The sequence below is a fragment of the Varanus komodoensis genome, unplaced genomic scaffold, assembly GCF_004798865.1.
Source record: "Varanus komodoensis strain SLA01 unplaced genomic scaffold, ASM479886v1 scaffold7_3, whole genome shotgun sequence".
Taxonomy (NCBI): Eukaryota; Metazoa; Chordata; class Lepidosauria; order Squamata; family Varanidae; genus Varanus; species Varanus komodoensis.
Window position 1 is genome coordinate 27,524,198 of NW_025336480.1, and position 72,089 is coordinate 27,596,286.

The 72,089-nt window shown below is 42.4% G+C and overlaps 2 protein-coding genes across 3 annotated transcripts in view; both read left to right on the forward strand.

Moving 5' to 3' along the window:
- TMX4 (thioredoxin related transmembrane protein 4) overlaps positions 1-11,287 on the forward strand; it is an 18,413-nt gene extending 7,126 nt beyond the window's left edge. For both annotated transcript variants that reach the window (XM_044454467.1, XM_044454466.1), the window contains 4 exons: positions 1,161-1,206; positions 2,775-2,876; positions 7,529-7,586; positions 7,712-11,287. In XM_044454467.1, coding sequence (XP_044310402.1) covers positions 1,161-1,206; positions 2,775-2,876; positions 7,529-7,586; positions 7,712-7,980 — 475 coding nt within the window. In that variant the 3' untranslated portion in view covers positions 7,981-11,287. The remainder of the gene's footprint in view (positions 1-1,160; positions 1,207-2,774; positions 2,877-7,528; positions 7,587-7,711) is intronic.
- Positions 11,288-14,175: 2,888 nt separating this feature from the next.
- HAO1 (hydroxyacid oxidase 1) lies at positions 14,176-55,871 on the forward strand. The gene is made up of 8 exons (XM_044454449.1): positions 14,176-14,323; positions 29,675-29,826; positions 39,154-39,409; positions 41,975-42,150; positions 45,852-45,943; positions 51,954-52,112; positions 54,736-54,805; positions 55,696-55,871. Exons 1-8 carry the CDS (start codon positions 14,187-14,189, stop codon positions 55,764-55,766), a joined length of 1,113 nt encoding a protein of 370 aa, XP_044310384.1. The 5' UTR covers positions 14,176-14,186; the 3' UTR covers positions 55,767-55,871.
- Positions 55,872-72,089: the final 16,218 nt, after the last annotated feature.

Below are 72,089 nucleotides of genomic sequence, written 5' to 3' on the forward strand. Positions count from 1 at the left end.
TCTTTCTGAAGACATGAGAAACTGTTTGTAGATTGCATTTTTTTGAAGAATTATAATGTATGAAACAGTGTTCACAGACAAGAAACTTCTGTTAGAAGCTCATGAACATATAATGTATAATCAAGTCTGGTATTTAGAACATAGGTGTTTCTAGATGGGGGCCTCTTAGTCCCACCAGTTAAAATACATTGTGCAAGTATCTTGTCCTTGCTTCCCTAATGGAGTTTTTGTGGAACGAAAAGTGGTAGTAGAAACCATGGGAAAACAGGAGGGTTATAAACAGAAGGCTGTGTCTGAAACACCCATAATATTCCATGAATGAGGAAGGGTGATTGCACAGTATATTAAGCATGATTAGTGATTTAATATCCATAGAACATATGAGAACTCTTAATTTTTTGAGCTTTAAATATTTCAATATATGAATTTATATATAAACTATACACACATTCATGGGCAGTCCCTGGGTTACAAACAGCCCTACTTACCAACAAACTGCCATAAAGCCTATTAAAAGATGCAAGTTAAAGAGAAATGGTTTGTTGTAACAAAAACAAACTAGTTTCTATGTGCAACTGTGGAAAATCATCACCCTGGGGGGGAGGGGGGTAAAGGGGGAGGATTACTGAAGCATAACTTCTTGCCCCACCCATCCAGAGAGGTTTCCTTGGTGCAAAGCGGAGGCCCTGATGAGTGAAAGGGAGGGCAGGGAATAAGAAATAAGGATGTAATAAATGAAGAGGGGCCCTGCTGGATCAGACCAAGGTCTGAGAGAGGGAGGGAGAAGCAATCTAGTGCACATATGATTAAGTGTTAAGGTTTGGGGGCAGAGGGGGTGGATAAGAGATAGTCATGGTTTTTCCACTTTCACAGAGGTCTTGAGCCCCTAACCCATGCGAATGTGGAGGACCATCTGTACATGGAAGTGTTTAAGTGTTTTATATGCATGGAAAGGTAATATACACACACACTAAGACAAACATTTGGCTTACTCATGCTAAATACGACCTGTATGCACTTGATCCGATTAAGATACACATTTGACTTAAAGATGTTCTCAGGAATGGAACCCATTTGTAATCCAGACTCTCTCTCATTCTCTCTCTGTATAAATTTCTGCATTTATATATGAAATAAACTAGATGTTTATTCCTTGTTAGGATGCATGGAATGGCAGGACTCTTCCATTTCTCTGGTTGGATCAGGGTGAGTAAACTGTATGTTTAAGTCATATGCAAAAGCTTTATGCATGATGCTTACAAGAACACTTTTGAAATGCTCTGCTGTTCCTCACTAATTCTATAAGATAACTTTAGCACAAATGCAAGCTATTTAAGAGTATAAATAAGAGTTTCAGGATGATAAAATGAAACACATAGAAATTGCCTTCCAGCACATAGAAATATTGGTGTACTTCTCAGAACTCGATTCTATGTGTTCTATGTGCTTATGCGTATCAATGAAAATTCGTAAGCATTGGGGTAATTGTTGCCTGTAGACAATTGAAGATATCCGTAAGGCATCCTTCCCCAGATGTTTTGGACTACAGCTTCAATCGGTTTCAGTCAGTATGGCAGATGGCCAGAGATGATGAGATCTGTAATCCAGAATACCTTGAGAGTGCCATGTTGGAACAACTGTTTAGTTTGTTCACATCAGAGATGCCAACTAACTCCACTCTACACCCATAGTATATTATATGGAATGATAGTTTTCAGTTTACAGTGGATAGATATTTATGTTTAGTGCAACTCAAGTGAATCTGCCACAAACCACTATGAATAAAAATTGTATGATCTTCTGGTTAGTTTCTTCTGAAATATTTTAGTCTGTTGCAGAGTAAATGAGCACAGTTGTGCCTTCAGAAATGGCAATATTTAAATAAAAATGGGAGAACATTTCAGACTCTCAGGACCCTGTATCACTGATTTTAAATTCACTTTTATTAAACAAGCAAAGGTCAACGTAAAGATGGAACAAAAGACTGATGAGTTACGGTCTACCAAAATGTTCAGTTTTGTTTCCTTGACTTGAATTGGGATAAAGGGTTTTTCTTTAATCATGTCTTAATTGGCTTCCCCATTGCCAGGATATTTATGTTATCAGTAACAACTGCTTTGTGTATAGCCATTGTTAATGTCTCTGTCAGTGTCTGTACTTTCCACATTTCATTTCCCTCCCACCTCACCATTTACAATCATCATCTGTGTATAAACCAGGGATCCCAAACTCAACTTACCTGGGGGCTGCTGGAAGTAGAGTCTGGGTGAGGCTGGGCTGCATCAAGTATTCCACCGTGGTGCTGGTGGGCCGCACATCCTGCGGCCGGCCTGGAGGCTGGCCCGGGCGCCACTGGCACTTTGAAGGCTGCAGCCCCCCCCCCGTGCCCCGCCCGTCCCGGCACGCAGCTTAGAGGGAACATTGCGCCCAGAGTAACGACTCACACAGGTGCGTGTGAGAAAAACGCGCGGGCCGCACTATCACTAAACTTTGATATCAAGTGGGGACCACAAAATATCGTCCCACAGGCTGCGAGTTTGAGACCCCTGGTATAAACTGTAACTCAGGAGAATACTTCATGCATGTGACAGTATTTAGTAGTAGATTTTTGGTAGGCCCCAAAAATCTATAGCATAAGTGTTAATCTTTAAGGTGCCTCAAGACTCTTTGTCTTAATATATATTATGAGCATCTGAATGTTATTTCTTTAAGTAGTCATTAGAGACCTTCCAATTACCATTTCAGCTGAAGCTGTCTATTTGTCTCCTTTACAGCAAATTCATGACTACTTAACTGGCGCACTTGGATTGCCCATTTGGGGCTCTTATGCAGTTTTTGTATTAGCCACCATATTGATTGGTCTGATACTGGGTCTGGTAAGAATGACATTTTTATCCTGAAAAAGAGAGGTATAGAGAATTTTTACTGTAGATAATACAGTAGCTCTAAAATCTTCATGTAAACTCCAGTACTGCTCTTGGCTCTTGAATTTAATTTAATTTAATTTAATTTAATTTAAATAATTTAATTAAATTATTTTATTTAATTCTAACTCAGTGGTGGTAACAGGCAGTGCTGTAATAAATTATTATTGGCCTTTGATGATTGCCTTGTACTCAGGTTGGCATTGGGTAACCTGTAAATGTCTGGATGTTTGTAATTAGTTCACTCATGGTTATGTAACAGTTAACTCCCATGCAGGGGGGGATGGTGTGAGTTGCAGGCCATTTCTCTGTTTAAACTTGTACAGGATTGCACCCTAAGGGACTCCTTTTATCAGACATTCATCACACCAAATAAGTTGCATGGGAGATGCATGCTGACATTTGCATGTAGAGGGAAAAGGGGTCAAGGAAGAGCAGCCTAGTGGGCATGGGAAGGAGTAGAAGATCCTCACTCCTATTAAGAGAGTAAGACACACATCCCAGTGGCTTGCTTTTATGTACCCAGCCCATTATGACACAGGAAAGGCCAGAAGGGCAAATGCAGATGCTGGCTGGGCACAAGCCTGAGGCTCTTTTCCATCAAATAAGATTCTAATCAAATCAGAAGGGACAGCTCCAGGCTAGACTACTGATTGACATCCATCAGTCCAATCCTGTACATGTTCTCAGAAGTTCTACTGAGTATATTTGGGCTTGCTTGCTAGTAAACATAAGAGTGCAGTCTAATTAGTTTGTGGATTGCAAACCCCTTTATAATACCATAAATCTGAATAACCCTTCAAGAAATAGTTTAAGGTAGGCAGAAAAGCAGTCCAGGAAACTGCTTGGCACTTTATCATGCATTGTTCAGGGGGGCTTTATACAATCTTATGGGAACAATTCCATTTCATTAATGTACTGCCCAATAGCAAAACCTCTCTAAGCAGTTTACATAAATAAAAATATTAAATATACCATAAAGCAATCAACCTATAAACATATAAAGACAGCACACAGACACACATACAGAAAAAACACTTTTTAAATGATTTAACCATAAAAAGATCCAGTACCTGATTGAAGATGTACACACACCCTCCCCAGCTCACCGCTGGATAGTTTGAACATGTCCTGGCAACTTAACTAGGGCTATGAGGGATAGCTGACTAGCTTTATTCCCTTTTACTCTTTGTAGGTTCATTTCATCGTGTATACACTAAAATCCCTTTTGTTAAAATGAAATCCTAATGTTGGATCCAGTTAAACTTCACTTAGTTTGATTAACATTTAGTTCTTGTACTATGCACAAATAAACATCTCCTGGGTTTCTTGTGGCATTTTCTCTTATTGTAAGTAATTTCAATCACTATCTCCTTTAGTCTATGTCATATAAATATATTTGATTTAATGTTAAGCTCCTTCATTCTTTTAGGCATCCCATATTTTTGTCCAAAATATTGTAAACTGCTTTTTGCAAGTGTTAATGTTTCATTACTGTTGAGGAAGCTGGTCTGTCTAATTCAGTGAGGAGCTGGAAGGCTAACCTTACTTGATCTATTTTTTGTTCGGCTGTGCTTAATCTTATCTCATTTTTGTGCACTTAATGGTATGTACAGCTCTGAAGGCCTGACAAAAAGGAGAATATCTCTGTGGGACGGGAAGTGACAGGAAGTTTTAAACAAGCTTTCATTGCATGAGAGGGGTGGGAGATATGTGAGCCTGGGGCTTGAACATTCTTGTTCCACTAACCATGGGTTAGACTTGCAACTGAATTCAGCCACAGTATTTATATAGTGGTTTGGGGTATTCATAGTTGATTAACATGTAATACTTCGTTATAATCCTTATAACAACCTGTAAGATAGGTCTGGAGTATTACCTTATATTGTAGACAGCGGGTTGAAGCAGAGAAGGATTTACTTACCTAAGGTAGCTTTGCCAGTTCATTTTTTGAAGTAATGTACATTTGAACTGCAGACTAGATATCCTAATTCATACCTTGTTTTGCTTATGGATGGCCAAAGACTTTGAATGCAAAGACTTCCTATCAAGAATTGAAACGAGGTATGACTTCAGAACAATTCCATCAGTGGGCTGTATTTTAAACTTCTTGATAATAAGGATTGAGATGTATAGCAGGCATTTTTTCCGCATAAGATTATTCTAAATTAATCTAATATATTGGTTAAGATAACAGAGAAGTGACTGCTTGGTATTCAAGAAAATTAATTGCCTGTAATTGAAATGTTAGAAGTTAAAATGCTACTGAGTAACTTCAACTTTGAAGATCGGTATTTAATGGATACCATTACCTGCAGAACCTCTGTTCTTCATCGTGATCGCTGTGCATCACACATATGGGTGCTGCGCCTGCGCAGGGCCTCAGTCAGGAAGATTCCTCCAGCTAAGCTTAGACTGTTCTGGCGGGAGCCCCACCCCTTTTCCATTACTTGAGTAGGTGGGTTCCTGCCATTTTCTCAGTTTGCTTTCAGCCACCGTTTGCAATGCCTCTCTAGCTATACGATTACCTCAGCTTTCCTCAACATTTCTCATATAATTTTCTTACACTTTCTTGATCTCTAAGCCCACCTCTATTTAATCTTTTCAGTCAGGTTTTTCTACCCATTTTTAATTTATCTCATGAAGGTATTAAAAAAAATCCCCTACTTTTTTCCCCTCACTGTTTTGATGTCCCTGCTAGCCAGGTGACTTACAGACCAGCTAAACCAAGTGCCAATAAGGTTCAGACAGGTGGAGATTCGCTCAGTTTCTTTATTCAGCTGAGCAAAGCCACCGGGTGTCTGCTCCTACACGCAGGCAGGCAGCAACACACCCACAAATTCCTGCTTTTCCTCTCTTTTTCCATTTAATCTCACCCCCATTGTTCCCTCACCCAATCCCCTCTGAGGGTCCGCCTGACCCTTTACCCAATCCCCTTGCGGGGTCTACATGTCCACTGCGTGCCTGGCCTCGTGCAGGCCCCTTATCTGCGTCCAGGTGGAGCGTGATCACTGCGTGTCAGTCCTTGCGTGGGGGGTCTCACTCACTGCCTCTTTATCAACATTCTTTTGCCTTCCCTTTTTCCTCTCCAAAGCAAGCAGTTATACAGAAAGCAAATGGCGTTTGTTAGGCTAAAAGCGAATAACATTAGTTAGACTAATCAGGCTCCTTCAGTTTTGTTTTTTTCCTCCTCCCGATGGCTCTCAGACCAGCTTCTCGTAAATGAACCTGTCATGGACTTAAGAAACCTTCCAGCAAAGTCTATTCCCTATGCCTCCTTTGTGTTGTTACTGAACTCAGCCAGTCAACAGCTAGGGCAAACCTGGGTGGACCCCAGACCCGAGTCAAAAGGAGCCTGAGACGAGACTTAGAGCCAAAAGCAGCTTTATTCTAGTGCACTATAGAATAAAGGGAAACAAAAGGGTACATTCAGCCCAAAGCAGTTTCTCAAAAGTTGCACCCTGGTGCATGCATTTTATATCCTAGGTAACCAGTTAGGTCACCTAATACACTTCTAATGCATCAATACACCCCACTGCTGTTAGCTTCAAATAATCTTTTCTTCTGTCAAGGACTAGACATTTCCCATGTCTATTTCTTATCTGCTTGAGATTCACACAGGCTTGCCATGTTCTTACTCCCTGCACATTTGCAACTTTCATGGCAGCTAGAACCAGTTTCCACTGTCCCTTTGATTCGAGGTCAGGCTAGTGTGTTAGCAGTGGGTTACACAAAGTTCATTTTGTTCTTATCCGCCCTCCCTTCTGGGACAGTATAACTGATGTTTTTACTATGTGGCCTTCCTCTGGCCAACTACTATTGGGGTGTTTTGGGGTGCTGCAGTTGGCAACAGTGTGGAGAGGAACATTATGTGCACAAGTTTCACACTGCTAGGCCCTCACTGAACAGGCTTGTAAAAACATGGCTGATCGCCTCTGCAGAACCTTTTAATTTTGAACATCTTTGAGGATAACATCCATACATGAAAAAATTAATTGGTTAAAAACTATTATTGAAACTAACTATAAAACTAGAAAGGACAATCCTTGTACCTTTTGTAGCTGTTCCTCTTTTTATCCAAAGAGCCAGTGTAAAAGCTTGAACTTTTAAAACAAAATTAAGGTATATGGGTAAAAGAAAGTAAGTTGGGAACTGAATACTGCAATCTGATGCCTCTCTGCTTATCTATCACCAGGGGTGAATATAGAACTGATTCGAGCCTAAATTCTTAAAACATTTCAGCTGGAAAATTTGGTACTAGCTAACTTAAGGGAAGTTTGAACCAACTTGGCCAAAGTATGCCATTCTGTGTGCAAACTGAGCCATCTGTGTTTGTAAGAGCTAGTAACAGCACAGGATAATGTTCATACTTAGCAATGGTTAAAATTCTTTCAAGCAGCTGAATAGGTGTGACTTGTTTAAGATTAAATTGCAACTGTACTCAAAGATATGACCATCATAACTCTGGCTAAAGTTATGGATGTATACCACTGTGGTGTAGAAGAGCAAAATCCTAATATCTTAAAGGATAACTTCCAGGTATGAACAGATTTAATTCTAACTAGGGAGCTTATATTCTCTCTCTCTCCCCCCCCCCCCACCAGATACTGGTTTTACTTACAGACTGCATTTATCCACCCAAGTCCAATGAAGAAGCTTCTGGTAAGTGTATTATCAAGAGTTGAAGTTCTGTTTTCAGTGGCATGCCATTGTGAACAGAACCGTTAATAAGGATCGTTAATTTGATATACAACATTACTGTGTTTTCTCAATGTTTGTACCACTAGCCTCTAGTGATGACAAGACAGAAGAAGAAGAAATATTAGAACATGCAGTAGTAGAGCCAACTGCAGAAAAGGGTTTATCTAATGGAGAAGATGAAAAAGAGGGAAAAGATGAGGAAGATGGAAAAGATGAGTCCCAGGACAACTCCTCAAATGACTCTGCAGTCGAAGGATCTGAGCCAGAAGATGACTTGGCGTGCCAAGAATCTGACAAAGTAGAAAAGAGCTCTCTAAGGCAACGTAAAAATCAGGTGGAGGCTTATGGACTATAGTGCAATTAACCATGAATGTACTTTATCTGGACCAAAGAAGCAACAGGGACCCTCCTTGATTGCAGCTGAAGCCAAACACATGACCTGTAAACTGTTATGGCTAAACCCATGCATTGTGCCAGAAGGTGGCTGTCTTTTTTTTAGGACCAGTATTTTCTAAAGTTCATTTTGGAAGTATAAATTTTGATGTCAGGTTTATCGATATGACAATCAAACGCACATTTTATTTTATAGTGAGTGCAAGATTTGATGAAAGGCTTTATCTTTTAAGTGATGCTATAAGCAAGGTGAAATGTGCGTTTTACACAAATGCAAACTTTCATTGCTTCAGTGTTAAGCATTAACTGATCATAATCTAATAATGCTTACATTTTTCTTTATTGTTTAAAACTAATGAAAAAAATCTGTTAAAATCCATAGCAGTTCCTCAGTAGAATTAAGGCTGCACACTGGACTGTACATGCAAATACATGCAGTGTACCATCGTATCTGAAAGGCCAAAGTGTGTCAGTTGCATGTTACATCTCATGTTTAGCTGCAGTTGCCTAGTTTACATGCAGTGTAATCTTATAATCTTTAATGAGGATTCCAGCCCAGCCACAAGATTTCCTTTTTGGTGTGCTGAGTTGTACCCAAGAAGAATTTCTAAAAGAATACACACCCATTGTTCACTATGTTAGCGTATAACTGGCTAGCATATGATTTGACCAACCTCTTGTCTGAAAGCTAAAGTTTGCTTTTCCTAGCTTGCTAACAAAGCATGAGGCTCTTCAGGTTACTCAAGGCAGTTTTGCTCATGTTGATGTTCAGTATGCATTCCAGCGTGAGATGGATTACCACAGCGCCAAGAAAGGAAACACTGCACTTGATTACATATTCCTAAATTAAAAGAATTTCTGATATCTGAAGTGAATTCTAGATTACTTATTCTTGATGACCAAATACTCTGTTGATCCCAAAGGGTTTACGAAGCGTGTTGCAACTACCTATGATGTTTAGGTTTGTTTGTTTGTCTGACTGACTTAAAGATGGCTGTTGGACTTAGTTAAAAGATGGCTATTTGTTAATAAATGGTTAAGAATGTTTACTGATTTCATACATCCCATATATTGATTGGTATGGTATAGCTTTGTAAAATATATTTTGAATGTAGCATTGTTCCTTTTCTCCCCATATAAATGCTATCTTCAGTGTATCGGGGTGAATTAAGTTTACAGTGTGAAACAAAAGCTCAAAACAAGGTTAACATCTCCATTTTTACTACTACTACTACTGTTAGCGATTGCAGAATTGAAGAGGAGAGTGAGGAATCTGGAGTGGAAATTAAATGGCAGTTCATTGTTAGTGGCCTGTTTCCATGGTAGGAAATTGTTTAAGGTTAGGTAAATGATAGGCTTAAATTGCAGTAGTAGAACAGCGTGTTTGCATTGTGTGGCATAATGTCATAAGGCTCCCCTTGTGGCTCTTGTCACAGAGACCTATAAACTAAAGCATTTGGTAAAATATTTTTTGCCGCATTAAGCTATGGAAGCTTCACAAATGCTGTCTTGTATTTGTAATTTACAGCTGGCTAAGTAGAAGATGATTTTGCTCAAATAAATCTACTGTCAAGATGCATTCTCAAGTTATTTGAAATATCCTTCTGCACATGCTTAACCTATTGCAAATATATTAACAATCTCAGCTGAATTTTGAAAGCAGAGCATAGTTATAGAGATTCACTGAGAAATTTAAATTTAATGTTTTGAGTGCTTCCATTGTATAAAGTGCACTTTTCATATTGCCAGTGTAATAACAAGCATTCTTCTTGATTTGATTCTGTAACTATCCAAACATAATGCCTTAGGTAGTGTGTCCAAGCTTATTTTTCAGGTGCATGATGAAAGAGTTGCACACTGGAAGCTGCCATGTTCTTAAGAAGGAAAGGCGGAACATAGGAGTCAATTGCTTTGAGTCTGCCTTAACTGCAGTCTTATCTGATAAATAAAATGTTAATACATTACTCTGTCACAAGACCAGTTACACACATATAATTACTAAAAGCATTCAGTAAAAATGTTAGGATTATCTAGAAACACAAGGCAACACTGAAAGTGTTTGCTAGATGCTTTAAGAGGTGTGGGTGCACTAAGGGTAGAATCTTCTTAGAATGCCCATAATCTTACAAACACAGAGGATTATGGGCAACCTCTACAGGGGGAGAGGAGCATGGAGGCAACAGTCTGCAAAGCACAGCTGTCTATGTGCAGAGTTTTGGAGCAGGTGGGAAGGATGCTGAGGTGTCATCAGGATACCCTGTATGTTGGCAGTGCTGATCTATTCCCCTCCCTCCCACCCTGCCCCCTGGAAAGCCCCCACCATCCCTTCCCCGAGGTTGTATTTACAACCTTGGAGAAGCAGCCAGCATGGCACTTTCCATGTTGGCTCTGGGTACGAGATCTGAGCTCATATCCCAGGCTGTAAGGTCAGAGTGATTTTCCACTCTCATAGCTGGGAATATAAAAAATTATCTGGCTGTCTAGCAACCATGAGATTGCGATGTTTGGTTGTAATACTAAGCGTGCATACTTCTAAGTCCTATTTAAGTTAATGGAAATGAGTTCCAAGTGAACTGGTGCAGAATTAAATTGCCTTGATTTCACCGTGGCAGTCCTTAATGCTAAATATTTGTCACTGCCATCCTCATGAATGCATTTTCATGTTTGTTACAATTTGCAGTATTAGCTTTGGAAATGTAGCACAATCCTTATTGACTGTTTCTTTTGAAGTAAGAGAAATCTTATTTCGTTATCTCTTCAACATTTTGCTAAAAAGATAGTTTGCCAGAATGTTTTTTGTTAGCATGCAGATATGGGGACTCATAATATTGCTTAAGTTATTTTAGAACAAAGAAGACACTTGAATATTCCAAATTATTAAAAGTGGCAGTTTTCATCCCCCACCTACACATGATCAAGTGCTGTTGAAATTATGATCATATTAAGCATTATCTGTAAATGCACTGTGGTCCACAGGGTTGCTTCGGAGGGTTAGCTGGTATGGGTGTCCAATTTTTAAAGGTGCCAAGTTTTCAACAAATGGAGAGGAATAGTTCATTTAGCAATGTTTAAAAGAAATGGTATTGGGTAAGCAAAGTAGTTTGCTCAAACTCTTATTCTGAAACATTATTCTGGACAAAAATGCTATATTATCAATTGTGCTTCTGAATGTTTAGTTGAAAACAATTTAGTTTGTGACATGGTTCTATGTAAAATGATTTATATTAAAAATGATATTGTATTAACTATAAAATATTTATTAAATGTCATGTGTCCTTTTAATTCAGTTGTGTTAAAAACATACAAACATTTACATTGGTACAAATGTTGAACACACAAACTATCCAGTTTCTTTGTAGCTTTTAAAGCAAACAAAGGTTTCTCTTTAAACCAGTGTGTGAAACCAACATAGATGCTTGGAGTGTGGTTCCTCAGATCTAAAGCTTGCACAGCAAGTTGTGCTACTTACAGTGAAGCTTGGCACAACAAGATTCTAAATCGAGAATAGTAAGAAAAAGCTCTTTATGATGATGGCTGCATCAACAAGGCTAACCCTACCTGTTTGAGGAGACCTTTAGTCACTAAACAAAGCAAGGTGTTGAGTTGAAAGTTTCATGTGTACTGGATTGTTTAGAAATTAATTCAGTTCCCCCAGGATATGCCTAACATATAAGGCAACCGAAGGGATTACGCCATGTTTTCTTGTTTGCTAACTGGCCACACACAAGGAGCTAGTCTCTTGAATTACCTCTTTGGACTGTATCAATGCCTTTCTATGATTTTAGTCAATTGGGGCCATATGGAAGCTTTTGCTTAAATCAGACAGGTGTTTGACAGTGCTATCTCTGCATATGAATAAATGGTAATACTATGTTTGCTTCCTGATCCAGAGTATCAGCCTCAGTTCCTGAGGGCTGATAAATTATGATTCCATAGGCACAAAGAACTCTTCTAAAGTCTTTGGTCTTTATCGGGGGTCCTCAAACTTTTTCAGCGGGGCCAGTTGAAAGATGCTGGTGGTGGGCATGGGCCAGCAAGGTGGTGCCGGTGGCAGGTGTGGGCTGGTGAGGGGGCAGCATGCGCGCGGCAAGGCAGCAGCTTGCTCATGTGGAGATTGTTTTCTCCAAGTGAGTCCAAAACAATTTCGGAGTGAGCAAGCTGCTGCCACACCACGCATGCGGGCGGTGAGGCAGGCAGCAGTGGGTGTGGGCACGGCAAGTCCAAAACCTCTGAGGTGGGCCACATTCAGCCCACAGGCCATAGTTTGAGGACCCATGGTCTTTATCATAGGATGCGTTACTTTCAGGAATTCCATTTGGTTGAAGTTGCTGCAAGGCCTACAGTTCTTAGTCCTTCAAAAGCAGTTGGCAAGTATTTCCAGCCCACGGGTTGCATGCCAGTGAAATTGTTTACACCAATGGGGCAAACATAACTACTCAGAGAAACCCATCACTGAGTTTAATGGGACTCCTTGCTAGTTAATTGTGTACTGGATAAATGACAGTGGCTATGCCCCTCAGTGCTTGAATGCTTGAATGTGGCTATGCCCCTCAGTGTTGCCATTTAGTCCAGCCTTTCTCTAACACATAGCCCATAACATGTAGCAATGCCCTGATATTGCTCTTTATTTTTAAGCAAATTTCTTCTGGAAGAAATTTTAGAATGAAAGTGGTGGGGTTACTTAATCATTTTCTTGTTCAAATCTTCATTCCCAGAGTTGTGAGTGTGTATTTGTCTTTACATGTTTGTAATGGGCAGGGCTTGTAGATATTGTAGCCCAGCAAGGTTTGGAAAAACTCGGGTGGTTCTTTCTCCAGCACTGACATGAAAACATGAAAGGAATAATGAGGTTCTAGGAAGGTGATGGTAGGAGTCATTTCATGTTGATCTGAATTAGCCATTGGAAAGGGATGACATCAAAGGTTTTGTATAATTGAGCACCTGCTGCAGTCCCACTTCCTAGCAGGGACCCATCAACAAGAGCCTCTGGAGTTGTGCCTTTTGACTTCTGCAACTTGCTTGCACACTTGCCTCTTGCAGTGGCCCAAATGATGGTGGTGAGGCAAGAGTAGCAGTGGATGCTACTGCCTACTTGTTTCCTAGCTCTCTTGTCAACGGTGACATTCTGGGACAACGGTGCTTGATCAGCAGACATTGCCTTGATCTGATATTCTCATTTGCTGACATTCCAAACCCACTTTGTCTTCAGTGTCTGAACTCCCATTCCCATTAAATCTATCAACACGGTGTGGCTAAAACAAAAAGAATTTCTTTCAAAACTTAAGGACAAGGCAGAAAGTCCAAAACACAAAAACACCTCTGTAAACCCACAGTTTTCTTCTCCAACAACTATTTTACAGCAGGCAAACTGGTGATGGTAACACGTGCCACTCTCACCCCACAAAAGTTTGTGGAAATAGACTGCAAAGTCAAGATTCACACATTAGATTGCTTCTTAAACTAACCCTCAAGCCCAAGCACTGTAACATAAAGAACTAAGAGAACATAGAGAAAGTTCAGCTACAGCCTTACCCAACCTGGTGTCCTGCAGATATTTTAGACTACAGTTCTAATCTTTCTTGACTATTGGCCATTCTGGCTGGGGCTGACAGAAGTTGGAGGGGCACCTGGAGGGGCACCAGGTTGAGGAATACTGATTGGAATTTTTCTCTTGATGTGCCAGGTTACTATTAGAAGGGAGCTGTTTTTCTGAACGAGGACAGCATTCAAGCTGCTATTTGGAAATAGAATGGGCTGTACCATTTCAGTTATATCACCTCTGCATTCTGCTGGACCAGCATGGCAAAAGTCCATCTACCTGAGAGGCTCATCTAACCCAAAGCTCAGATGAGTTGGGGTTATTGGTAAACATCAATGCAATGAGTTGGGAACCATTGGGAAGTATTTCCAAATGTGTTTTTACTTTGTTGCTCCTGCAGTCAATGATATGCACTAGGCACATGTCCTATTTGGGTCAATGAGAAGCAGGTATCAAAGTCCAGAGCAATCATCCAGAAATGTCAATAGGGGGCTTGATATATCACTTAGCTTTGCTTTTTGTGAAAGAAAAGAGGCATCTGAACTTTGCTTTAATATAATGATTAACAAGCAGAAAAGCATTAAGTCTAAATAATCTAAGAAGTGAAACATAGTTGAAGAGTGAGCATCATGTCTGAAAGACCAATATGCATTGCTGACTTTGAGCAGTATGCAAAGAAATTTCTTCGAAAATCTGTGTATGACTACTACAAGTCCGGGGCTGATGACCAGCAGACACTGGCTGAAAATGTAGCTGCCTTTTCAAGGTATGAAATGATGCAGATGTCTATTTAACAATTGTGCTCAAATTTAATTCAAGTGGAAACAAGAAATATTAAGCATTGAAGTGCATCTGTGAAGGTAAGTTGCTGACTGACTGTAAATTGCCCAGGGGCAACCTGACTGTTGCTTCAGAGATGTGTGTAAAACTCATCTTCACTCTTAGTTTTTGCCATGTCTATGTACTAAAGCTGCACATACCTGTGATGTTGGAGCACAATGTTCCAACAACTGTGTTGTGTCCAAAAAACAATTGAATGACTTACCTGTTTCCCTATTTGGCATAATGACTGAAGACCAGCTTTAATGCTTGTACAGCAAATAATTTTTATTTTAATGTACTTTGCAAATTGGACAGGAAACACATTTCTAAGCTCAGATGGTATGTATATGTATGTATATGGGAGTTCTTAACTCAGATGTGAAATTGCTGATGTACATATATGATCATGTTCCTAAAACCAGCCTCTGTAGTAGAGGACTGAAAAGGGGCCATCAATTTTAAGAAGAGATTTGTGGGGAATCAAGGAAATTACAGGCCAATTTTTTTTGCTGTTTACAGCTGTTCAGGATAAATTAGTGTAAAGCCTTAGAAAAGATTATTAAGCATATGGAAGAAAAAGTCTTTCTGAAGGAGAATCAACATGGCTTCTGCAAAAGTTTTTTTCCACTATTTTTTTTTTTTGAGAGTGTCAATAAACAGATGGACAGTGCTGATCCAGCAGACATGGTTTACTTGGACTTTGAGAAGACATTTGACAAAGTTCCTTGCTGAGTGGATCAGTAACTGGTTAAAAAAGCAAGCAATTTTTATTTAAATGTGAAAATCAAGTAACTTCTTAATGTGCTATTGGCTTTTCCTCTTTGTGCTTGTGAATGAACAAATGCTTAGCTCAACTGTCCTCTGGCTTCATGATCCAGAACTTCACCTCCTTCTACAGCAGGGCTGAGAGCAAGTGAAAAATATCCATCATTGCCCATTCTTGTGGCCAAAATCAGGCACCGGCTACTCTAACCCTCAGAACAAGCCACAGTAGCAAAAGGGACGAAAGGAGTGTGGTGGAGCAGCTCTGTTTTCAAATATGGCCCCTCATAGCTGTTGAGAATGAGGTGGGTGGAGGAGATTAAAGGAAGAAGAGAAAGGGGGAGAAATCAAGTGTCGTGATGGAAGCCTTGTGGAAGTCAGCCTCTGGACAAATGGAATTGGTACTGCTCAAATGGAGTGTCAAACCCCTGCTGGAGTGCTCCTCCAAGGAACTAGCACTTTCTGAAATAGGCAAACCTAGGTCTGTTGAGTTTTCTCTGCACAACAATAGTTTTGGCCTACTACATTTTTAAGAGGTCATAGCAAGGCTTTCTCACAAGGTGGTGGTGGTGGCGATTGCATTCCGTTTAATGGAGGTTTTAACTTGCACACTTACTTGTAATATGAGAACAGGATGATCTGAAATGAACCTTGCTTTTGTACGTTTTGGGGGTCATTGTTTTCCTGTGAAGCTTCTGGCATGTCTTTGTCATCCCAGTCGTTATTTTATTTTAAAAACACCATAAAAATGCAGGAAGCTGAAATTCGGGGATGTTTGGAGGAGACACCTTGTGCCAACAGCATAAAAGTATGAGTTGACAGGACTACTTATGTGTAAATTATAGCACAGACTGCGTGCCTAAAGTCACTGCACAGGGAGGGATGAGGGCTCTGTCAACTCATTCTTGTCTGCTAGCATGTTTGGGGGTAGTGGGGTTTGAGTTTGTCTGACCACAGAGGGTTTACCACTGATTCAGATTTTTCTCATAATTTTCTTCTCCCACTCAACATTGGGGCAGTCGCTGTTGCATACAAGCTCCCTTTTCTCTGGTTCTCCCTGTCCCTGTTCTTCTTGTTTATTTTGAGGATTATATTCGCCAGTGACTTCAAATGCAGCCCACTGCAAGGATGATTGTGAGAAGAAGCTCACTTAAGCAAGTGCATAATCAATACACATGTGCCTGCGAGGATGGTATCCTGAAAGGTCGTGGCATTCCTTACTTAAACTGTTGTACTTTGCTGTGCTTTATTTGCCCCAACAAATAAATGCAACATTTTGGAAGGCTCAGCCTGACCAGTAATTGTTGAGTGCCTGAGACTCCATGGAATTGACAACTTAGCAATCAGTGCTTTTTTTGAAATAAAAAAAAAGGTGCCGGAACTCACCTCTTGGGGTCAGTCATACACACACATAAACAGAGTGGTCGCCGCCGGCAGTAAGCACTGAGCGCGCGACCACACGACGGATCCCAAGCTGAGCAGCATCCCGAGCCGAACAGCGCCCTCCCAAGCAGCGCCGGCACACACGCAGCCCGCAGGCACTATTTTAATGCTGTTTGCTGCCGCCTGCTACGCCCGACAGGGCGATTCACAATCACATGGAAAAATCCGTCAAAAAACGGTGCCGGAACGCTGTTCCGGTGCGTTCTATGACCAAAAAAGAAAAAGCCCTGTTAGCAAAAATGGCGCCCAACTCTATATAGAGGCTTAAAGGTTTCTTCAGTGCCCCAGCATTGCTGGAGGCGTGAAGTTACAACTTCTGCTGACATATCCCTTGTTGTTCTACCGAGAAAACTGTTTGAATTCTGAGTTCTGTCATTCCCTGTGGGAAATGATCAAAAGAAAATAACCTATAATCAAGTCTCACTTTCCTATTATATACATGGCAATTTAATTGCCTCGACAGCTGAAACGCTGCAAATATGAAAAGGGAAGAGAAATCAAATGCTTCTGTTCCTCCCTGCCTCTTGCAATTTATGAAGTTGATCTGGCAAATCTCAGCTCCATATTGAACTAGGGATCTACCGATTTTGCTTAATACATTCCATTTCTGTTTTATGGATTGTCAAGCATCTGCTCATTGATGGAATTGGATGTTTTCCTCTTCAGAAAAGTAGGCAAAACAGTCTGCTATTATTTATAATGGAGGATAAGATTTTGCATATTTTGGTTAGGTCAAAGTATGATCAGTGCAAAGAGTGCACCCAAAATTGTTTTATGTACTAGAGACTGCTGAAAAATCAGAAATGGATAAAGCATAGGAATTTTGTTTCATTTTTGTTTTGTTTTGAAGAAAACAGCATATACATTACTGTATTTGCCAAGAACTTTCATATTTCCAACAGCTACACTTGCATAACGTGACAAAACGTGATCCACTGGAGAAGGAAATGGCAACCCATTCCAGTATCTTTGCCATGAAAACCCCATGGACAGTACCAAAAGGCAAAAAGATATGACGCCGGAAGATGAGCCCCTCAGGTTGGAAAGTGTCCAATATGCTACTGGGGAAGAGCAGAGGGCTAGTACTAGTAGCGCCAGAAAGAATGAAGCGACTGGGTCAAAGCCGAAAGGACACTCAGTTGCTGATGTATCTGGTGGTGAAAGGAGAGTCCGATGCTGCAAAGATTGATACTCCATAGGAACCTGGAATGTAAGATCCATGAATCAAGGCAAGCTGGATGTGGTCAAACAAGAGATGACAAGACTGAACATGGACATCTTAGGAATCAGTGAACTAAAATGGACAGGAATGGATGAATTTAATTCAGATGACCATCAGGTATACTACTGCGGGCAAGAATCCCTCCGAAGAAATGGAGTAGCCTTCATAGTCAATAAAAGAGTAGGAAAAGCAGTACTGGGATACAGTCTCCAAAATGACAGAATGATCTCAGTTTGAATCCAAGGCAAACCATTCAACATCACAGTAGTCCAAGTCTATACCCCAACCACTGGTGCTGAAGAGGCTGAAGTTGACCGGTTCTATGAAGGCCTACAGCACCTTCTAGATTTATTTATTTATTTAGTAAGCTTCTATGCCGCCCCATTCGCTGAAGCCTCAGGGCGGCTCACAACAATAAATAAATACATATTAAACATATAAAAACAATATAATTGGAGACGTCCTGGCCAAAGATATAAAATCAATAAATAAAGCTAACAATTCAAATAAGGTTTAAATAAAAAGGTCTTGGCCTGGCGCCGAAAAACAAATAATGACGGCGCTAGGTGGACCTCTCTGGGGAGCACATTCCATAGATTGGGCGCCACTGCAGAGAAAGCCCTCCTCCAGGTATTTACCCTCCTAATATCCTTCACAGAGGGTTCCCAGAGAAGGGCCTCTCCCACTGATCTCAAGGAGCAGGAGGGCACATATGGACGTAAGCGCTCCTTTAGGTAGCCAGGACCCAAGCCGTTAAGGGCTTTATAGGTAATAACCAACACCTTGAATTGGGCCCGGACTAAGAGGGAGTCCAATCCACCTACCAACAGGACCACCATCTTGTCTGGATTGAGCTTTAATTTATCAGCCCTCATCCAGCCCATTACCTTGGCCAGGCACCGGTTCAGTACAGCCACTGCCTAACCTGGATTGGTAGAAAATGAGAGGTAGAGCTGGGTATCATCAGCGTACTGATGATTCTGCAGCCCACACCTCCTAATGACCTCTCTCAGCGGTTTCATGTAGATGTTAAATAGCAAAGGGGACAAAATGGATCCCTGCGGTACTCCATGGCATAACTGCCATGGCGCAGAGCCATAGTCCCCCAGCACCACCTTCTGGAATTGGCCATTGAGATAGGAGTGGAACCACTGCAAGGCAGTGCCTCCGACTCCCAATCCTGCTAGCCTATCCAGAAGGATACCATGGTTGATGGTATTGAAAGCCGCTGAGAGGTCCAGGAGAACCAACAGGGACGCACTCCCCCTGTCTTTCTTCTGGTACAGGTCATCGTACAGGGCGACCAAGGCAGATTCAGTACCGTACCCGGGTCTGAAGCCGGACTGAAATGGGTCCAGATAATCAGTTTCATCCAAGAGTGCTTGGAGTTGTCCTGCCACCACCTGCTCCAACACCTTACCCAAAAACGGGATGTTGGCCACTGGTCTATAATTAGTGGCCATCTCTGGATCTAGGGACGCCTTCTTAAAGACTGGTCAGACTACCACCTCCTTTAAAGGGGCAGGTACCTGGCCATCCCTCAGAGAGGCGTTAATCACTTCCAGGATCCAGGTCCCTATCCCGTGCTTGGTGTTGTTAATTAGGCAAGATGGGCAAGGGTCCAATAGGCAAGTGGTGGACATACTTGTCCAGCACCTTGTCCACATCCTCAGGCCGCAGTAACTGAAACTCATCCATCAATTTTGGACCAGACGGCGACATTGGTATCTCCCCAGAAGCCTCTGGGTCACTAGTGGAGTTCAGCTCGTGATGAATCTGAGCGATTTTCTCCCTAAAATGCTTGGCAAAGTCGTCACAGCGGGCCTTCGAGGGTGGTACCGGATCTTTCTTAGGGCCAGGATGAACCAGCCCTTGTACCACCTGAAAAAGCTCCGCTGGATGGCATTGTGAGGAGGCAGTGGAACAGAGAAGAATTTCTTTTTCGCCGCCCTCACCACCACAGCATAGGCCCGATAATGGGCTCTTAAGTGTGTTCGGTCAGATTCATCCTGTGATTTCCTCCACCTATGCTCTAGACCTCTCCCAACCCGCTTCATCACCCACAATTCAAGTGTATACCAAGGGGAAGAGTGGGCTCTGCCTGGCGGGAGAAGACGCTTGGGAGCAATCGTGTCAATGGCCCTGGTCATTTCCCCATTCCACAGTTCAACCAGAGCATCGACAGGAGCACCAGTCTTGCCAACCGGAAACTCCCCCAGGGCCTTCAGGAATCCATCCAGATCCATCCAGCTCTGGGGGCGGACCCACACAATCGGGTCCACACCCTTACAGAGAGAAAGGCCGTTCTCGAGCACAAACCTCACGAGGAAGTGATCTGACCATGACAGGGGTGTTAGAAACAAATTCCTCACCCTCAGACCACCCTCTTCCTGCCCCGTCGAGAAAACCAGGCCAAGCGTGTGTCCACGTTCATGGGTCAGGCCTATGACATGTTGAGACAGCCCCATGGCCGCCATGGAGGCCATGAAGTCCTGAGCCACCCCAGTCAGAACAGTCTCGGCATGGAGATTGAAGTCCCCCAGGACCAACATCCTGGGAGTCTTCAACACCAGGTCCGAGACGATCTCTGTCAATTCAGGCAGGGAGTCTGTTTGGCAGAAGGGTGCACGGTACACCAACAGAATCCCCAATCTGTCTCGCTCACCCAACACCAAGTAGAGGCACTCTAGCCCCAGCCTCAAGGGGACTGGAAGCCCCGTGAGGGAGATGGATGCTCAGTAAACCAAAGCAACCCCCCTCCCCTCCCCTCCCCTCCAGGCATAGATGGTGCTGAACTAGATACCCAGGCGGGCACATTTGAGAGAGGGCGACATCCCCCGCCTCTCCCGCCCAGGTCTCTGTTATGCAAGACAGGCCGGCCCCCTCATCCACAATCAGGTCGTGGATGAGGGACAATTTGTTGTGGATTAAGCAGCAGCACTGTCAGGCCCGGGGGGCAGTTGACAAGACTACCTGGAACCCTCTGGCTGGGGGTTGACACCTGTCCCTCCTTCTTCTACGTGGACACGTTAAACCCCCACCACTGAAACATTCATTGCCCCCAACCCCAACCACACCAATGGGGGCTCCCCCGCGCTCCCCAGGTAACCCAACCGTCAACATGGCCAGGAACGACTCTGTAAAAACAAGTTAAAATACAATAAAAACGTTAAGACAATGTAAAACTCCCCATCTACCCCCAATATAACATTCCAATATAAAATTCCACCCACCGCCGAGGTCCCTCGCCAGCCCAGCCCTTGCACGGCTTTGAACGGCCTCAAACGGCGGTGACCGCCCTTTGGTCATCGCCCTTTGGCCACCGGCCCTGGCCTCATCCGGTGAGTTAAGCCGGCGCCTGTCCTTGCGCCCGCCCCCAATCCAGCATTGCTCTCACCAACGCCGGCAGTGAGGAGCAGGGCGGACGCAGGGAACTCGCCAGCCGGCAAGATGGCGCCGCCCTCCTCAGCAGCGGGGCGGCGGCGGCCACGGCATCCTCCGAACCTGGGATGGTGCAGCGGTGGCCGCAGGAGCAATGCTGGATTGGGGGCGCGATGTTCTCGGCGGCGGTGGTGGCATGGTGCCTGTGGCAGGTGTTCCGAGGGGGAAGGGGGGCCCAGAATTAACACCAAAAAATGATGTACTTATCATCATGGGGGATTGGAATGCTAAAGTAGGAAGCCAAAAGATAACCGGAATAACAGGCAAGTTTGGCCTTGGAATACAAAATGAAGCAGGGCACAGGCTGGTAGAATTTTGTCAAGAGAATACGATGGTCATAGCAAACGCTCTCTTCCAACAACCCAAGAGACGACTTTACACATGGACATCACCAGATGGTCAACACAGAGATCAGACTGATTGTGTGCTCTGCAGCCAAAGATGGAGCAGTTCTATACAGTCAGTAAAAACTAGAACAGGAGCAGACTGTGGCTCAGATCATGAGCTTCTCGTTGCAAAATTAGGCTTAAATTGAAGAAAGTAGGGAAAAGCACTAGGCCGTTCAGGTATGACCTAAATCATCTTCCTGATGAATATACAGTAGAGGTGACAAATACATTTAAGGAATTAGATCTGATAGACAGAGTGCCTGAAGAACTATGGACAGAGATTCGCAACATTGTACAAGAGATAGCAATTAAAACCATCCCAAAGAAAAAGAAATACAAGAAAGCAAAATGGCTGTCTGAGGAAGCTTTACAAATAGCTGAGGAAAGAAGGGAAGCGAAAGGCAAGGAAGAACGGGAAAGATACACCCAATTGAATGCAGAATTCCAGAGAATAGCTAGGAGAGATAAGAATGCCTTCTTAAATGAACAGTGCAAATAAATAGAAAAAAAAAACCAATAGAATAGGGAGGACCAGAGATCTCTTCAAGAAAATTGGAGATATGAAGGGAACATTTTATGCAAAGATGGGCATGAGCCTATAGAAGAGCCTAATGCTGGGAACAATAGATGGCAAAAGAAGAAGGGGACGGCAGTGGATGAGGTGGCTAGATGGAGTCACTGAAGCAGTCAGCGTGAGCTTAAGTGGACTCCGGGGGATGGTGGAGGACAGGAAGACCTGGAGGAATGTTGTCCATGGAGTTGCGATGGGTCGGACACTACTTCGCGACTAACAACAACCACAACAACAAGAACACACTTGCATAACATTTCAGAAAGTTAAAAACTGATCTGCAAGTTCATGGAATCTTCATGACTTTGAAGGATTTGGTCTGCTGAGGGAGACACAGGTCACTTGCTTGGAAAGCTCAAGTGACTTGGTCCATTTTCTCCAACATCCCTGTTGCAAAGCACCAAATGAGTTCCAGGTCAATGACTTCTGGGAGCAAATAGAGAATTTTAAAAACAGGATTCCATGCTGATTTGGGATGATGGGATACAGAAACCAACACATCTGGAGGGCATCAGGTTGGAGAAGCCTGCTTTGCACCCTTCAGCATTTTCAATGAGTCAGATACACTGTTGTCATTTTCTAGCAGGGAAAAAGTAATTTTGAATGCATCTTGGTGCCTTGTTTCCTGAAATTAATGAATCACAAATTTATCTCTGGCTACTTTTAGTCACAATCACAGCTCAGTGCTGTCATTTTTCTCATTGCTCCAAATGCTCATGTTCTAAGAGAAATCACCTCCTGCTTGGTCATGTAAATAAATTAATACTTGCATCTTTGGAAGAACTAAAAGGATGACTAGACACACAAAAACTATCTGACAATGAATGCATTGTGTCTGAGAAAGCCATTAACAGGATTGTGCAAAACTATAATAACCTTCAAGGAGGATGCAAATGGAGATAACCTTAATTAAAAGCTGAAATGAATCAATGATTACAAATTCTTTTTCTTCTTTTTGACAATGATGCCATGCTTCCTGAAACCACATTCTCCAAGCGAGAACAGTCTAACCCCTCAATACTTACCCTCTTGAAGAGACAGCACACCCAGCAGCTTCAATTTCTGCTAGAAGCACTGGTATCAAAGTAGTTCATGACATAGTCCCTTTTCAGTTGAGAAAAGAGGCAAGGAGAATGGGCAAACAATTAAAGTGCAACCCTTTCTTTGTTAACATTCAGAACCCTACCTACTTCCCCGCTTTGTCTTGGATCCCTGTCTTTCACTGTTAGATCTGGCAGAGAAACAACAGTCTTGGTGATCACCGCTGTAGAATGTCTTCCACCTCATTCCTGCCACATCTTTCCTCAGGTCTCAGCAAGCATGGAGGGGTGGTTTAAACTTCCCCATCCTTCCCCATAGGGTGTGTGTGATGGTGTAGCCCCCAGCAGTGGAAAATATTGTGCACCCCTGATTTAAAGGATCAGGCTGAGAGGGGAGAACTATAGAATCCTGGATCAAGAAAAATGTCCCAGATATTTCACCACCCTGTCCTTTGTGCACTCTCTGACAGAGTCAAATAACTTACGCTGGCAGCACAGTGGTGGCATTTCCCTAATAGCTCAGTCTCTCATTTCAGTTAAAAGCTTCAAATACGTTTATGAAGATAAAGGATTAAAGGGGCTGAGTTAATGGCAGCTGAATCATAATGTGCATTGCCTATTCCTTCTGCCATGGATTTCATTATTGGCAAGCCCCCAAAATGGCATGACAGAGGTACTAAATGAACTGTTATCGGGTATGATTGATTACTATTACTTCTGCGCTCATTTATAGCCCACCCACACATACAGATCAGCAATTACATTTAATATGAATTGGGATGGTCAAGTCTGTGGTTTATGCATGCAATTAAGGGAATCTTTTTGCATTGTTGATGATTTTGCCTTGACTGAAATGCAGTATTTTATAAGCTCTTCCCTTCTTTTTCGTTTAATGTGAACCTTATGCAACATTGATAACCTAGCTTGTAGGGCTGGGCGCCAATCTTGCTGGCGCTGAAAGAGAGTTGGACAAAATCATGGAAGGGAAGGTACTACCAGTACTGTCAAGACCCTCAGCATGGGCTGTAGTTACCTTGTCAGGACAATGATACATGCTGAAAAAAATCTCGGGCTCAGGTCCACAGGGCAATCACAATTTTTTTTAAAAAATGCACTCCTTTGCACTTGCTAATTTACATATGCTCTAAACTCCATCCTCCCATGTGTGTGTATTTTTAAAGATCCCTGTCTCCGAAGACACCCCTACTTGTAAACAGGGATGTAGAGACAGAGAAGAGGAGGTCATTTAGGTTAACCAGAAAAAGAAAAAAAACAGGCAGAAAGATTTGGGGAGAGGCAGCAGGAGGGGAAGCACATGTGGGCAAAAATCCAGCTAATGCTGGGGGATCTGACAAAGCATCAGGGGCCCTGGACCTTTGTTTCAGCAAATGCCCATGGACAGCAGGGAGGTGGGGCAGACAACCTCCCAGAGATGTGGGGCTTCCAGTCCTACTGGACCATTCCCTAGCATTGCCTCTAATCAGAATACCTGTTGCTGGGCAAAATGAGTGGGAGAGTACTAGGATGTCCATGACCTACTTGTTTGGCTTTGGGTCCGCCATGGTTTAAATACTGAACTAGACCAGCCTTTGGTCTGATCCAGGAAGGTTCAAGTCCTTACACTACAGAATTCTAAATACGAGCAAAACAATGAAGCAAACCTATTTTGACTAAACAAAACATTATTTAAATCATTCTAATATACACAAAGACAAATCAAAGCAAAAAGAATACCAAACAAAAATAATGATTTTAATATATACTCTCTGTACCAGGCATTCCATATTCAGTATATCTATTTTACATCCATAATTCTTGTATGACAGGGGTAGGCAAAAATAGACTGGTTTCTACTGTAGATCTTTGGGAGAGTTGTAGTGATCAAGAAGGGTTCCTGACTCCCAAAGTGTCTAAAAGCAGCACTGGTTAAAAAGTTCCCAAGTTCCCCAAATTAGGTTCCTAAAAAAGAATGGCTTGGGAAATATCAGGAGGGGATTTTTGGAAAAGACGTGGGAGCTTGCTTTGAGCACTGATCATGAAAACCCTGTTTCTTGATTCATAGTGTCTTTCTGTTTGCCTGTACCTGGCTCTGAGTAGCATCTTCTGGATTCTAGCCAATAAATAAATAATAATTAAAAAAACCTTCCACCTCTGCTTGTCTTCTACTCTAGCCAAGTATTACTCAATAGTAAATGAATTAAATTGATTATGCTTCAAGATGTACTTAATTATCTGCTTTATATAAAGAACCCAACTTTAATTAAGAAATCATTTTCTCTACCTCTTATTTCAGTCAATTTCACCATCTGTGCAATCTGCCCAATTTTTGCTATTGACATTTATAAATGAGGGGACCTCTTCATCTCTCCATTTGGTAGCTATAAGTATTTTCACTGCAATCTGTAAATCCCATCCCAGCTCCTGGTGCCTGTGATGTACAAACTTTTTAAACAGAGCTCTACAGCATCATTCAAGTGTGTAGTGGAATTTGTTCTCTATTCATCTTTTCGCTGTTCATCTTTTTCCTCTCAAAATTATTTTTGGACACTGCCACCAAATAGGTTGAAAAGTGCTCCTGGTTATGCATGCTGCAAGCTCCAATCCATTCCTATTTAAACAAGATTTATGAAGCCGGATTAAGTCAGATTACACTGCCATGTTACTTTAGAGTAGGGGTTGGCAATCTTGCATGTTCCAGTTGCTTTGAACTACAGCTTCCAGAATCCCTAGCTATGCTATCTGGTGCTCATGGGAGTTGTAGTCCAAAACTTCTCTGGTCCAAAGCACCTGAAGGTTTCCTACTTCTGCTTTTAACACTGCAGCTGGGAAGAAATCAGACCTGTCTTGTTTTGATAATACATTTCATTGTTTGTTGAGAAATCTGCTAGATCTTTCCATTTGATTCTGAGTTTAGCATTTGTGGTCAGGTTTCATACCTACTATGCAGAGTTTTGGATGATAACTCTTTCCATCCTTCAGCTTCATTTAGCATCTGTTCCAGTTCAGTTCACCCTGTAATCACAATTGCTAAAGTCCTATGTCTAACTATATAACTCTGTAGCAGCCGGTATTGATGCCATGGTAGGAGACAATCTCCTGTGCAGAAAGAAGTTCTAGGTTCTTTTTGAATGTATCTCATACTGCCAGTGCTGTATTAATGCCAAACATTTTTCCATCCTTATTATCTCAATATATATAATAATTAATATAAACACACACACATTTATTACAAGACCACTGAATGAATTTCAGTGGTGTGTAAGCGTCTATGTTTATGTTAATGTACAGAATGTCCTTGCCCACTTTTTGTAAGGTCCTTCCCCACTTGTGCCATGGAACACCTAGAAACTTATTCAAAAGGGGAAATAGCAGAGAGAGAGAGACAGAGAGAGAGACAGAGAGAGAGAGAGAGAGAGAGAGAGAGAGAGATCCTTGTCCCTGGTTTAAATCACTGAACCACTTTGCAGGTAAGAAGCAGCCCATTGAGTTGGACTCAAAAATCTACTGGAAACCACTGTAATTAATGGAAGTCTGGTGTAATATAGCCTACAAAATGCACTCCAGGAAATGATCTGATGGCAGCATTTTGCCCTGGCTGCTATTTCCAAAAATTCTTCAAGAACAGTCTCGGTTAGAGTGCCTTGCAGTAACCTAAATGGACAGTGACTATAGCCTGATCAGTTGTCTTTAAGAAGTGGCACAACTGGTTACACTACTATAGTTAGGTGAAGTTTGCCCTGGCTATAGCAATCACCTGAGTACCCGATAGCCCTTGGGGCACTCTCAGGATTCAGACCTACTACTTCAGAAGGAGGGCAACCCTATCCAAAACAGACTGTAGTCCCAATCCTGGATTTTCATATCTACTGACCCTGAGACTGTATGCCACTTTGCTCGGAATGAGACTCAGTTTATTGGCTCATATCCAGTTTATCACTGTTTCCAGACAACAGTGCAGGATTTCTGCTGCTCCCTTGGCATCAACTGAAAAAATAGAAATACAACTGAGGATCAGCATTAGTACCAAGACCCTACTCCAAAACTTTGGATGACATCTCCCAGGGACATCATGTTGATGTTAAACAGCAACAACTAGAAGAGGAACCCTATAGGCCAGGCTTCCCCAACCTGGTGACCTTCAGAGGCATTTGGACCACAACTCCCAGAATTCCTATCCAGCAGGGCCATTGACTGGGAATTCTGGGTGTTGCAGTCTAAACATGTCAGGAAGGCACGAGGTTGAGGAAGGCTGCTGCAGGCCAATGAGTCAAGCAGCAATGCTCCAGCACTACTCACTAGAAACATTCAGTCAAATGGGGCTGATATGACTGCAAAATGGTGCCCCTAAGCCCCATGTTCTTAGGTAAGTGTCCCAGAAGAATACCATGATCATTGATATCAGATACCACTGAGTGGTCCAGTAATACCATTCAGGACACACTCCCCACTGTCCAGTTCTTCCCTGCTGTCCAATTCACTGTAAGTCACCCACCAAAGCTGTTCCTATCCTCAAATCAGGCCTGAAACCAAATAAGAAAGGATCAAATAATCCTCTCCATCCAAGGAAACTTAGAGTTGAGTGGCAAAGTGAAGTTGTGGTTGCAGAATGGCCAATAATTATCTAGGGTTGTGAGATCTAGTTAGATCACTTCCCACTTGGCTCTTGAAAAGGACCTCCAGAGGTCTGCAGTGTAATGGGGCCATTTTTGGGGTGACAACAAATTAACCTGCTGTTTTAAAACCAGTGAGAGAAGAGACTATCCATTTGCTGTATTATCGCCATGTGTGTGCTAAGGGAACTAAAAAAAACACTGTCCTCCAATAGTTCTGCTCTTGGCAGGGAGAATTCTTTTCCAAAGTCGAATTCAGCCAGACCCCATCTCAGACAAGGTCGCGGTGCTTGTGGCCTGACGATGCTCCAGGAAATCAATTTAAGATCTCTTCTTTCTGCCTTTAAATTGAACTGGGAGAGAAAATAATCAAACCTCTGATAACCATTTCTGACACATTGTATCCCTGACTTTCCAGAAGGCTTCAGAAAATAAACTGCCCTTCACTGATGCCATAGAGGACCAGTGACAGCTTGTTTACTGAAGCTGATCACGCAGCACATGTCATTGCTTCCCTGAAGCTAGGTGTCAACAAGGTCACGGAAATGAGACTTGCCTAGCTTTCGGGGCGGTGGGCAGGGAGGAGGCAAAAGTTCCTAAGTGCCTTTTATAAACAACAGTTTCATCAAGTTATGCATGGTTGGATTTGACTGTTAACTAAAATGACCACTTCTGGGGGAACAAAGAGGTGTTGATGGATGCTTTATTAATAGCAACATAACATAGTTCAATTATTTACTCATTTTGAATGTTCTGTTGAAGGTTGTTATGGGTTCACTAGTTAGAAATCACTTTAAAGGTTAGACATGGAGTAGGCCAGCACTCCATGAGGCCACAAATCAGGTGAGGTTTCTTGGGACCTAGTCCAGCTGTTTTGGCATCGATATTTTCGAATAAGACTGTCCTGTTCTGAGGAATCCTATAAGTTGTTTGGAGATGGAAAGATGGAGATCTTTGGTTCTGTGTCATGTTGTCTAGATAGCACCTCCAGGTAACACAGCAGAATCTGTGGATGCTTCGACAGATGTTCTGCCTCTGTGGTGCAGGAAATAAAACATTTGAGCTGGGAAGTTTGAACCTCTTTCAGTCTGAGGGCTGAATTCATTCTTGGAGAAGTTCTTGGGAACACCATTTCAGCTGTGGGCAGAACTTAAGGCCAAAGGGGATGGAACCCAAATACTCACATATTTTGAAGATGCCCTCAGGGACTACATTCCATTGGTGGCTGGGCCAATGGCCAAATTGTTAGAAGCCAGAATTCTAACAATACTGGTGCAGTTTGGCTTAAAGCTTTTACTGCCAGTAATGAAGACTTCAGAGAGGCATTCCAATGTCTTAGAATGAGGGAAAACATGGAGTCAGGAAAGTGCTAAATGATCAGTGGCTGGGGAAAGGGGGTACAGCTATTGGGAGAACCTTGTCAGGCTGGATTTGGTCCATTGGCCTGAAGGGTCCATTGGTCATGGGTTCCTCACTCCTGCACTAGAACCTGGCCATTAGAAGTTCTAGCTGAAGAGCCTGGCATCTAACAGCTTTTCTCCGTGCACAGTATAACTTGCTTCCACTCTAGATCCTGCACAACAACTAGCAATCATGCAACGGCTGTGTTTCTTAACAGTTCCATACTCGTGCATTGGACAATTTTTTCAGAGTTAAATGCTTTGGATCATTTCCCATGACCACAGTGTTCTATGTAAGAACTGATTGAATTAGGGTCATCGGATCTTTGTGTTACACTATGGGCCTTGTGTGCTAAGCCAACTCCTAAATGTTGACGGCTGTCCAGTAGCTGTGCTCTCCATTTCCATTTGTGCCAGGCTGAGACTTTACCCCCGGATGCTGAGGAATGTGTCTTCCTTGGATCTAGCGACTTCTATTTTGGGACAGAGAGTCAGCATGCCTATATGTGTTGGAGCAACTGCCATGCAAAAAATGGCTCATGAAGATGGAGAAACTGCTACTGTCAGAGGTGAGTCATGACAACAGAAAGCCTTCTAAGAAAACACAATGGTGGGTTATAATTCCATGAAACATGCAGAAATGTTTCCTTCCCGGCTAAAAAACACCTTATTTTCTGTAGAGTAATTTGCCTGGCTACCTTGGCCTCATCGTCAGTATGATACATCAAAGTGTAGAAATGGGTAGGGGAAAATTGCTCACTGAGGCTTAATTGCTATTAAATAATATGCTTTAGCTTTTTCCCCAGTGAACAGCTATGTAATATGCCAAGGAAGAATACATGGATTTAAATTTAGGTTTTACTGATTACGAAGTGTACATGCACTCTCACAATGTCTTTTCACTTAGAACACATGGCATGATTTAGCTAAACCAGCCATGTTTGATCAGAACTAAGGCATAACTCTTTCTAAGGCAGCAAAGCTGCTTCACTAGTAATAACAATCAAATTATTATCTGACAAAAGACTTCTTCAGTGTCATACATGGCAAGGAGGGGGTGGTGTTAATGCATTCTCTCTTTTTATTTTTTTATGGTGCCAGGATGAAAAATGCCTAAATAGGGTTCCTGTACATGGTGGGAAACAGTATCAGCAGGGAATTGTGTCCTGCTATATTTGATGGGTTCCACCAGAAGAATAATCAAGTTATTAAGTTTCAAAAGGTAGTGTCATTACTTTTTCCAGCATTCAAAAGCCAGGATAATTTTTTTGGAGCCATGCCAAGGCCTTTGGCTTGTTAGGAACAACAACAGATAATTGCCTTAGTGCTACCTTCCCCAAACAGTCTGTAGATAAGAGCTGCTTTTGGCTGTGAGAACTGAAGCTGTTTCCTTTACTGAAACACCTTCATCTCTCTTGTTTCCCAGGGGATAGCCTCTCTTCGTACTGATAGTCTCTGAAAGGGACGAATGTGATAAAATCCATGGCACGTAGCATTGTCAAATTAAAATATGATATAAACATTAAATAAAATAATGTAAAGCAAAATTGACTAAATCTAACATGGAGTCAATTTAAAAACCATACAGCCATTAAAATCCATTGTTAAAATAATTGGAGAAAAGGTGAGTCTTTGCCGGGCACTAAAATGCTAACAGCGTTGGCACCAGGTGTACATCTCTAAGGAGCCTCTTCCAGAGGTGGGGTGCAATTGCAGAAAAGGCCTTTCTTCTAGCCATCATCCCCCTCACCTCTCCAGGAGATGGATCCCTAAGGAGATTGACCTCCTGGCTCAGTGTTAAAGGATGGGTAGGCACATATGGGAGCAGACAATCCTTTAGGTATCCAGGACCCAAGCTGTTTAGGGCTTTGTATGTAAGTAGAAGCACTTTAAATTGGGCCTGGACTTCCACTGGTAGCCAGTGTAGTTGGTATAGAACTGGCTTGAAATGAGCTTGCAGACTAGTTGATTTCCAGCACAAAGAAAGGCTGCTTTACATGGCACAGAAGAGGGACACTGCTTGCAAAGCACGTGAGACTCAATTCCTGGTGAGCACCCCATGAAACCTGGTTACGTTTACCCATGGGCTGTGACAAAGTGGACTGCAATACGGTGAGCCGAACCCAGGGAATCTGATGGATTCCCATCTGCAAAACAGATTCCTCACACATCCCTAGATAAGATCTCCATCCCTGTCCATCACTGCTGGTCCTGGTGCTCCAGCCATAAACACCTGCCACATATGTCCTGGGTTGTGAGACTCATATTGGGATGACCCATGTGCTGCTTTGAAGAAGGATGGGAGACATCTTAAACAGTCATGCAACCAGGTCTCTAGAAGCCAGCAATACAGAGGATCCTTTCTTCTTGCTTGGTTCACACTAGTTTCTTGAGTGTTCATCCTGAAGTCTAGTTCTTTGCTGCCCCAAGACAGAATCAGCAGAACCATTGATTATAAGAATATTGCAGGATCTCCTTCAACGTGCAAATAGACAAGAGTCCGGGCATGGTGGAAATGGCAGTCTATAGAAGCCTGGGAAATTCACATACAGTTATTACTTCAGGTAAACAAAATAGTTTTATTCTGTATTAGAATAATTATTGTGTTCCTATACATTTGGATAGGAAGTTGTGAACACAAAAAGGATGCCAATTCCTTTTCGTAAGATATATGACTGTGTTTGTATTGGATTCTTTATAATGAAATACATAAAAAAAGGAATGGGGCCTTGTTTGTAAAACAGGTGCAGTGTGTGTGTGTGTGTGTACACATGGACACTTACATCATCCATGGCAGCTGCTACTTCTCCAAAGCACCAGTGCTCAAAACTCTCCCTGTATTTGCTGTCTAGCCCTGCTTACTCCCTGGGGCTTAGGATGGATGTTGCAAGTTAATGAACCAACTGCTGTAAGCATGGCAGAATACTTTAAATGGGGGTTAATTAAAGAAATTCTCTCTTCAGGACAGTCATGTATTTTAAGCAGGCAAAAGCTTCTGAATCTAGAAACCCATTCTGATGCCATCACTAGCATTAAAAACAGATGAACCTTGGGGCTCAGTGACTGGCTTATACAACTGTCCTCAGTATCAAGAAAATAGTGACTTTCTTCCATTTAGAAGGCAACATGACTCTGAATAGCTTTGGCCTTACATAGTCCCAGGGTTACTTAGAGGTAATGTGCACCTTGCTTGTCCCTTTCACCTGGTTACTTCAATTCACAAGAATCCATCACAAAGCCTCCAAACCTTCCTGTACTCCTTTGATGAACTGAATTTTGAGGGCCTAACAAGCTTGTTTCCTCTACTGGTTAACTAAGGTCATACTAGTGTCATGATGTCACATGTAGAAGAATTGCTGTTGTAATCACTGATGCTTGGTAGAGGTGAAGAAATATGTGAATAAAAGAGCACAGATGTTATATTTGCCACTGGCTCCAGGATGCAGAGGGTGCTTGGGTCTACCTTCCCACCTTCCTTTCTTGAGACTGCCTTCCCACTATCTTTATTGCCAGCCATCTCTTGCTGCTCCTCCTCTTTCTCATTATCATTTCCACTTGCTTCTTGCCAGATGGGCAGCCAGTGGGCAGGCAGGCCTTAGCATCCATTGTTCCTTCTCTTACCACTGTCAGGACTGGAGCAAGAAGAAGGTGAAGTGGTGGAAGGCTCTGGCCAGTGGGCACCTGCCAGGGTCTGGGCACATGCCTACCTCTGATGTTGGCCCTGCTTATGTGGTTCCCAGCAACAGGGCAAATGGGGTTTGACATACCTCCAAGAGATGGGTGTGTGTATGTTTGTGATAGACAGAACCCAAGTGTCATTGCACAGCTACAGCTTCTCATCTTCCAAGCACTGAAGCAGCACTCTTACTTTTGGACAAGAGAGCACTGAAGCACTGCAGCATGGCGGAGCCCCCTGCTTTGCAGGCACAAGGCTCCAGGTTCGGCCCCCAGCATGTTCAGGCACGGCTAGCAAAGGCTCCTGCCTGAAACCCTGACAAAGCCACTGCCAGCCAGCACCGACAATAAAACGGTGGCCCAGTGGTTCCACTCAGCCTGAAACAGCTTCCTCTGTCCCATTTTCTTATTTCTTAAAACTAGTAGTAGATCCTAGTAGTAGTCAGACGGCCACTAGCCACTATACTCCACTTTGCCCACACCTGAGACACGCTTCTGTGTCACTTTCAGGGAAAAACAGGTCGGAGGGTGCTCCTGCGTTCATGTTCTGTCGTGGGCTTCCCATAGGTGTCTGGTTGTTCCATGTGGGAACAGGATACTGGGCTAGGCACTGATTCGGTCTGACACAGCACCACTCTTCCTATGTTTTTGGCATGACTTCTCCCTTCCATACAGCACCTTAACTTTCAAACTGCAGACTGCTGGCCTCTCTCACACACCCTCATCTGCCATGCTCCATTCCCTTCCATGTGAGCAGTGAGGCTTAAACGCCACTTGGATGTGGGCTGATGCCAGCATTGTCAGAGTTTTAGGGCGTTGGCCTCCTCAGGACCTCCAGAGGATGGAATAGAATCCTTGGGTGAAGGGCCAGGAGCAACCTATTATTCACCCAGCCCCTTCCCAGCTTTCTCTCTCCTTTGAAAGTTCACACCGCTTGCTTTACCTGGGATGTTCTTCCAGTATCACAAAGTTTATGTGAAAGTAACAGAGAGGTGAGCATCCATGCAGGCATTCCCCTCATCGTCGTTCCCTCTAAAAGGGAACTTGAATAGTCATGTCTCATCAAGTCCCTCCTAACATGAACTTGTACCTGCTTCTAAATCATATGTAAGTTCCAGATCATGTCTCTAACTCTTAAACTTGATTCAGCAATTCACTGCAAACCAGGACTTCTCCCAGAGATGCTACTATGGCAGGCCTTTTAACTTTCTCATCTACAATTTCACTTGGACTAGACAGAGTTTTCCTTAATGTCCATTTTCCTACTCTACTTAGCTATCCTCTCAAATGCAAGTTGCACATTTCCTCGGGACAAAAGAAGTCATCACTCCCTATTTGCATATTTTAAGGCAAAGGACGAATGCCCCCCAACTCTTGCTAGCTGCCACTTTGGACATCATTTGGGTTCTGTCTGCTTGCTCTCTGCCAATCTTTTCTCTGAGGAAAGGGGGCTGCTGCCATGCTATCAGCCACCCACTGGGGGTGAGAAAACACAGGAGGGCAGGTTTGTAGTTAGCTATTCCCACAGAGAGAAGAGGAAAACATCATCATCATAATCAATGATAAAAATTAAGAACTTACCACCTGCACACCTAGATCCAATTGGACAGCATACTTAGTCCAATTTGACTACTATTTTGGTAGGGAAACAAAGGCAGGGACTGATCAGGGTTTAATGGTGATCATTTGAATGTGTTTGCTTTCGCACACTTCTTTCACATTGTATTTTCCTTCCTAAGCATGCAGCTGTGTACTTACAGTGGTCCGAAATGAAAAGTCATGCATAATCAATATCCTGGGAATTGTCTGCTGTCAAAGTGCAGTAACTAACCCATGGGCATGGACTCACAGAAGGCTGTAAACTGATACATTTGTTACTTTGCACTCATCTAGCAGTTGTCAAGTAACAGCGAAGCCATGAGAAGAACTTTGCTTGTGGAAGAGGGTGGCCTGTATTATCTCATTTGCAATCCTCTAGATTTTATGTCTGAACCTGCCACTTCTCAGTGTCCTGCACCTTTTTCACCTCTTCTGAGACCACTTTGGGAAACACGCCAATTTAGTGGCTGTCCCCCTGCCCCCCCCCCCAAAAGTCTTTCTTTCAAAATTGTGGTTTTGAAAGGGCAAAACAGGGCTTCTTTTTTTACAGGGTCACATGCAGGCCTGAAATCTGGCAAACCTGGTGCAAGCTGCTGTCTTGTGTTATAACCAAAATGCTGTGGGATCTCATCAGGCTTAAACAAAACAAAATTCCCTGGGCTGCACATCGCTGTGTGCCACTGCTACAAATGATGGCACAGCATTTTTAAAATTTAGGAAATAGGGAGAGGATGCCCAAAAACCTCAGTCATCTCCTCTAGAGAAAGGCGGGCCAAAAGCCCTCTGAAAGCTACTGAATGGCCTTGAAAGTTGTATTGGTTCTAGGGAGTTTGGCCCAGCTTTACCTAACATAAATCTGGGAAAATCTGACTTTCGTTTTGAGGGGAGCAACCAATTCTAGCAGCGCTTCCAACAAAGTCTTTTACTGTGCATTGCCCTGCCTCATTCACAGAGTTTTACTGGGTGTCCAGACAAGGTCAGCGTCTACTCACAACCCTCGTGGGTTCTTCTCTGCCACAATTTGCATTGTTGTGCTTGCCACGAGAATTCATTATGGAGAAAAAGAGGGAATGGGTGCATGATGCTAGGAGGCGTCCATCTGGAAGTGTCCAAGTGCTGTGTGTAATGGGAGGAGTTCAAATGCAGCAGCTCCTACTTAGAGTCACAGCAGCCAGGTGGAGGGCTTTCCAGAAGCTGCATCTCACCATGCTGAAATAGATCTGCATGTTGTATCTAAAGGACCCTGTGTTCCTTCTCACCGAAGGAAAATAAGTAGTGGGTGGTGGAGAGGGAAACCCCATGATTATTTAGGAAATGAATTAGTTTCTATGATGGCTCCTATCATTAAGCAGATGTTCCACACGGTGGAGCTCTAATACCTTTAACAGAAAACTGTAATCCTCATCAACTCAAGGGATAGTATAATGACTATCTCTTGGGATAGATAGTTCTAGTTAATTGATGCAGTTGTATGATTTCTGCACAGCGGGGAGATTAAAGCTACATAAAGAACTGTAACTATGCAAGTGGGAGAGATGAATGACTGAGGGATAAAGGAGGTGGAAATAAATGCAGGGAAGTCTTACCTGAATGCTCCATTCCAAAGTGTCACTTTGCCTCATGGTTGTCACTTTGCGCAAAGACTGCAATGCTGGAAAATGAGTTATTGTGTATCTGGTTATAGGGCAGAATTCTTTGAAGTTGTGCTCTCTGTGCATCATGTTGTTCAAAGGATGTGTGAGCTTTCTACACACAGAAGATACTTGGAATAGTGGGAATGAGGTTTAAGTGTTTGTCTGTCAGAAGCATGATGGGTGTTCACAAGATCTCAGTAGAGATCTGAGGACATTGTCCATTATGCCCAGCAGGGGTAGCCCTGGGTCAAGGATTACAGAATTCTGCAGTGAAACTTTGGCTTCTTTACCTGGGAAAGTCTAACTGTTCTGGTGGGACAGTGACTTCATTAAGCCCTATGCGCAGTTTTGTGCATATTTAGTTTGTCTTGTTAAAGGTATTACCTGACTGTAGATTTTTTTTCTTATGGAGCAGCATGGCTTTATCTATAAGTAGAAGTTAAGTCAATAGTTGGGCTCAGAACATCTTTCCCTTTCTTCAAAATAGAAGCTCAATGGAATGCTTCTGATGGATTGCAAATACTTTGCTTATGGAGGGGGAAGAACAGAAATAAGAATGCCCCCATCAAATAGTGTGGCCACATTGACTGAGGTCCATCTATCCCAGTATTTCATTTTCAACCCCAGCATGATGCCTCTGCATCTGTTCACAAATGGCAGAAAAGGGTCGGAGGGTGGGTGGGCTCTGTTTCTGCTATCTGCTAATTGGAGCGCAGTGCAACAAAAGTGCCATTTAGCAATCATGGCCATCAGAATAGCCATTGCCCAATGAGATTTGCAGTACCCTGTTGCAGTGTGAAATGCTTCTGCTCAGGATGTCAAGCTGCCCACCGTGGCCTTTTCCAGGATACTCCTTTCTTGCTCCGCCTGGTTTTCTACTCCCTGCTCCTCTCCTCTCTGTCAAGATTCAGTCAGCATTCTGTTTCCAAACCACACCACACCACACCAAACCTTCAGATGTGTCAGAAAGACTTTCTCAAACTGCCAGTTTTCATTCTGCTCCCACTTAAACTTGGAGGACTTTATGTATAGTTTTGGATTTCCTTGGGGTGACTTTAGAAAAGGAAATGTGGCTAGTTGGGTCTGCACATGCCACTGAATTGTGCCCATTGTCTTAAAGCAGGAAGGGGCAGAGTGCAGATCAGGATCTTCCAGTAGATCTCTCAGCAATTTGCAAAAGATCAGCAAGGGTTCCTGACTCCCAACTGTCTGATAATAGCTAATTTCCAGGAGTTAAAAAAACCCTCCTCCTTGCCACCCCACACATTAGATTACTGAAGAGAATGGCTGGGACAAACCAGGAGTGTGGCATGTTCTGTGAAAGAACTTCTAAGCTTGGTTATAATATTGATGGACAAATAAACAAACAACTAAATAAATCTGTTCTGTATTATACTTTGCTCCAGGGGGTGGCCTCCTGGTTCTAGTTGAAGGTCCAGTAGATCTGGCACACCTGACATCTGCTCACCCTGACCCAAATTGTTCCTGGAAGATGAGGGGAAGCCAGTTAGTCTGACACAATATTTATTTATTTATTTATTTATATTTAAAGTTTTTATATGCCATTCCAATACTGAAAGGTTTCTGGGCGGCTTACAAAAAACAATATTGCTCTCATGTGGTCCAGCAAACTGCCTGCTTCTGGAAATGGGATTGATGGTGTTTGGGGAATAGGTTTTGCATGAAGTGCTGGAGCTGGGAAACGTACTTGTGTGCCTAATGGAGATCTAGGGTTTGAAAGGGGCCTAACATGGATGCCACAGAAACCAAGCTTGGTAGTCTTCAGCTCCAATACATTTTCAGACAAGGCAAAGTCTGGGCCAGAGAAGACCTAGTGAAGCAACAGGGCTTGGCAAACCTGGTCCTACATTGCTTCTGTGAGGAAGTGGAGTAGTTCTGTTTGTAGCTCCATTGCTAGTCAACTGTGGACAAAATATTAAGGCTGACTTAAGCATACCAGCATAAATATTTAAGAGACCTTCCCCCTCCTTTTGTTTTAATGTAAGGGAATGTCAATTACTAGAGTAAAATAGTGAGTTTCTTTTATTTATGATTCCATGGCAACCTTGTGTTAACAGTAGCAGTTTCTATTTACAAGGAAAGGTTAGCTGAATACTAATAAGTGCAGGAATCAAGGCAAGGCCAACCAATAGATAGCTAACCAGTTGTGAAACCACCATGAACTCATTGCAGAGGAATTGCTTAACACCACCACAGAATACATGGGAAACCACTCTGCGAGCACAGACGCAGCAGCACTTTTAGCTGCTACATGCAGGCAGTCCTCAGGTTATGGACAATTTCCATTCCTGAGAAAATGGAAATGTGTCTTTAAATCGAAATTGTATGTAGGTCAGATCACATATTGTTGCCACCCCCCCCACATTTGCAGGGGTCAGGGGTGCAGGACCCACCCTCTCCAGATGGGCACAATAGGAACACATGCTTTGGAGGCCTCCCTCTCTTCCCTTTCACTTTCTCTCTCTCTCTATGGTGATGCTTTGCAGGCCCTCTCTACCCTTTTGCTTTCTTTCTCTCTATGGTGATGATGATTCCATGCAGTATTTTTTTAAATTAATTGGCTTTGTGGCAGTCTATTTGTAATTATGCATTGTTTGTAACTAGGATGTTCATAACTCAGGGACTGTCTGTATAAGCAATTGAGCACTTAGAAAGCTCGGGGGATACACACAAACTCTTCCAGCCTGTAAAAACAACTTGGGGAGATAAAAGCTGCTTTGTGCAGAGTCAGACCCTTGGTCCATCCAGCCCAGTATGGTCAACACTGACCGGTAGCAATGGCTTTCCTAGGTTTCAGGCAGGTGTTTTTCCAATGCTACCTGGACATGAGGACATTGAACCTGGGACTATGTGCCTGTAAAGCAGGTGCTCCCCCACTGGGCTATAGCTCCTCCCTAGTTCTCCATCTACTTCCCTGCTGGGACCTGTGTTTAGCAGGCAGGTGCTAACTTAATTCCTGAACTTCAGCATGCAGATCCATGGGGACAGGCATGATGCTGAGTTCGTGGTCCACGTCGTCTATTGAAGAAGTGGCTCAGGCAGCTCCGAAGGCAATTCGTTGGTTGCAGCTGTATATCTATAAGGACCGTGAGGTCACCAGGTCTTTAGTGCAACGTGCGGAGAAAACTGGATACAAAGGCATCTTTCTGACTGTAGACACACCATTCCTTGGGAAACGCCTAGATGATGTGCGGAACAAATTTCAGCTCCCTTCGCATCTCAGGTAGTTGTGGGCATCGGCCCCTTTCCAGCATTTTTCAGTAGCTGTGCTTGAATCCTACACCTAAACACAATGCCCATGCAGTACTAATAGGCCAGTGTGGCATTATTTACTTGTAGAATTAGAGCCTTCCCTCTCCCACCCCCACCCCCACCCCCACCCACTCTGCTAAAAGTTGTTGCTAGTTGCAAAGTCGTGTCCATCCTGTCACAACCCCATGGACAACATTCCTCCAGGCCGTCTTGTCTTCTACCATCCCCTGCTAAAAGTAGCCAACAACAAAAAATACCCAGGTAAAGATGACGGTACATTACACTTTACTGCAGTGCTACAAACTATCTGTAATGATTCAAAGTCCTTAAAACGGCTCTCCTGTGGTGGTTTCGGTTTGATTGTTGTAAGAATACCAGAAGGAGAGGTTTTCCTCACCTTCTCAGTGTCTGCATCCCAGCCATGTTAACCTTGCACCGTTAGCTATAAGTCAGGGTCTTTCCATCCAAGGAGATAAAGAGCAGGGGCAAAATACAAAAATACCAGCACATCTTAGCTGAAGAGCACAACCCTGTGCATGTTTAAATGTTTAAAAAGTCTTACAACTCCCATCATCCTCCAATCTGCTGTATAAACGCTGGTAAACCAAATGGTTGGTGGTTAGGGTGAAGGGACCATGGCTATCCACAGAATGTTGGAGGATGTGGTTGGAATTAATGGGGATAAGCCAGGCTGGACAGCCACTTTAAGCAAAGTTCGAGCCAATGTACTTCAACACTGTTTCACGATGAGCACCCCAACAGGCTAGATGCAAGAAAGCCAAGGGCTGAGCTGCTCTTCCGGTCAAGGAGAAGCACATGCTGCCTGCTGCAGGGGCAGGGAGGGAGGGAGGGAGGGAGGGAGAAGAAAGGAATGATGTAACTGCAATGCAATGAAAACACAAAAGGCTGTTGATACTGCACATTCTCCATTTCCCACTAAAGTCTGGAAGCATGCTGTGGTTGTTCTGGTTGTCCCCGGCAGATTCTGTCTCATTCATCGACAGAAAATCCCATGTTTCTCCCATCTCCTTCTAGGATGTCTTTTGTGAAAGGCCATTCCCAGAAAAATCTACAGTGGCTTCTCTTTCTCCCAACATGGATTGACACAATCTTACTTCACTTGATTCAAGCAGAAGTGGTGTGAGCCACTTGCCAGCGTGTAAAAGTGTAATGTTGGGCGTAAGCTTGCATCCTGAACTGAGGCACGGAACAAACTCTGCTGTGCTGCACCAAGTGTAAGAAGGCAGCAGCCCTCCCTCCTTATCTCAGGCTCCTCCCCTCCAATCTAGCATTTACAGGGTAATGCCTCTGAACATGGAGAGTTGCTTTTGCTCTCATGGCTAATAACCAGTGATGGTCCATCCTCCTCAATGAATTGGTCTCATGTCCTTTAAAGCCATCTTAACCAGTGGGCACTGCCATGTCTCCTGGTCATGGTTCTATCAGTTAGAGAGTGTGAAGAAGTCATTTTGTCATATAAAATCATGGTTCTTTCTGAGTACACGTTCTTGTTGATGACAACCATAAGGCAACCTTAGCTAGTTAGAACACATCACAGAAAGCAGACAGTATTATCCTAAAGTACTTCTGTGTCTTTGTTTTGTTACCTTAACTAAATATTATATGATCAACCAAGCCTTCCCCCATACTGCCTCCTTTATGGAAAGACTTTGAGCAAAAAAATGGCCAAACTATGAGTCCTCAAAACCTACCTTTATATATACATCCCAGGCTGACTCAGCGTTATGCTGTGTAGGTGCTGTAGAATTCACCTGCAGGATGCTCCATGAGGCCCTCCTGGGCTATTGATTGGTCTGGTAGAGACCACCCCTCATCCCCAAGGAATACCTTATTTGCAAAAGAAACTTTTGCTTTGTGTCTGACTGGCTGGCAGAGAGTGAAGACAAGACCCAGCCAGCCTCAGACCCCAGGACTCTCACAAGCTGCTCTGGTGAGTGACTCATAGGATCCTCCTAGGGAAAGGTTGGGGAGCTAGTCTTCAGTTTCATTTCATTTTGGAAGCCTTGGACTATTCCTGAACTTCTCTCTGCTTGGTGCTTCAATGCATATATTGAATTGGACCTTGGGATTGATTCTCTTGCCTAGCCTGAAGGGTGGCCTTACCCATGCTCTGGACTGCTTGGCAAACACACCAACTTGGTGGCTAGGGTGTTTAATGGAGGCCCTGAAAAGGGTTCTGTCCTTCCTCATAAAGAAAAGGCAGGAGCCCGGATGCCTGTGATACACAGGATGTGTTCCTATGCCAGTAGTAGGAGTAGGAGTGGTGGCAACAGTTCAACATTCTGAGGAATATACACAAATCAGTGTCTGGCACCGTTCTTGCGGGTCTTGTATCCTCTTTCAGGAATGCAGCTGCACAGACCTGTTTGTCACACATGATATATAAAAATGGGCATTTTTAGACATGATGGGTGTTGATTTTTTGTTCAGAGTTGAAGCTATGTTGAGTTTAAAATTCATGTTGCCTTGCCCAGGTGAGTTCTCTTACAGGTTTTTTCCCCACCCCAAACTTCAGGATGAAAAATTTTGAAACAAATGACCTGGCATTTTCATCTGAGAAGGGCTATGGTGAAAACAGTGGCCTTTCCGTTTATGTAGCAGAGGCAATTGATCCTTCAATCAACTGGGAAGATGTAAAGTGGCTCAGAGGACAGACAGCACTGCCTATCGTTGCTAAAGGCATCCTGAGAGGTTTGTTCAACTGAAGCTAAAGATGGGAGAAGGCTAAGGGGTTGAACAGGCGTGCAGATCCTCAGGCCCAGATACCAAATCTGCCCCCCACCCCGGAGCCCCATCTGGCCAGCTGGGGCTCCACAGGACGCCACACCCCTTTCCCCTGGCCCTGCTTCATTTCCTCCCACTACCACACATGGGGTGGTTTAGGGTTATCCTGAAGTGTTTCCTACTCACAAAGTTTGGAAAACCTTTCTAAAGCCTTAATTGCCAGGAGCTTGAGCTTGCAGCTAGCACAAACTGGAACTGGGGGATGGGGTTGGCCCTTCCCACTCTGGCTGCCAGCAGCTTCTCCAAAATGGAATTCGGCTCATGGGTGGAAAGTGGCTCTCAACTCCTGCAGTGCAACAGCACAAGAGATTGCACATATGATTTGGGACAGGAGCAGCGTATTTCCTTAATGCTTGTTGCAATGTATTCCCTTGGGCTTTGCTGTCAAGGGGCAGCATCAGCTCCACCCATTCTGTGTACCACACACTCCTTGGCTTATTTTTTTTTTCATTTTTAGTAAAGATAATAGGTAGTTAGCAAAGAATTAGCAAGCCAGGACAAAATGCACCTCAAGTTTCCTTTGATGCACCTCAAAATACACCTCAAGAAACCCTCTGATGTAGTCTTCCTCAGCATTCCTGTTCCTTGGGCATGCCAGCTGTGGTTTATGGGAGTTTATTTAATAGATTTATATACCACTGAATATATTTTAAAATGTTTCTAATTGGTTGAAATCCAAAATACCTGGAGGGCACCAGGCTGAGGAAGGTTGCCCTATAAAAATGGACAAGGGGGTATATAAAGTATATGCTGGGACAGGACTTCCTGAACTATTGATGCTCCAATCTTCCTCCAGTTCCTGATTTATTCAAAGCTACATTTGATCACCTATGGCTCTGAGTGCTGAGATTTTGAGTGTCCTCTATACAGACTACTTCAAATTTGACTGAAAAGCCCAGACCCATTGGCTCGGTTAAGCAGAAAAAGAACAGCCTTTTCTTTTGTCCACCTGAATATCAATATTCTAGAACTACTTCATTGGTTATTGCACTATGACTGCAGTTCTGTACCCACTTACCTGGGAATTCAATGCCAACTATAGCTGTGTAGGCAAGTACAGGATTACCTTATAACTGTTTTAGCGTCCCTGAACTAAAATCTAAAACAGTTGGAAAAGCTTCCCAGGTGTCCTCCAGGATTTGCTGGCAGGTGCTCTACCTCCCATCAGGATGTCTGTTTACACCTGTGAATTCAGGATGGTTGTAGACAAGGCCTTGCTAGAATAAACACGGGCTGGCCAGGTCTGGAACCTTGGCTTTTGTGCTCTTTTTCTACACTCCCACTTCCAGTTGATTCAATGTGTCTAAAGTTTTGCCATGGTCAAGGAAAGTCTCTTTTTGTGGCCTTGTTTTTTGGATGAAGTGTAGGGATGGAACAGTGTAAGTCTCCTGTCATTCCATGTCACTTCTTCAGCCACCATGGTTTCTTCACCAAATGGGAAAGTTTCACCTGACAGTTTTTGTCATGTCTCACCAGCCCTCCTATCCCTAGGACAGCATTAATTGTTAGCTGTTGAACTGCCTTTTGTTTTACTAATTTATTTTTTAATAAAGCCCCCTTTTCTGGAGAAGTTGTGATTGTGCCTGCATTGCTCCATCCCAGGCACTATGCAAGGGTCATTTGATGCCTGGTCTGTGTTCCAAAGTTATGCACATTGTTTGAGAGAAGAGGCTCTTTTCTGGGCCAGCTCTGTAGCTTCTCCCCTGGCAGAATAGATCCAGGGCCACAGTAGGAAGTGGTCTTCCAGCACTTGGACATATGCTCAGTTCTTCTGAATAAGGGATATACTGATTTTATTAAATCTGTTCCACTTCTGTTTCATGAATCATCAAGCATCTTTTGGTGGAATCAGATGCTATTTTACCAGAATGCTGTTCTGTTAGTGCTAATGCACATTAGTTAATGCACATAAGCACTGATGTGCTTTAGAACAGATCCCCTCTGAAAGTGCTCTATGAATCTGTGGAATCTCTGGAACTCCAATAAAGCCACTCTGCTGCAGAACTCATAGGTCAGATGCATCCAAATTTATTTCACTCCGTTGTGGATTTCTTTGACACCCCTATTAAGAAGGGGTGAAAACAGAGTCCCTGAAAACAGAGTAGTTTGCACATGTGCTTAGGGATCTGTAATCTGAGCAAGGCAGGTAATAGCTCAGAGTAGCATACAGCCCTTTTCCTAAAAGTTAATAGTTCCATTCCTAAGGGTTGCAGTCTAACAAAAGGAAATGGTTTGGGGGGGATAAAAGAGGCCAAATGGAATAATATAACTTTATAAACACAATTTTTTAAAACCAAAACCTTTAAACCTTAAACACCCAGGTTACGCCATAACAATTGGTTCCCCGCTAAAAAAAAAAAAAAAAAAGCATCAAAAGGACTGTGCTGTTTTCCAGTGGCCACCTGAGAAATGCCTATTGTTAAAGAGGTCTTAAAGCCCTGGCTGGAGGGGGAGCAACATTTTGATAAAATGAAAGTGTTGGAATAATCCTGCCCCTAGCAGAATAAAATGCTAGAATTTTGTTATTTTGGATTTTAATAGTTGCGTGCAGCTTTAGACTCTGCTTCACAACATGGCTGAGGGAACCCCCCCAAGCACCTGCACTTCAAAATTTAACACTTTGCCACTGGGTGTGTGTTGTTAAGTGCACAAGCATATGCCCACGCAGAGCCTGTTTAGGCAGTAACAATACTCATGCATGCCAGAAATATTTCTACCACTCTTTTAAAAAAAATCATGCTGCAGCTGTTCAAGGGTTTGGTGCAGACTTCTCCAACCTCATGCAATCAGGACCTTTTGGACTACAACTCCCAGAAATCTGACAAGTGTCTGCTGGCTGGAGTACTGAATCCAAAACAGGTGGAGAGCATGAAGGTTCTGTGACATGCTATCACTTTTTCTTAAGGGTGCTCATTTGTCTTTTAACAAATGTGGCGCTATTCTTGTCTGAAATGAAATTTAGACTTATCATAACAGGTGTTAAGGTTTGGGCCAGACCTCTTTAATAAATACATATGAAAGAGTATTTCTTTTCATTATTTTTAAATAGGAGTATGAATTCACATGGCTTGCAAATAAATTCAAGAGCAGATGTCATGGGAAGAGTATGTTTGAACTCACTCAATGTACTGTACATACAGACCCCTGCAGCCTCCTCTGGACTGCATATGATTGGTGGAATTATGAGGTCCTTTTCTCCCTTCGCTCAGTGTCATTATTCAAAACCCATCTGAACATCATCAAGTGGCTATATTATGAGGATGATTACAGTAACTATTAATTTTTGTCAGCAGGAAATCTCTGTGCAAAAGGGCTGCTTTTAAAGGAGATGAGAACCACAGGGTGAATGCTTATCTGCTCTTCTGAAGAGGGTACTGAAGTTCTTTTGCACAGCGATAAATGATGCTCTTGACTTGGGGGACAATCAAACTGTTGACTTTAGCTTGGTTCTAGGTGTTACCATTTAATGTAAGAGTTGAATTGCATTCCTTATGTGGCCTGCTTCTGAACAGCTGGCCTTGGTTCTGCATGTTGATTGAAGAGTTTTACAGATGCATTTCCACAAAGACAGCTGCAACTTGTAAAGGCCCCATGCTTGTTTTCCCCAGCTGATGATGCTAGAGAAGCTGTGAAGCATGGTGTCAATGGGATCCTGGTGTCGAATCATGGTGCGCGCCAGTTGGATGGCGTTCCAGCCACTGTAAGTACTGCAGGAACAAGTTAGAGCTGGTCTTAGAGACGGGCAAATTATTTGGGTTCAGCTTCAGCAATTAAGCCATTTTTTTCTAAGAAGAGAAAATATTTGTGGCTTTCAAAGATGTTTTGATGCTCGCCTTATAGAAAAACCAACTTCAAGCAGAAACATTTACTGTGTGGTATTGGCTTTTGCCCTTAGGACATTTCGCTTCTCATTGCAGAAATGTCTCTTTAATTTTTTCTCTCATTCTGCTTAACTCCTAGTTGAAAAAGTGAAATGCTACTAGGCTTTGGATATTTTTTTTAGCCATGTTAGTCTGAATAATTTTTTCATAATGACATACTCATCCAGCCGGTCTTGTCACATAGAATAAAGCAGGCAGCACAAAAGTTCCAGTGTGGCTGGATTTGGTCCAACATGGCTAAAGAAAGCAGAAGGTTGTACAGAGGAGATGCAAATGTAAATGATAAACACACTGAACTGATCTACAATCTCCATCCCTCTTCCTGTTTATTCTTTAATATTTATACTGCTTCTCTGCAGAAAAATAGAGATGTGATTAACTTGGTTCCTATAAAATGTTGCCAGGCACAGTCTTTTGAAAACAAAATTACAAGGCCATTTTTCATGACATTTTATTTTATAGTGACAAAATAAGGGAAGCCAAAAGAGTATGCATAACCATAAATCAAGATCACCAAAGAAACTAAGGGGTGGTGCAATCCTGTGGTCACTAGACAGGGTCTAGGCAGCCATAGGATAATTTTTGGACACCCAGCTCTGACCCTGGGAAATTGCTTGGAGGTGGAAGCTGGGTCTCCAAACTCAGGAGTGCTTCCCTGCCTGCCCTTCCAATCAACTGCGCCCCTAAAGCTGCAACAGCAACCATGGAGATAAGCTTTTGTGGGTGGGGAGGGAAGGGGAGGAGAGAGCTGTGTCAGCATGCTCAGTATCCTAATGGCACCTCATCCTCCTTCCTATCCACTCCAAGATGGCTGAAATCAGCTGTCTAAGTGATTCTTATGGTGGGAGGAGTGCTTTGAGGCTCCTTCTGCTCAGCATAGGATGTTTCCAGTCCTCCAGTTTGAAGGGTAATACGGCAGTATTAGGTTCTTGGAGTTCACCCTAATTCAGTATGTTTAATTCATCTGTGGCCAATATGCTTATGAAACATCTGCAGTAAAATGGTCCAAGGAAGAATTCACAGTGTATACAGCATATAAAAGAGGAATTTGAAAACTATAATAAATTTCAATTAAAATACACATCCAATAGATGGTCCTTTTATTTTTATAAAGCTCACTACCTGCTGACTTGAGCATATTTGCATGTCTTAATTTATTTTATCATCCATAGCTGTTTGTAATGTGATTCATAAGAGAAACAGGACAATGGACAATAGTCTTTTTGTTGCCCACAACTTCTCTTGAGCCAAAATAGAAACGTTTGCATCTTGCTTGGTAGGAAGATGTAGAAATTCTTTGTGCAAGGGACATTTCTGCATTGCCCTGCTAAGAGGTGGTCAGGGGAAGCGGGGAGGGATGGAGACTTCAAGTCTCCTGAAAATCACAAAGAAGAATAGAGAGATGCAGACTAAATACCTAGAGCATCAAATTGATGGATTCTATACAACTACAGGCAGTCCCCAAGTTACAAACATCCTAGTTACAAGCAACCCATGGTTATGAACAAATTGCCATATAGCCTATTAATTTTTAAATATTACTGTGGAAAACTGTCAACACCATAGTGAAAGAGGAGAGAGGGAGGCCTCCAAAGCATACCTTCCTATCCCACCCATCTGGAAAAGACGAGGCACTGGTGAGTTGACTGGAGCAGGGATGTAAAAATATTCATGATTTTTCCACTTTCACAGGGGTCCTGTGCCCCCTTCACCTGCAAAAGTGGAGGGCCAACTTTATGTGATCAGTCTTGGGTACAAATTTGACCAAAGACAAATTTCAATTTTCTCAGAAACAGAAGTTGTTCATAACCCAGGGACTGGCTGTATGTAGGACAGTGGGAGGCTTATTTCTGATCCATGTAAACTTTGCATGTGTTCATCTGTAAATTTGTTCCTCTAGTAACAGCACTAATCTTCATTTTCAAACATCCACACAGAAAATTTGTATTTCGGTACATATTTCTGAATGTTTCTCCCTCCCACACAAACAACACAGTTCTAAAACTGTGCAAAAAGAATGTGCTAGGTCCTAAATATAATTTTTCAAGAATAGCTAGAACAAATGTCAAGTTTCATAGCATTTCCACGTGGCTAGAGAGGTACAAATCAGCACAACCAAAGCTTGTTGAGGTTCTCTGAATTCAGCTTTGAAGCTCATTCTACTTCATATCCATTTCAGATTGTAAGGAAATTCACACTTATTTTCATGTGTATCTTTTCTGCCATTGATCAAAGCATGTTGGTACATATTTTTTAAAAGTGTGCCTGTTTAAGCACATTATTTTTGGGTTCTGCAAATCACACTACAGCATGAGAAATAGATGAACATTGAATACAGATTGTGTTTGGATCCACATTCTCTTCCAGAGTGGCAGATTAAGTAGATTTTGGTTAAAAATCAATTGAAATGAATTTTTCATACACATGGCAAGCCATTATGTGATGTTTCCTTATACTGAGTCAGACCATCAGTTTCCCTGAATTGTCTTCTCTGGCTAACAGCAGCTCTCCAGGGCTTCAAGTGATCTTTCCCATCAACTGCTAAATTGGATCACTCTTTAAAATGTAGGTGCCAGGGACTGAACGTGGGCTTTGTCTATGAACTAAGGCTTTCCCCAAAAAATTTATAATAAAAGTTGATGTTTGGAATTTCTTTGGTTCTTGAAACCTGTCTGAACAGCTTTGCTTATTTTGGTTCTGAGAACAAACTGAATCCAAATTGGTGAATGTTTCTAGTGTCTAGTTACAGACTTGATGAAATGTGTGCCTTAATTATGGCTTGTTGTCATATTCAAGTAATGGCACTTGGCGCAATATGCTGGGATGCGAAAGTGAGCCCACATAGGTGGAAGTGGAACCAAATTATCTGGCAGCCAAGCAAAATCCAAAGAGGAAAAACAACCCCTTTTATTGTGTTCCAGATGATGAGAAAACCTCAATAATAATATACAAGTAAACTAAACTTGCAAGTTTCAATTTTGCCTTCAAAGAAATTACTGTTGCTCTCGCTTGTCACTTGTAGCATCACTTTCTGTGTATGAAATAGTGTTATGTGTACACACACATACCTTTGCAGTCTTACACATCAACACGTTATGCTTTGGAGGAATTATGGCCATTTTATTGAAGACTTGGAACTTATCTGCCATTTAGTGTCACATCTAATTATGATCCTGATTTTTTTTTTGCATCAGCAGGTTTTAATATGCAAAATAAGACTATTCCATCAGCCTACTGGAATGATTTAACCATAGTCCTTCTGCTAGGAGGCGTCGTTTTGCCTTGATCTTTTTTATTTTCATTTTTATTGTACAATACAACCCCTTCCCAACTGCACCATTAAAAAAGCAGGTGTGTGGATGGCAGGGGTAGGGCAGGGGAGCAAAACTGAAACAATGGGGAAGAGGATCCAGAAATGAAGATTCCAAAACCGATCAGGGAGAGGAACGTAATCTGGGTGGAGGGGGGACCAAAATCAAGTGCAAGACAACAAATAGGTCTCATGGTATAAGGAAATGCCAGCAAGTCCAAATCCACCCTCTTTGGTAGAATGCTGCATCCTTTTCAAAGATATTCATGGTGGAGTAGAACCCCACAAAAATTATGAAACAAAACATTAAGCTTCTGGAAATACCTGCCAAATATAAATAAAGGAACACCATGTAAAACATAAACAATTGCGGTATTACATTTATTTTAAGTGTATTTACCCTACAGACTTAACTTTATAAATGCCCATCTGTCGATGTCCCTTGAGACCTCATTAATCAATTTACTCCAATTTGACTTAATCATTTGTGATATGTCTCTTGGGAGAAGTATTCCTAGACGGGAAATAGACTTAGCACAAAGTTTAAATTGCCAATTAGATAAATACTCTGTGGGGTATATTATATGCAACAGACAGAATTTCTGACTTCTGCTGGTTAATAGAATAACCAGATAAATGTCCAAAACCATTAATTGTCTGAGTAGAGAAATGGAGTTCCAAAATGAACAATAGAAGATTATCAACATAGAGAATAACTTTGTATTGTAATGAATTATGTATACATTCAGGAGTGTTGTTTAGGATTTCGTTGAGCAGCACACACCAGGGGCTTGAAGAAAGAGGACATCCCTGCCTATAACCTCTCTCAAGTTATGGAAAAAATACCCTCAGACAAGATCCCATTGTTCCTAACTCTGGCTCTGAGGGCTTCATATATTTTATATGAAAATATAAAATTTATGAAATTATGGAGGAGAACTAAAATTTCTCAATGTGGCAACAATAAGTTTCCAATACATTTTATTGAAGGCCTTCAGAGTGATAATGGCAGCTTTGTGAATTCTATCTTTATTTAATATAATCAGATCTACATCCAATCTAAGAATATCAGCCTCCTGCATATTTTGAATGAATCCCACTTAATCCGTATGGACTAACCTTGTAATAACTTGTTGTAGTCTGTCAGCTAAAACTGTAGTTAGTATTTTAATATCAACAGTAATCAATGAAATAAAATAGGTCAATAATTAACACCAAGGGTATATTCTCTATCTAGTTTAGGCATTACTATAATAGAAGCTGTTAAAGAAATTATAACATTTGGGAACTAGAAAGCTGAAACATGTTTTAAACCACTCAGTTGGAAATCCATGTGGACCAGGTGCTTTCCTGTTTTCATGTTGTTTATTGCTTTTGTAACATTGATATCTGATACTTCACAGCCACAGCTACATAATTCTGAATAACATTTTCAAAATAGAGAATGTATGTTTCTAGGATGAGTAAATTTCTTGCCGATATTGTCTTTAATTGCCAAGATAGCATTCTGATGTTTGCAGTTGAAGGCAAACTGCTAATGTTTTACATCATATTTCCCAATATGTAGTGCAAATTCTACCTTCTGTAAACTTTTTAAATTCAACTCATATTTAACATGGTGTAACCCTTGATAATTGATTTGGGAAGGTAGCAAAATGATAAGAGTTTTCAGCCAATCACTTAAAACTATTTTCATTTTGCCTTGTTCCAGTGAGGGTATTTGCAAATGTCTAGTCTGGAGAGTTTAGAATCAGAGGCTTTTCAGTTTATGCAGTTGATATAAAGCATAGCTTTGCAGGCATTATCTTTGAGCTATAGCATAGTTCAACCTTTCTCAACCTGAAGACCTCCTTATGATTTCTATCACAACTCCAAGCATCTCATAATGGCTGGGGTTAATGGGACTTGAAGTCCAAAAGATCTGGACAGCACTGAGTATTATTCTCAAAAACCAAATTCTTAAGAGTTCCTTCAATGACGTTAGCATGTACAAGGTGAAGGAGCTGACTGGGTTTGGCAACTGATTGATAGCAAGGAGATGGGATGACCACTATAAGAATGAGGCATACTGAGAATAAAGACGCTGTAGTGAGAGTCAATGCTGCCTAACAGGACATTAGAAGGTAGCAGAGGTAATCAGTGACCACCCAGGGTATGTGCAGAAGTGTTTCCTTCTCATTCATGGCTATTTTTGGATGTCAGTAACTAGACCTTTAGATGTGTAGCTAACCTTGAACATAAATCAGTTTTCTCCAACCTGGGGTCCTTCTGATGTTTTGGACCTGATCCCATCAGCCCCAGCAAACATGGCCAAAGGCCAGGAATTTTGGGAGTTGTCGTCTAAATCATTTGGAGGGCACCGAATTGGTGGAGTCTGGCTTAAATGTTCACACTCAGCATGTGGAAATAAAAATGATAGTTGTGCTCCTAGCTTGTTCAATGCTTCATCTGTGAGCCTAGTGTTTAGAAAATGTTTACAGGGGTTTTTTTTCTCCTGCCACCTCCACCCCTGTTTACAGATTGAGGTCCTGCCTGAAATCATAGAAGCTGTAGAAGGAAAGGTGGAGGTGTTCCTAGATGGTGGAGTAAGAAAAGGCACAGATGTCCTCAAAGCCCTTGCCCTGGGAGCCAAAGCAGTGTTTGTAGGAAGGCCTGTAATCTGGGGACTGGCCTATCAGGTAATCAGATATATCCAGCATGGTTACTGCTTGTTGTTAGTTGTGAAGTCGTGTCTAACCCATCGTGACTGCATGGACAACTTTCCTCCAGGTCTTTCTGTCCTCCACCATTCCCCGGAGTCCACTCAAGCTCACACCAACTGCTTCAGTGACTCCATCTAACCACCTCATTCTCTAATGTCCACTTCTTTTGCCATCTATTGTTCCCAGCATTAGGCTCTTCTCCAGGGAGTCCTTCCTTCTCATTAGGTGACCAAAGTATTTGAGTTTCATCTTCAGGATCTGGCCTTCTAAAGAGCAGTCAGGGTTGATCTCTAGGACTGACCAGTTTGATCACCTTGCTGTCCAAGGGACTCACAGGAGTCTCCTCCAGCACCACAATTCAAAGGGCTCAATTCTTTGGCGCTCAGCCTTCCTTATGGTCCAACTTTCACAGCCATACATTGTAACTGAGAAAACAATAGCCTTGACTATGCACACTTTTGTTGGCAGGGTGATGTCTCTGCTTTTTAGTATGCTGTCTAGATTTGCCATAGCTTTCCTCCCCAGGAGCAAGCGTCTTTTAATTTCTTGGCTGCAGTCCCGTCTGCAGTGATCTTGGAGCCCAGGAAAATGAAATCTGTCACTACCTCCATTTCTTCCCCATCTATTTGCCAGGAAGTGAGAGGACCGGATGCCATGACCTTAGTTTTCTTAATGTTGAGTTTCAAGCCAACTTTTGCGCTCTCCTCCTTCACCCGCATCAAGAGGCTCTTTAGTTCCTTTTCACTTTCTGCCATGAGAGTGGTATCATCTGCATATCTGAGGTTGTTGATATTTCTCCCAGCAATCTTAATTCCAACTAGTGATTCATCTAGCCCCACCTTTCTCATGATGTGTTCTGTATATAAGTTAAATAGGCAGGATGACAGTATACAGCCTTGCCAAACTCCTTTCTCAATTTTGAACCAATCAGTGGTTCCGTGCCCAGTTCTCACTGTTGCTGCTTGACCCACATATAGGTTTCTCAAGAGACAAATAAGATGGTCAGGTACTCCCATCTCTTTAGGAACTTGCCACAATGTGTTGTGATCCACACAATCAAAGGTTTTAGCATAGTCAATGAAGCAGAAGTAGATGTTTTTCTGGAACTCCCTAGCTTTCTCCATGATCCAGCATATGTTGGCAATTTGATCTCTAGTTCCTCTCTCTCTTTGAAATCCTGCCATCGTGGTTATCAGGGATGTTAAGGTCTTCCTTGTATAGTTCCTCTGTGTAATCTTGCCATCTCTTCTTAATCTCATCTGCCTCTGTTAGGTCCCTGCCATTTTGGTCCTTTATCATGCCCATCTTTGCATGAAACGATCCCTTCATATCTCCAATTTTCTTGAAGAGATCTCTGGTCCTCCCTATTCTATTGTTTTCTTCTATTTCTTTGCACTGTTCATTTAAGAAGGCATTCTTATCTCTCCTAGCTATTCTCTGGAATTCTGCATTCAATTGGGTGTATCTTTCTCTTTCTCCCTTGCCTTTCGCTTCCCTTCTTTCCTCAGCTATTTGTAAAGCCTCCTCAGACAGCCATTTTGCTTTCTTGCATTTCTTTTTCTTTGGGATGGTTTTAGTTGCTACCTCTTGTACAATGTTGCGAACCTCCGTCCATAGTTCTTCAGGCACTCTGTCTATCAGATCTAATTCCATAAATCTATTTGTCACCTCTACTGTATATTCATCAGGGATATGATTTAGGTCATACCTGAGTGGTCTAGTGCTTTTCCCTACTTTCTTCAATTTAAGCCTAAATTTTGCAACGAGAAGCTCATGATCTGAACCACAGTCAGCTCCTGGTCTAGTTTTTACTGACTGTATAGAGCTTCTCCATCTTTGGCTGCAGAGCACGTAGTCAATCTGATTTGGCTACTGGAGGAAGGTCAGATCTGTACATTTGTTTTTCAGAAGCTTGAAGCTGTTGTGACAGTTCTGCTCTTGCATACAATGCACAACTACTCAGATTTATCATATTGTCCTAGCTGGTGGTATTCACAGGATGAAGGTGAAACAATTCACAACCTTTTAATGGTGGAATTGTCACTGTTTCGACTGTCAGTTCAAGCCCTGTGCAATAGTAGGCACAAAGCAAAATGTGGGTGGAACCACAGCATATAAAACATTATCCCCACCATCTTCTTTGTGTGCTCACTTGGGGGGTGGGGGGGGTCAATGAGTACTCTGAACCAGTGTTTGGTGAAGAATGCAGCCTCTGGCTCCTGTTTGAGACATACATTGAAGAAGTATGAGAAAAGAACCTCAGTCAGGACTCTAGAATTATCCCTTTTATCTATTTTATTTATTTGAATGTGAAACATCAGTACTGCATAGGTTGCATCTATATGGCTTCCCATTCATCCAAGAGGGAACCTTCTACGGAATTGAACACTGACCCTAGCAGGGATCAGTCCTAGCTGCATCTTCAAAGCCATCAGGATTAGGAGCTGCAGTTGTCACTAGGGTGAATACGGGAAAAAAAACCCAGATTGTCACTTTATTTAGATAAACAGAGACTTCCATTACTGTACTGGGGGTGCTATCTGGCATAAATTTTGGACTACAAGATTCATACTTATGTAAAATGTTTTAACTCAATTAGGGTGAACAAGGTGTGAAGGAAGTCCTTCAGATATTGAAAGAAGAGTTCCAGTTAGCAATGGCGCTCTCTGGTAAGTATATTCCGCAATCTCAGTATATTGCAGAATATACTGAGATTGTTACATTTTCTTTTAAATGTCATATAGAGATATGTCTTGAAAAACAGGGACAGTCTGTAACATGGAAATAAGAGTCTTGCACATTGAAAGGTTACACAAACTGTCACAAGAGTTAGAAATTTGTGTCTCATGCAGTCATTTTCCTATCATCTGTTCCTTTAAATGCCAGAGATGGAATCCAGGACCTTTAACATGTTAAGTCTATGCCACTGAACTTTGGGCCTTCCATTGTATACACTTTCTTTCCTTTATAACAATCTTCAAGGCACTTACAATGAAGTTATGTTAAAAACCATCTTCAGTAAAATTGAAGAGTATGACAAAGGAAGGCACAAACAAGACATGACACTAAACATGTATGTGCATTTAATGTGCAGTATAAAAAAAACATAAATAGTATTAGCTGTGGCAAGGGGCTACTTATTATCGGGATCACAGCAAGTATGGAAGGGAAATTCATCCCCTTCCTCTACTGCCATGCTCCTCAGCAAAATTCCTCTTCTGGAGATAGTATTTCTTTGTAAGAGGGACAGAACTCACCATTGATGCCACCATTGGAAAAAGCACAATTGCCACCTGAAAGATAAAATGGTATGCCAAATTGACCTCTTTGAGAAGGACATTCCACAGATAAGGTGCCACCTCTGAGAAGTCCCTGTTGCTGGCCATTACTTACCTTGATGCTTGACGTGATGAGTGTGTGCGTGCATGTGTGTGTAGTGCTGACCTGAGTAAGCAGAGGGAGGAAGAAGTAAAAGTTCTTCAAAAAAAATTATTGGATTGCCTGTTTGGGACAGATAATTAGTTTGAACTATGTTGCTTTTATCTTTTATCATTTCCAGGCTGTCAAAATGTGGCAACAATAGATAGAACTTTGGTACGGAGAGCACAGTGGAATACCTCTAAGATCTAGCTGTGGTGTTTGCTGCTTGAGCTGAAATTGTCAAACTCGCTGAATGACTTTAAGCCTCCAGTGCAAGTTTCAACAGGATCAAAATAAAATGTTCATCTTGCTCAATTTTTGATACCCAAGATTCTTTTGCAAATATATTAGATACATCAAGGTATCATTTTAACTCCTAGAGTAAACTATTGAAAAAAGTTGGAAATATCATGACAAGTGAATGCATGTCCTTTTTTCTTCAGCAGTGGTATAATGGAGCTGGGGCTCACATGGGAGGAAGCAGCAGTACTTATCAATTTGCAGGGACGATGCTGTTCAGAATTTTCTGTTTGCTCTGAGCTTAGCTGCATCTCTCATGTTTTGATGTTGTTATGAGCCAGTGAGTTGTATCTGACATATGGCGGACCTATGAATGGAAGCCTTCCAAAATGCCCTATCTGTGAATGCTGTGCTCAGCTCCTGTAAATTCAAAGCCTTGAATTCCTTTATGGATTAGGGAGTCAAGTCATCTCATACTGGGTCTTCTTTTTATTCTGCCTTTGATTTTCCATAGCCTGACTGCCTTCTCCAGGGAGTTTTGCCTTCTCATATTGTACCCAAAGTATGACAGTCTCAGCTTTGCCATTTTTGCTTCTAGGGAAGGTTCTGGCTTGATTTAATCTAGGGCCCACTTGTTTGTCTTTCTCTCAGTCCAGGGTATTTGCAAAGCTCTCCTCCAGCATTATGTTCAACTGCATCAGTTTTCTTCCTGTCAGCTTCCTCACTGCCCAACTTTCACACTCACACATAGTGAGTGGAAATACAACAGTGTGGATAATCTTGGCCTTGGTTTCCAGTGAAGCGTTCTTACACTTGAAACTCTCCCAGTAGCTAGGCTGAAATAAAATTTCTTAGCAATAATATATTCTGTACTGTAATTCAAAGTATTTCAGGGTGGCCTGGTCTTGGGTGGGACATCAAAGCCCATGAGTATTACAAAATCAAAACCCCCAACCTACCACAGCCCTGCTCTTGATAGAGATGAACTCTATTATCTACTTAGAAGGCCCTCAGGCCAATGCAGTGGAATATAAGTTTAATAATGGATAAATTTTAAAAAAACCCAAGCAGTGGCTTGTTTCTATGGATCAACAGTGTTTCTTGCATTCTGGGTCTCATTGTGGAGGTCTAGGTATGGAAAAAGTCATGGTGAGTACTTGCACTTTATAATTTACCACTACACCACTGGTGTTCAGCCATTTTAAATAATATGTGAGTATTAAGGGAAAATGTTACCCAGATAAAAGACTGCATTGCTCCTGTGAGATTTAAAACTCCTTGAGACAGGATTTGAGTGGGTACAAGCAATTTATTCCATACAAAAAGCATTTGCAAAGGCTGGCTCAATGCCTCAGTAGTCTGAGAAACAAAGAGCAATCTTTTACTGTTTACAAGAGATTTTATACATTTCTTTCCCCGATGCTCAGCACTATCCCCGCTTCGCCATTGGCTGGTTACTAAGAAGTCACAATCTTCCCCACCGCCTATATCATACTACTCCTTAATATGTTCCCCCCTCCCGCTCATACATCCCATGTTCATGCTAATGAGCCTATTATCTATGAGAGTTGTGTCATTTACTATTCATAAACTTATTACACAGGCGCAGTACCTTCTAAGAGGTCAACAGGCCGAAGTGGCCTTGAAAATTCTTACTTGACGCCAAAATGTTTCTTAAATCTTGTGGGGAGGATGAGACAATGAGAACAGGCCTTTATTCATTCTAAAAGATACAGATTCTACACTTAAGAAAGAACAATCCTTCACTCATATTTTAAAAGATACAGACTTTACAGTTCCCACACTCCTCGAGTAAGGTATTCTAAGTCACTGATTACCAAAGTTGCAAGTTTGCTGACAGAATGAGAAACTGGACTGCAATGAGACAAATGTGAAGCTGATGCCTCACAGGGAGTAGATGAGCTGTTAAAATAGTGGTAAGCAGGTATTTGAGTGGTACATCATATTAAAAAAAAGTCTGAAGTAAAAACATCCCCCCCACACACCCCATTTTGTTATTGCCTTACATATTTAATCATACCTGAATGCTGGTTTCCAGGCTTAGCAACCTGGCCTCATCTCCCCTTGGTACTACAGGAAAGCAAAGATAGTGGTTGGGAAGCTGAGGCTGTGGGAAAATAGAAGTGAGCTGCCCCGAGGTTTCGGCGAATGGGGCGGCATAGAAGTTCCCTAAATAAGTGTGTATAATGCCTCTTTTAAAAAATCCTTAACCGTCTCTGTTCTGGCCTACTTGCTGAGGCGACCTGCAAACATATCTTTTTAGAGCAGGCCCTGAAATTCAAACAACAGTAATGATGCAACAAAAATTGAGAAAGAATAATAAACCCGGAATACCCGTTTGTTCCAGTCTGCGTCAGTGATTTTGGTGCTGCAAACTCAATGGGAGCAACTTGTGCCATTCTGTTTAATTTCAGTTAAGGCCCACCATTTTATCGTATGAGGACATAGTAACATGCTCTGAAAGTGGAATTAAAAACCTCAGCAATGACAATAACAGACAATATGTAAAATGCCAGCACAGAAATAGGAAGGAGGAATAGAATGGAGAGCACCTTTAACTCAACATTTTGGCAATTCTGAGGCCTGGTTAAATGATTGCTTTCTTAAGAAGAAACAGAATGTCATAGTCACCACTGCCACTGTTTTGCATAATAACAAGGGGGGGGGGATATTCCCAACTTTCTAGGACTTTCTTTATATCTTTAATGTTATGTCATGGAAGCTTTAGGAAATGAAATCTTACATAAAATATGCAGTATTTAGTCTTCAGAAATCATTGGCATTCCTCTAAGAAGCTGCAAATGGCATACATTGGCCTTCCAAGCAGTATTGTGGTGGTATTAATATTTATATGGAGGTAGTGTTCAGCATTTTAAAACAATAAAATCAACAAACCACAAAAACTATTAAACCAAGCTGTTGCTACAGGATGGATGGCTTTTTGCTCCTATTTGCCAAGGGCCTAGCCAATTTCCCTTCCTGCCTGCCTGCCTGCCTGCCTGCCTTTGAATTATACCTCAGTTCAAATCCATGCATTCAAATCCATTCATTATTTACCCTATGTGTCTGTTTCCTTCCTTTTCAATTTTTCAATTTATTTTTTAAAAACAAAACTCATAGTTTACACAAATGTAAAACAATAGAGATAATAAATTAACCTTAACCCTAAACAATTCAATAACAAGAGTGCTACCTTCCACCAGGACCAACAGATGCATTTTACTTAGTGTAAAATCATTTATTCATTCAGGTTGCCCCACTTCCACTCCACTTCCACTCCTCTTCCAAAACTGCACTGAATCTTGTGTTGGCACACATCCCTTTCCCTTTATTCAATGTTCAATAAACAGCCTCCAAATATCTCCAAAATTATTTTTACTCGTCAAGCCTTTTTTCAACTTAATATTGCAAGTTAACTTATCATTAATAGCTATATTCCAGACTTCTCTTAACCAATCCTTTACCTGATAGTCACCTTTTACTTTCCAGTTTCTTACTTTTATTAATCTTATTGCTGTTCCTAAATTTATCATCAATTATTTAATATTTTGTCCCATTTGTTCTCTAAATAAAGACAATAATGCTAGTCCAGGGTCTACTTCAATATTTAGATTCAATATGTTACTAATCTCTTTGAAAACCACTTTCCAAAACTTATTTATATATTTACACTCCCACCAAATATGGAAATATGTATCCACTTCTCCCCAACATATATTGCAATATTTATTATTCATATAATTCAATTTTACTGGAGTAAGGTACCATTTCCAAACTAATTTGTACAAGTTCTCTGTAATTCTTATTGACATTTTAAATTCACATATGCCTTCAGTCTTCATTACTAATATTTCTTCTTAAGTCTATTTCCCAAGAATCTTTAAGGCAGGGGTCTCAAACTCGCGGCCCGCGGGCCAGTTGCCGGGACGGGCGGGGCACAGGGGAGGGGCCCTGCGGCCTTCAAAGCGCCAGTGGCGCCCGGGCCGGCCTCCGGATGAGCGGCCCACCCCCACCGCGGTGGGGGAATGCTTGATGCGGCCCAGCATCACCCAGACTCTACTTCCTGCGGCCCCCAGGGAAGTTGAGTTTGAGACCCCTGCTTTAAGGGATCTTACTGATCCTCTCCTTCTATTGGTTGTTATACATTTTACTTGTCATTCCTCTCATCCACATATTATCTTGTTTGACTTTCTGTAAAATCATATCCTCCAATTTAGTATATTTTCTACAGTTATCATTTTTTCAACCAATCTTTAGTCCATTGATCTAACTGAAGTATATTATTCCAAATTAATTTTCTCTCTCTTAATGTTGCCTGTATCTTTTCTTCATTTCATCTATCCAATCTTTCAAATTAAAAATGCATTTATTGTCTCCTTACTTCCTCCCTCCTTCCCACCCTCACTCAGTTTTACCTACATGCAGTTTTCATTTTAATCTTTTGCCTCTCTCATTTACTTTGTCACACACATATTTTTGTATGCTTTCTTCTTACTAATCCTTTTACAATCATATTAGCTGGTATTCCTCAAAGTCAATTTCCTAGTGCTGGGATCCTCTGAAGTGTCCTACAACCTGAGTGCAAGTGGAGCATCCTGTTCCTTTCTTTGACTCTCTGCAAGCACCTTCTTGACTTCCTTCTTGCTTAGTCTGCTGCTGCTGTGCGCATCTAGCATCTCTCTTTCCTACTCTGCCATCCTTGGATATGTTCCAAAATTTAACTCTCAGTTGTATCTGAGATTTCATGACATGTCTACAGTTCTGCCAATCTCCATTCTTCATCACTATCATCTCTCAAACTGTGCCCAGCAGTGGCAAATTCTGCAAACGGTTGTTCTCCTATATCCAGGAAGTTGCCAATTATCCATCATCATTCTTTGAATTACATTGCGTATTGGCCCATCCTAGCTGTAAATAGAAGGTCCAACAGAACTTCCCTGTTACAGGTGAGTACTTGTTTGCCAACTGTTCCTTTCATCCTTTCTATTTCTCTGCCCACATGGCCATAGTGACATCACACAGATCCTGTCTGTCTGTTAGGAACTGCTAACTGTGGTGAACTGCATAGCTGCATACTTTCAGGGAAGAAACTTCCAGATCTGGCCTGTCTCTTCCCAGACAAGTCAGCGATTGGTTCCTCCTGAGCAGGACAGAGTATACAGGATTTCATTCTCCAGCTGAGCCTCTTTGAGCAACAATAGCTCCGTCTGAGTCCTAGAGTATCTTGAATTTCTGGACTTGCAACAAGTCTCCAGGTTTGCCCTCTGATCTTGATTTCTCATAATTCCAAGATTCCAGATAGCAGGTGGGTATTTATATAATGGATGATTCTCCCTAAAATGAAATTGTAAAAATCACTGTGAAGTAGAATAGTATTCTGGAAACTGTGAAACTCTCCTTCTGAGCATTCTAGTTGTTTTTGTTGTTTTTACTGTTGCTAAAATCACTTGTATGGAGGTCTGTTCAATGCTGTGAGCTTCTGGAACATGGCTTTTGGAGAAGGAGCAACAGGACCATGAGCCACCTGTGAAGCCCAGGACCTGCCAGGGGACCAAGAGGAGCCCAGAAGTGACTATGATGAGGGCATCACTGGTGGAGGATGAGGTGGAGGCACAAAAAGTTCAAGTCCTTAGACCAAGTACCGGAACGTAGAAAGAGTGCCAAATTGAGTTTGGACCTCCTTGTGAGAAAAGGCCAATTTGCATGTAGGGGGCTTGCTCACAAGGAGGGCTTTCCAGCTGCAGTCACTTACAGCCCACAGCAGAGGCTTGAGTGAGGCTCTGCCTTGTAAGGCTGAGAGAGTGGCTGGACACACTATCCTCTAGCATTTTCTGAATCCAGCTTCCTTTGCCTTGATTCTAGATTGCTTTCTGGTATGACTATCTTAACACTGATCTGTGGTTCTTTTTCTGCCTGCTCCTGGACCTTGTTGTCCATGGCTGCAATGGTTGGGATTTCCTTGTTGCCTGCTCCTTGGTTGCACTGATCACCTTGGGACTTTTGAACTTGCAACTGTTTGGTGTAAACTCTGGGGATGTGACAGTTCCCATCAGTCACCTGCAGTGGGAAAGCCCAGATACAGAGTGCCTATCTTCATGGGGAGTGAGCCTATACCGACAGTTAAGGTTTTAGTGTGTGAGAAATGGCACTTGCAATCCCTTTATCTCACTTGTAGTTTAGTCCTCCTAATGTAAAAAAGCTATCTGAGATGTGATTCTGACTTGGATATCTCCTTCCCAGCAGAGAGTGTTGTACTGGTTCAATATCTCTTGCTGATGGTTTTGAGAAGCCCTTGATGCTGTACAAGGAAGGAATGTAGGAGGAAGTCAAGCTGGGGTATAACCTGGAAAGACAGATGCAGCCAAATGCTTGTCTTGGTTTGTAAAAATTCTCAACTCTGTTTACTGTGACTTGTGGATAGTTGCATGGTAACCAAATGTTGTATGCATGAAGGATAAGCAAATGTTTCTCAGTGTGTAATGAAGTGTAGTTTCTATTGTTTACTGTACTTATCAGAATTTGCTGCTATGTGGAGTTGGTTGCATGTCAGCAACAGAAAACATCAGCAAGTGTTTATTTTAGATAATATAAATTCAGAGATTGGATTGCAATATCATGTGTCCATGTGCTGGGGGTCTCATTCCAAAATCAGAGCCAAAGGGATTTCCAGCACTTAGACCAATTCAGTCTGAGGAAAATTCCCTTATGTGCCGGCTGTGTAGTAAACACAGATGGAGTGAGTTGGCCTGTGTCTCATGAACAACTTGAAGGTTATTGCCAGAGTGAGCTTATACGGTTGTTGTCCCATGCACTTTTAAACCCCAGGTTGATTGCCTTACTATGATGTTGATGAGCCCCTATATTAAGAATTCTTTTTAAAAAATGATATCAAGGAGAAGCTTAAAGAAGATAAAGTGTCTTTACCAACTTCAGCCAATTCAACACTCTGATAATTAAGTGGAAATTACAGAGTTTTGCAACAGCTTATAGAGAATCATTGTTGGGAGGAACATCCCAGAAGTTTGGGGGCAGTGCTCCTCTGACATCTACTCTGGAGCTCATAACTTGGCTGTGATTGTGATTGAGAATGGACAAGCATTATGGGGAGGAAGTTCAATTGCTTTGTGCTAGACGGCTGAGCTTGGGATCACAGTTTCTTCAAAGAGTGTTTAAGCTCCAAATCCCCAGAGCAGTGCCATAAGAGTTGCATCTTTGTGGGCTTAAGAACATAAAAAGTGCCCTCCTGAAACAAACCAAAAATCCATCGAGTAGATGACAGTCACAGAATGGCTAACTAGCCCATGAGGCTGATAGCTCTTTCGTGCTCATGTTCATAGCTGGGCTTCAGAGGCACACTGCCTCCAGTACTGGATGATATAGCTGTCATAACTAGTAGCCATTGATAGCTTTATTCTCCATGAATATGTCTAATCCCTTTTAAGAGCCATCCAAGTTGGGGATGCTTCCAGTTTCACCATATTCTATCTAGTTCTAGTATTGTGAGATGTGATCATACACTTTCTCACGCAGATGCATTATTGCATCCACCTCTATCATGTTTCTCCTTACTTGCCTTTCCCCCGCAAGTTTAGGAGCCCCAAATATTGTAACATTTTCTCATAAAGAAGTAACAGCCTTGGGTTGCTCTTTTTTCCATTATTTTCAGCTCTACATTATCATTTTTGGGGTGCAGTGGCCAGGACAGTTCATAATGTCCTACCTGGGTCACATCCAAGATTTTTATAACATTATTATGATATTGGCAATGTTATTTTGGATTCGGGGTCAACATGGAATTGGCCTTTTTTACAGCTAGAAAAGGAAAATGGAACCAAACTTTAAAAACTGTGCTGGCTGGGAATGGTGGAAGTTATAGTCCCACACACCTGGAATGGACCACGGTGGGAATGGCTAGAATTGATTAGCCCATAGATTGCAGCACTTCAGTTAGGTGAAAGAAGCATTTGGCTTAGGAAGAGCAGTTTCTGTAGGTAGCCTGTCTTTTGAGAAAGGGAGGGCTCTGCCTCCTTGGCCACATGACTTTTTCAGGGGATTGTTGGGTAGATCTTCAGACTTCTGCTGGGGGAGGGGTGAGAGAGAGAGAGAGAGATCAGTGGGATGCAGGGGTCTTTAGCTGAATCTTTCCTGGCTTCCACAAAGTGGTACAGTTTGGTAACTTTAGGTTCTGGGTTTCATGGCCTTATGGGCCTCCTCCTGAGATGACCAGGTCTTGTGATATACACAATTAACCAACACACCCAACTCAGTGTCTCCCCCGCCCCCCCACTACTCAATGGACTGCCATTCCATGTTTTATAAGAGCCTCTACATTCCTGTTCTGTTAGATCCAAAAAGAAGGCAAAGTGTTTGATCTGATGACAGAAGAAAGAAATACTAAGAGCATGTTCAGTTTGACATTTGAAGCTCATTAAATCATAGCATGATCTGACTCCAGGGAATCAGAGGATGCTGGGGACCTTTGGGGGAGGGGGTGCCCTGTGGGGGCTGGACTGCTGCCCCGAGGTCCAGCCCTAGCTGTGCCACTGCTCTTGCACCCACACAACAAAGATCCTGGCCATCACCCTGTTGTGACCTTCATCTTACCCTTTGGCAGGGAGCTCTTTTTTTTTTTTTTTTTTTGTCACCTGAAGCCAAACTAAACCTAAGAGCTCTCTGGCAAAGTATTCTGTTATATTACATATTCCACAATACTAGAAAAGCAAGGAAGAAGCCCACCCCCTGCTCAAATGCTCCTTACATGTGTAACTTGTTTGTTTGAGAACTTCTCAACATTCAAAAAACAGGACTTGAATATCCCCTTTTGATAAATAGAGCAGTGTGGCTTTTTTATCCCGTTTTTCTTTTCTTTTTTTGGTCCTGTTGGATATGTAAGATATTCTTCAGTGAAGCGAACCTGTGGAAGTAGGCAGGAATGGCACTGCTTGTTTTGGCTTCCTTGAATGGCTTACAGCCTGAAATCAAATCCTGGGCACTTGGGAAAGGCTTGCTTCTGAAGTCATGATTGTACTCTGAACCTCATCCGAAGGCTCTCCTTTCTTCATAGAGCTCCTTTTCATGTGAAAACTTGGCACTGGGCAACACTCTCTTCATCATCAGACGCACAGAAGTTGGCTTCCTGGAGGTGTCTCAGAAAGCTGGCTGAGCAGTGCTGGGGCACGTCCTCCTTTGGTGTCATCTGCTTTAGACTGCATGATGTCAATGCATCGTTGTGAATGTTGGCTCTGCAGAGATGTATGTTTTCTAATCTGATTTTATGTTTAGGCTCAAGACATGATTTGAATGTGCGCACTTTTTGTGGTTGCTTGCAACTTCTCTCAGAAGTTCTATTTCCCCCTGCTACTGCTATTTCCCCCCTGCTACTGGTTGAGCAGCCAACCCCTCTCTCCACGTGATTCCTTCTCAGCGATCCCAGTCAATCAGAGATCACATACTGGGCCTAATGATATCTCAATACTGTGTAGATTTACTTAATTGCTGACATTTTATGGGCAAGTAAAGAGTGGGCATTAAGAATGAGGGCAGTGCTCCTATATAATTCAAGACAGTCATGAGTGAGTGAAGCTAATAAGAAATCAGCCCTTTTTCTAGTTGGACAATGAAAATCTCTTTCAAAGGGGTCAAACTAGTATTTCTCATGAAAGTGGTCTCCCCGCTTCAGCTCAGCTGTCAATAATTCTCAACTGTTTGAAGATTTGTTTTATTGTTGAAATTAGACCTGAGTATGCTTCTCTATTACCCCTCTAAACCCTCTATTTCTTGGCAAAGAAAGGGAGAAGAATGACCATGACATACAACTCTGACAGTCATCTTTTTTTGTCAGAGGAGAGCTGCAGAGTTGTACTTGCTTTTCAGCAATGGTATGTACTTAAAATGCAGGGTTGCATTTGAAAGGGTTGCAAATCTCCACCTCTTTTAAAATGGCAGCTGCCAGTTTTAAAGGCATCTGCAGTGCCATCTTCCTGGCAAAGTGAGAGAGCAAGACTGTGTCATGGATTGACAACTTTGTGGCATCACAAGGGTTGATGGCTGCTGTTGTGTGGGAGAAGGAGGTGAGCATGGCAGCAAGGGCGGAGGGGCAGGATGAAATTTTGACTGAGAAGAAGATACAGTAAGCATTGCAGAGGAGGAAGGGATCCTAAGGAGGTCCTGACACTATACTATCAACTGCTACTCTACTTTACTCATGGTTGGTTTGAGTTAGTTATCTATGTAGTGTCCATTTGCTTGCCATTCGTAGTGAGTCAACAGGTACTTAAACTGCCACTGTGCTTTTGGAGATGTTTGCCAAGCACAGTTCTCTGTTAATTTCCCTTACTTTGCCTTGAAAACCAGTCTGGTGTAGTGGTTAAGAGAGTATGACTAGGAGTCAGGCAATCTGGATTCTAGTCCCTGCTCAGCCATGCAGCCAACTGGGTGACCTGGGCCAGCCAGGTCAACCTATCTCAGAACTATTGTTGTGGGGATAAAATTGAGAGCAGAAGGAGGAGAATGATGTAGCCTGCTTTGAGTTAATTGGAAAAAAGTAGGATATAAATCTAATCAATCAATCAATGAAGCATTAAAGTAGTTTGGATACCCTCTGACTTTTTGGGAGCCTGGGATTCTTAACCAGTGCTGCAGGTAGGCAAAGCACTTGTGCTGAGAAGGGTTTTCCTTCCTGGGCTTTTCTACATGAGGCATTTATTATATGCTTGTGATCTCTCCCCCACAGACATTTGTAGGTCCTCTTCACAACATTGTCATCTTCCCAGGACCTCTCCCATGTCTTCTACCATTTTCTCTGGCTATTCTTATAGCAAGGAAATTGTGCTATTTTCCTGCTGCCATTATTCTTTACAGAGGCCTGGAATGTAATTGTTCAATCCCACTCTGTGGCACAGCACATGGAAATGCAGAGAGGAACCCCCTGGGCAGTGGAGAATCTTGTGTGAAGGATGCTGTTTCTCTCCCAAGTAAGCAAGGCTTTCATAAAGCACCAGGTAACGCCTCATGCAGAGAAGCCCCATCTCAGGGCTGACACAAAGGAAAAAGTTAGCTGGGGTGTTATCTTCAGAAGATGAGAGAGCTTTGCTCACCCTGACTGCCTCCTTGATGGCTTCTCCCAGGCTTTGGAGCTCCCTGCCAAGACAGGCCAGGCTAGCTCCAGCTTCTGTTCAGACAACCTTTGGGCTTATTTGCTGATAGAGGTTTTAACTGGTGGGTGCTGTTTTTTGCTTTATGAATTTATTTGCTTTTATCTTTTAATTACACATTTGCATTTGTCTATTGTTTGCCACTCATTTGTAGTAAAAGGTTAGGGTATAATTTTGATGAAGACTTAATAACTGTGCTTGGTTTGGGATTTTAGCCAAGCAAGACTGGTTAGTAGTGATCTTCCTAGCATGTAGCGTGACTTCTCTGTTTATGTCGAAAGGGATTATTTCCTTTTTTAAAAAATGCATCTGCCTTTCCATTTGTGATGGACTTGAGCCCAATTTCATCTGAGTAGCTGGTGTGCTCCCCTACCATGCCGAAAAAGAAGCCAAAGTGGTCATTGCAAAGGCCAGTCTTATTTTTTGTTTCATTCAGTGCTGTTAGTTTTCCATGCACCAATGTAATTTCACCTGAAGCTTTATGGTCTCAAATGGAGCACTTAAAAACAAAGAGAGAAACACATTTTCATGTTACAAAGACTTTCAGGCAAGCTTTAAGGGAGTGTGATTCATGTGTTTTCCCAGTGCTATGTGGTTCCTTCTGACAGCACCAGGTGGTTAAGAAAGCAGCATTAAAGGACATGAAGCAGTTGGTCTTCTATACAATGAGACCATGTAAATGTCTGGGCTTTTATTCAGGGAGGGGAAGCCTTGAAGCTTTCACATCCCCAGTAAGAAACCCAGCTTTTCTGCTGCCAACATTTCTTCCTGTTACGTCAAGGGATCACAGAGTTTAAAGCTTAGTCAACAATCCTGTGTTTTCCCCCTCCTTCAGTCCCAAGACAAATGTTAGGCAGACGGCACCTCTGCTTTGTGCATTAAAAATCTGACTGTATTTGAAAAGCTTGCAAGTGCACTTAGGGGATTTTGAAAAGTGCCGTTTGTCTGTGAGCAAACTCCAGGAGCTGCCACTCTGCCAATAGGGCATGAGGGAAGGCTGCCAGGCCCCCATCCATAACTTTGCTACTACTGCAAGGATCAACGGGTGAGTATTTTGTTATCTCTGGCAAAATCCTGGAAGGCTAGCAAATGGAGGGGGCAGCTCAAGTTAAGCCATGAGTTTTGAACTCTGTGGGATTTCTTTCCATGCGTGAACAGTAGCTGCTGAACAGAATCATTGTGTGGAGACCCCTGCACAGGAAAACAAACTTTTTCAAAATGCTGATCATTAGCACCTTGGACTTCATTTGATCCTCGAACACTTGGAGGGCCCTGAAAGGAAAGGGCTCCCCTCTTCAATCAGGTGTGCTGTATGTGAAGGCAGTGTTTTTTATTATGTGATGAGGAGCATAATGTTACATGCTCCCTGCTTCCCCAAGCAGCAAGAAGTTCCAGGGACATTCCTACAGGCTTTAATTTCCTTTGAAAAAGCAAGAAATTGAGAGTTATGAGGTCTTTGTAATATTCTTTTATTCATAAATATGACTCAAGCAGAGCATTAGTGGAGGCAAAGGGCGGCAGGCCAGGGAGAAACAGGCTCTGACGAAGTAGGAGCTCTGCTATGGAACTTCACATCCCCAGAGCAGAATGACCACTTAAGCATCACCAGGAAAGGAGGGACACACTTGCATAATATTTGCATTTGCTTAGAAGCAAAGTTGAGGCTGTCATACTTTGGACACATTGTGAAAAGGGAGGACTCCCTGGAGAAGACCATCATGCTGTGGAAAGTTGAAGGCAAAAGAAGAAGAGGAATGTTTGTCACACACACACACACACACACACACACACACACTATTACCTTTCTATCCATACAAAATGCTTAAGAACATCTTAAACACAATATAGTACTGTAATACAAGCTATGGAAGGCAATGCTAACTGCACATGACCCAAAACACACTGGCTTGGGTGCGCTTAAGCCAATGAACAACTGACGCCATGGAATGTTTTCATGCTCATAACAAACTAGTTTCCATGTTTGCTACTAGGAACCATTTATCTTTAGCTCAATATTTTAAATTAATAGGCTTTATGGCAGTTTGTAAGTATGGACATTTGTAACTCGGATGTTCATAACCCAAAGACTTGCTGCATAATTTCTTGGGACTTTTGGGACTGTTTTGGGTATTTTAATATTTGGGGCTTTTTTCTGTTTACAAGCATACTTCTGCATATCCAAGTAGTCCCCAAGTATGTATAAATCATTGCCATACTTCTGAGTGGTCCCCTTTCACCTGAGAACTGACAAGATGCTCAACTGACTGGAGTTCCCTAGAGGAGAACAAGAAGGAGATGATGGTGGAGTCAGAATCAAAAGATCTTCAACAGAGCTAGACTAGAAGGGGAGTAAAGGACATATAGCTTTTTGTGAAGCATCTTCAGATGACTTCTACATGTTCTTGCCCCCCTGGCTTGAAATGAATGTTCTGATTGGCTGCTGTTACATCCTGTCAAATGGAATATGATCTTCCCTCCTCTCAAAAATAGGTCTGAAAATAGATATATCAGTCAAGCCAAATTAAAATCTAGACAGGGCAGAAGTGCTTCATGATATCATTCAAATGAAGTGCAGCTTTATGGCCCAACATAAAATGCAGAATTACAGGAGATTGTGTTCCATTTCAGCTGTTTGATATGACTTGGAGAACAGCAGCTACACAGGCCAACCACCCCACTAAATAAAATGGAGAGAAACTAAGATTCTTCTGACATTTCTCCTACAAGGGCTAATTACATGTGTTGCTATATATTTCTCAGTTCAACCAAGATGAATTATTCAAGTGGCATCCTACCAGAAGACGTTATTGTCCTTGGAACCGTGAGCGTTCCTGCAGTCCTGTTTGGCTGACAGTTAAGCTCGAATGAATGGATGTGGTTATCACAAGCACTCCACAAGTGTGGTGCAAACCTGACAGTGATCTCACCCACACCTGAGATGCTTGTACCTGGTATGGGCTTTGGCAATATGATGCTCTAGCTTAGGTCCCTGGAAGAAAATCTTAGTACAAATCTAGCAGGCAAATGGCTGCCTATTTTGTGTACCTTTTGTAGCATTTTGCGTACTTTTCTATGTTCTCCATTGATAAGCTAGCTGCAAAGGAAGTGTGAAGGAATATGAACTACAGAAATGTTACTTCGTTGCTCTGTCTCATACCTTTCAATTATGATGATATGGAGGACTTTTCTGCATATGGCTTCAAAACTGACATTTTACTGGGGTTTCTGGATTTTTTGTGGGATTGAGATACACCTCTTTTTGTTTTTGTTTCCCCCCTGAGGTTTTCTTTTTCTGCCTTCCTATATGTTCCATTACCCAATATCCTATATGTTACGTTACCCAAGCCATTACACAGCCACAAGGTGGTACAGTGTTATAAAAGAATAGTAAAACTACACAAACTTCTCAGGGTGTGATTTCTTGATAATATCTGGATTTCCTTGTTAGACAAGAAAAGAACAGCTGCCAAAATGGTTGCAAAGCAGGGGAGAGGCCCTGGAGATGGCACTGACATGCGAAGCCCCTTCAAACTACCATGAGCAAAAGGTCATGAGCACACAATCAGTGCCTTAAGAAGAGAAGCCCCGAAGGTGTCATGTCTGAAGCAAACCATCATTTCTTTGATTGGGTGGTACTTTGGTCAGGGGCAAGAGTGCTTGCTCAGAGCTTGTATGCGCTGCTCTTAAATTCTTTAACAACTTCTTGATGTTTGCTTGCAAGGACAGTCTCTGTGATGCCTCTACTTACACAGTTCCATTGCACCTTAATTTATGTTCTCTCCAGATATTTCCAAATCATATAATTAGCTCATTCATTGAAATTGCCATAGGAGATGCTGACAGCAGGAGTTAAAAAGGGGAGGGAGTCTTTTCTGTACATCAATACATGTAATGTGAACTCGTTGCCCCCCTCTTTTTTTGCTTGGTGGGAGTTTGGTGTTTGGGCGGCTTCTCAGCTCCTGCTTTCAAAGATGACAAATTGCAGTGACAGTTTCTTCTTATATGGCCTGTTTCAGACAAGAGAGTCCCACTGGGGTACGAGGGGGAGCGGGAGTGAAATGCATAACAAAACCAAGGAAAGGGTACGAGAAAAGTACCCTTGCTGGTTTTGCTGGCTTGTGAATTTCATCATCATCTTAAAGCACACTTATTACCCTTGGAGGTCCCATAAATGTGTTGAGTGTGTGTGCACTGCAAGAGCTCCACCGTGTTCCTTTCTGAGTGTCTGGCTCATTTTCCCAGTTTGCTTCAGCTGCTCCCTGTTCAGGGCCTCCTCACCTCTCTAGGGCACTCCTAGAGCTGAGCCACAGGGAGCTGGGATTGCAACTCTCTCCTCCTAGCCTAGGAGATCATAAATCAGCGGTAAAAAGCAACTTTTTTGTGAAGTCCATTGAGGTTGCTTTTGAAAACAGTTCTGGTAGAGAGTAACGCAGTAAGGAAAAACCGGAGGCAGGGAGGGGAAGGAGAGGCAGAAGCAGCTCTTCAAAGGATAAGTTAAAGGACAGCTACTGGACCGTGCAGTTGCTCAGGCTTCCATCTGACTAAACTGTATGGCTGTCCTGCTCAAAAATTCTGCAGGGTGTCATTCTCTAAGGGCTGAATTGAACTTTGCAAGGAACCCCCTCCTTGCTACACATGTGGGGTCCCTAAACATTTTTGCTCTAATGCAGTGAAGGAGCTACTTGGCAGGGCAGGTTCAGGAGAAAGAACCTGGCATCTTCACAGCCCATTGATTTTTTGCTGAAATTTCCTCTCTTCGCCTATGTGGTGTTGATCTTACCTCAGCAACTGGAGGCATGGGAGTCTTGTTTGATAAGGGATGTGTGCACAAGGGCATGCCACCGACTGCAACTTTGACAGCTGTCTGTCAGTGTTCTGCAGGGAACTGCCTGCAAAAACCTCTGTACTCACCAACGCTGTAACTGGCTGTGCATATGTGTGGGAAGAGTACAGCTCCCCTCCTGTACTCTAAGCAGAAAGGGCAACCTGACCCACCACAGTCAAGGCCCACGTACTGCTTGTTGATCAAATGCAGGGGCAAAGACAGTTCATCCCAAGAAGCCTTCCTTTTCTTGGTAGGCTGTTGAAATAACAAGTGACTACAGTCTCTCATTGTAAG

Excerpts from the sequence above, each read along its gene's own strand:
- HAO1 (XM_044454449.1), top strand. The coding sequence starts at position 14,187 with ATGTCTGAAAGACCAATATGCATTGCTGACTTTGAGCAGTATGCAAAG. Across the intron at positions 42,151-45,851 it reads TGCTAAAGGCATCCTGAGAG|CTGATGATGCTAGAGAAGCT; the intron begins GTTTGTTCAACT and ends TGTTTTCCCCAG. Across the intron at positions 52,113-54,735 it reads TCTGGGGACTGGCCTATCAG|GGTGAACAAGGTGTGAAGGA; the intron begins GTAATCAGATAT and ends TAACTCAATTAG.